Source organism: Dreissena polymorpha, chromosome 11 (genome assembly GCF_020536995.1).
Source record: "Dreissena polymorpha isolate Duluth1 chromosome 11, UMN_Dpol_1.0, whole genome shotgun sequence".
Lineage (NCBI taxonomy): Eukaryota > Metazoa > Mollusca > Bivalvia > Myida > Dreissenidae > Dreissena > Dreissena polymorpha.
In genome coordinates, this window is record NC_068365.1 from 10,603,095 (window position 1) to 10,675,183 (window position 72,089).

A 72,089-nucleotide genomic window follows, 5' to 3' on the forward strand; every position below is an offset into this window, starting at 1 on the left:
GTATGTGTTATAAACAACTCGCCGGGCTGCCCACATCAGAAGAAAAACATAATATATATTTATATATCTGAAAACTACGTAACGTAGGCTTTCTAATGATATATACTTTGTCAAAATCGGTCGAGCAATGAAAGTATAATTTAAAAAAAGACGTGAGTGTGTACATCAAAATGTATAACCTCGGCGCTTCGATGTACGCCAATCGATAGCTACCGGTCACGTGACAAATTATCGACAAGCTATTTGCCGATACGGTCCTGTTTCATATCCGTCTCATCTACAGTCCGTGATCTACCTTAACGATTCAAATAGACTAAACTTAATCTAGTTGAAACAAAATAGTGGTATATTAAAAGTTGCGTATACTGCTATTCCTAAACAGTTATGTCAATTGAAGAATGGGTGTTCCTTTTAATTGAGTTGAGGGATAATGCTGGTTGTTGTATACTTTAATACGTGTTTATATCTTAAACGAATAACAATGAAAAGGTAATACGTCAAATTTGCGTCCGGTATATTTATACGTGATCTAAATTACCTTGTCCTTTTGCACACCACCGGCGTTAGCACTGTTGATAATGAATATGAATGCTGATGCGTTTGTGAGATATTCATACACTGACTCGGACATTTCTTTACTTTCGCCGATTCCAGGAGTATCGACAAGCGTTACATGGTACTAAAATATAAAAATATAGTGTTATTCTAAATTAAAACGTGTGGTTGATGTTGTAAACATAGTGAGCGCCCGCGCGTGTGTGTGTGTTTGTGTGTGTACGTGTGTGTGCGTTTGTGCGTGTGTGAGTGATTCTATTTTCAGGTAATTATTTTACCAAGACGTCAATGTTTTCTATTTGCCCGAACAATATTTGAAAAATATAGTGCCGAGTATGGAAGACGTTTCCTGCCAGTCATTTATCTTGCTTTAGGGCTTCTCTTGTTTTTACATTGTATCGAACACCCAAACGCTTGCTTGTCTCTACTTTACGAGATAATAAAGGGCGGTATTTACAACTCTAGATGGTCAGCCAATGATACCGCAAAGGTGACCATAATGTCCGGAAATGTGTGTCATTTCAACATACTAGATGAACGTGAGTAGGTTTTTTATTGTTTGTCGTCCACACTTTTGGGGTAAATATGATGATCAACCATGTGAAAGCAAATTATTAAAATATTATTATAAACCAGTTGCATCACCAATGACACAGACAAATTACACATTGAAGATACGATGGCAAGTTAGAAAGATATCCGGTCAAGCAGATTATACAATGCGACGCTTAAACATTTATCTGCGTTATGGAGCTAGGTAGATGTAGGCATACATAGACATGAAAGAAACCGCAAAAGAGGACGCAGTGTTAAAATTTGAAGTTGTGATGTCGTAAAGCATTATTTATTTTTGCGAGAGTTTACCAAATTGCGTGACTCTTAAGTCATGGTAGCATAATACTTACATTATAATCCAGTAGTGGAACCTGCCAATAAATGTCAACGCGAGCATTACGATACCTCTCCTCACGACATACCAACTTTTTTTGTAATTTTGTTAACATTTCGTTTTCATTTTGCTTTGAAACGATGTACTTCTTTGGCTTCTTTCCATTTAAATGAACTTCAAAATACCGCGTTGATTCAAGCTCTATAGGGTGGATAAGGCAGATAGTGGATGTTGCGGCTAAGTGCGATGTCGGAAGAACATCTCTCTCCATCAACAGATTCAAGAAACTGCTCTTTCCCGCACTTGTTTCTCCTGTAATTTTCAGCGTGTACGTTTCAATTCAATTTCAACTAATAAACGTTCATTTTCAAAACAGTATATAATAGACTATTGATATATGTTAACGGAAATCTTAATATTTTACAAGAAGTTCAACATAATATGAAACTTTTGGAATACCTGCTACAAGAATAATGCAATTCGGCTCTGACAGTCTCTGAATATATGTTGCCAACTTCGAATCAATTTTCTTAAATTCTGTTTGAATTGATGTTTTCGCATCCTTTGGTAATTTTTTGAGACCTTCGTCGAAATTTTTGTAAATTTCAGAAAAATCTAATTGCATTTGTCTGCATTTTGACAATGCTTTGGTCATCGCTTCGCTGAGCTGCAAAATAGCCAAGTAATAAAAGAGCTTCATAACGTTTTATTCCAATTTCATAATGTATCGTTATTTCGTATTTTTCAATCTTGCATATAATATGAATGCCTTTTGTTTAAGTATGCAGACCATTAGGACATAGTACAGTACTCGATTAACTGATTTTATTATTATATGTTAGCTCATGATAGCTTCGTGTTTGAATTCAAGATTAAATAAACAATTTTAAAATCAATAAATTCAGCCAGCAATCAATGACAGGATCGAACATGTTTGAGGTTGAAAACTGTGAAATACAATTACGATTATTTTTATGTCCCCGTGTCTATACTGGGGGACAGATTGTTTTTGCCCTCTCTGTTTGTTAGTTTGTTGGTGTAAGCGTCAAACTTTAACATTGGCCATAACTTTTGCAATATTAAAGATAGCAACTTTATATTTGGCATGCATGTGTATCTCATAGAGCTACACATTTTGAGTGGTGAAAGGTCAAGGTCATCCTCCAAGGTCAAAGATAAATTACATGGGGGACATAGTGTTTCACAAACACATCTTGTTTTACTCTGTATATGCTCCACAAAGGTAATAGTACACTAACTGCTTTGTTTGGTATTGTACGCATCATACGATGGTTGTTCTTTATTCATTAATATTAGCGTCAAATATCAGCTTATAGTATTTGGGTTATCCATACGTACTTTAATATTGCAATGAGAACAAAATAATCATGTTTATTATAGTGCATTTGGAAAAACGTTCAACAAATGTAAGATGGCTTTTTGTTTGTGGTGCATTTTTTAACTGTCTACGTTTAAAATGCCCCCCCCTTACCGCATACAAAAATGAATTCTCGAACTATTGTCATGTAATGAAACTTTTTTGTGTGTAGACGTATTTAAACGGTCATATGTATGAATGTTAAAGACAACAATCATGGTAAAGTCCTTCTTAAGTACTTGAGTTCGTTGAAGGTTGTTCATGACAGTTAGGCAAATAACTATGTCACAGTATCCACATATACATTATTGAGAATATTTTATACACAAAGTTTCATTTTCTTGCAGTGTTACTAAAAATCAATGCAATAACGCATTTCCTCCAACTATTTTTAGTAACGCTATAGGTTTCTGCTTATTAACCAATTGGTTTGCACAGCAATGCCCATGGTTTTCTAGTCTGATTCAGCACTTATCCGTCCATCATTCGCACTTTTAGTATAACACTTCTTTATTTTAAGTCATTATTTGTAAGTATGCAAGTTTATATTTCACAGCAGTCAACATACAAACTAAACAAAATTACATACTTTAAACTATTGGACATAAATGAAAATATCGACATAATATTTACCTGCACGTTTGAAAAGAGACAGTTTACAAAATGGAAAATGTCTTACGGGGTCTGTAGCTAATTGCGTCTGTGTAATTGTTCGGATAAGGTTTTTCATGTCCTCCAATAACACATGGTAATGTTTGATGTCTCTTCTTTCTAGCCAGGTTTTTGCTCCATCAATATCCATAGAATCCACATTATCGTCTGTTTTAGTACATTTTACTTCATCTATCATCTTGGGAGTATAAATCATTACTTAAGTTTAACGTTTGGATGTATATGATTCAGAATCTGTGCAAAACACATGCCCTGCCAATCCTTGAAATGCAAGTCCGCCGAAAAATACCCCTTACTATTAGGTTCAACAAAAACATGTTCTTACATTCAATTTTCACAAGCTTATTTTTTTGTTAAAAAAAAAATAAAAAAAAATCTGTATAATTCTGTATAATTCTCTGTTTATTTACGTTATAACGTAATGAATATTATTCGCGCGAAACCAATACACTATTTCGTTATAATTGTTTTACGTTTAATGTGTTGATTGTTTATTTAAAATTTGTTTTTGGTAACAAATGAGATAACTGTGTTAGTCAATTATTCCATGAGCATGCATCAGTCTACGGACTTCTCCTATTGCGTATTTGGTACTGAATGGAATAAGCAATCCGACAAATGAATAGTATTTAAAATTGGTTTGCGTTATATGCCGTATATAGATAAGGTATATAACTTGTTATGCTGCCTTTTGATTAATCACATGTGGACATTTAGAGAAAATGTGCATAGCACCAATGATTTGACATTCACGAAACTATTGATATATTAATTACCTTAACATTGGTACGATGGCATATTGGAAATAATAAATTTACTTACACGAGATGCAGCTAACTGTGGCTTTATAATGGTTCGAATAAGGTTTCGCATTTCCTCCAACGACTTATGGTAATGTTTAATGTTTCTACTACTAAAACAACAACAACAACAACTACTACTACTACCATTACTTCTACTACTTCTACTACTACTACTACTACTACCTACTACTACTACTACTACTACTACTACTACTACTACTACTACTACTACTACTACTACTACTTCTACTACTACCTACTACTACTACTACTACTACTACTACTACTACTACCATAACTACTACTACTACTACTACTACTACTACTACTACTACTACTACTACTACTACTACTACTACTACTACTACTTCTACTACTACTACTACTACTACTACTGCTACTACTACTACTACTACTACTGCTACTCCTACTACTTCTACTACTGCTACTTCTACTACTTCCACTAATACTACTACTACTACTACTACTACACTGCTACTACTACTACTACTACACTGCTACTACTACTACTACTACTACTACTACTACTTCTACTACTACTACTACTACTACTACTACTACTACTACTACTACTACTACTACTACTACTACTACTACTACTACTACTACTACTTCTACTACTACTACTACTACTACTACTACTACTACTTCTACTATTACTACTACTACTTCTACTACTACTACTACTACTACTACTACTACTACTACAACTACTACTACTACTACTACTACTATTACTAAGACTACTACTACTACCACTACAACAACTACTACTACTACTACTACTACTCCTCCTCCTTTTACTACTACTACTACTACTACTACTACTACTACTACTGCCACTTCTACTTCTACTACTGCTACTACTACTACTTCTACAACTGCTACTACTACTACTTCTACTACTTCTACTACACTGCTACTACTACTACATCTACTACTGCTGCTGCTGCTGCTACGACTATTACTTCTACTACTTCTACTACTACTACTATTACTACTACTACTACTACTACTACTTCTACTTCTACATCATCATCATCATCATCATCATACAGTATTAAGTAAACAAAAACCACTATATAATACTAATTGTTATAATAATAATAATAATAATAAGTTGTATAATTACATCAAGTATTACCAAATCTGACTGCGGAAATTCTCTTTCGGCACTGGATTCACTAGGTGTCTTGGACTGAGTTAAATAAATCAGTTTTCTCATCTCTTCTAGGGACTGAAGCTCATGTGATATACCTCTTGTCTCTAGCCAATCATACGCATCCACAAGAGTCATCTTACTTATATCAACTATTTCTTTGTTGCCATCAATTTGTGTTACTTTATGCTCTGGCACTTCCTAAAACGTATATTAGTATTAACAAGGCGCGTGCGGTATACATACCATATGAGTCAAAGCGTACCAGCTAAAATAATGAACACATCTATGTCATTCCAAGTGCACTCCTTTGGTATTTGATTTTTGTGCAGTCCACAATTTGTTAGCAGCTGTCAGTTGTTCAACATAACACAAACTTTACTATCCAGTGACTGTAATTTTTTTCTCGATTCTTTTAATTTACATTTTACGTCTTAATGTTAAGCATATTTCGTACGAAGACGTAAGCATTTGTGTATTGTTTTATATTGCTAACATGTTGTCTCAAAAAGCTAAAACAATTATGTTAAACAAAACTTAACAATCCAGTGACATGTTTATAAGTTTAGAATCATTTAACAAAAGATCATTTGTATTATAACATCAAGTATTACCAAAGCTGACTGCGGTGATTCTCTTTCGGCACTGGATTCACTAGGTGTCTTGAACTGAGTTAAATAAATCAGTTTTCTCATCTCTTCTAGGGACTGAAGCTCATGTGATATACCTCTTGTCTCTAGCCAATCATACGCATCCACAAGAGTCATCTTACTTATATCAACTATTTCTTTGTTGCCATCAATTTGTGTGACTTTATGCTCCGGCACTTCCTAAAACGTATATTTGTATTAACAAGGCGCATGCTGTATACATACTTTATGAGTCAAAGCGTACCAGCTAAAATAATGAACACATCTATGTCATTCCAAGTGTAATCCTTTGGTATTTGATTTTTGTGCAGTCCACAATTCGTTAACAGCTGTCAGTTGTTCAACATAACACAAACTTTACAATCCAGTGACTGTGATTTTGTTCTCAATTCTTTTAATTTACATTTTACGTCTTAATGTTAAGCATATTTCGTACGAAGAAGTAAGCATTTGTGTATTAATTTATATTACTAACATGTTGTCTCAAAAAGCTAAAACAATTATGTTAAACAAAACTTAACAATCCAGTGACATGTTTATAAGTTTAGAATCATTTAACAAACGATCAATTGTATTATTACATCAAGTATTACCAAAGCTGACTGCGGTAATTCCCTTTCGGCACTGGATTCACTAGGTGTCTTGGACTGAGTTATATAAATCAGTTTTCTCATCTCTTCTAGGGACTGAAGCTCATGTGATATACCTCTTGTCTCTAGCCAATCATACGCATCCACAAGAGTCATCTTACTTATATCAACTATTTCTTTGTTGCCATCAATTTGTGTGACTTTATGCTCTGGCACTTCCTAAAACGTATATTAGTAGTAACAAGGCGCGTGCGGTATACATACCATATGAGTCAAAGCGTACCAGCTAAAATAATGAACACATCTATGTCATTCCAAGTGTAATCCTTTGGTATTTGATTTTTGTGCAGTCCACAATTCGTTAACAGCTGTCAGTTGTTCAACATAACACAAACTTTACAATCCAGTGACTGTGATTTTTTTCTCAATTTTTTTTAATTTACATTTTACGTCTTAATGTTAAGCATATTTTGTACGAAGAAGTAAGCATTTGTGTATTGTTTTATATTGCTAACATGTTGTCTCAAAAAGCTCAAACAATTATGTTTAACAAAACTTTATAATCCAGTGACATGTTTATAAGTTTAGAATCATTTAACAAAAGATCAATTGAAATTTGCGAAACCGTACCTGCATATGCATGTCCTTAACACAATTGCGGTCGATGTTAAGCGAAGCTATACTTAAAATCACTTTTTTGATTTCCAAATGTGTTTCGTCTTACGGCTTTTGCGTTCTGTGGTAAAAATAAAAACCTTTGTGATATTATTGTTCCACGACCGGAAATAGACTTAAAACTAAATATTGTGGATATATTTTTTTCTTACCTTATAGACTGCATACACACTCAAAATTTCCGTAGAAAAAAACACGTTTAGCTATTTGATAAATCAAAAATAACCATAGTGTACTTTTTTTTGTTTAAATATCAGTCATAAACTTGTTTTGGCGTATTTCGTATTACGCGTAACGTCTCTTTAAGTCCAATGATTTATCGCCTTTAACCTTACATTTTGGTATCGTTAGGTATTACCGAGAAGTGGTAATATTAAACGGTAAAGGACGATTTCGTAAGCATTGACTACATAAAAATAATTTGATGCAGGTAGAAATTATATATTTTTCATGAAATGCAATATTCAAATAATAAAGCTTTGTATGTATGGGTGATTCAAGAAACGTTTACACAAACGTTTGTATAGGTAAGCTCTCAGGCGCACAAAATGACGGCTATAAAGAAGTACTTAAAGGGGCATGTGCAGACCTACAGCAATGCACGGCAAATCTCTTCTTTTTATAAGTGTACATACATGCATATTGCTGTCTCATTTTAACCTTACTAGGACGACCTGAACTAGGCATGAATAACCAAACATATGTGTGCCATATATTCATTTTCGACATACAGCGTGCACGTTCACGAAATAAATCACATTATCGTAGTCAAATCTCTTTGGTATCTATACAACACGAATTCATTACCAACTGTAACTCATTCATCAATGGTATTTAGTAAAGGAAAATGTTCCACAGAGGCACAAAATATCAACTTCAAATGTGTCAACTAGTATATTAAATCTTTCTGTGTTGTTGAAAATGCTTGACATATTAAGGCCACAATTTTTATGCTACATTAACTTTTGAATTTTCAGCTGTTGTACTGTTTAGATTCAGTTTGCAGTTTGAGGATGACGCGCTGTGACTTCCCGAGTAGTTGGCACACTTTTTAGTGTTTGTACACTCTTGAAGGCTATGGTTCAATCCTCCTCATTGTTCACACTTTCTTTCAAATGAACAATTACATGCTATGTGTCCGAGTCTCATATAAAATTAAAGCAACGTATGACTTGCTTGGGTCTGCTGACTTCAATGAATGCCTGTTTTTTTATTGTAACTGAATTGTATTTCTATATTTGTGGCTTTACGTAATCCTTCAGTTGTATCAAATTCTAATTTTGCTAAAGGCATTTGCCTTCCGCCTAATCTGTGATAGCACCATTTCACAGACACACAACCACAGTTCCTTTCTTGCAATAAAGAAGCTTTTCTCTGAGAGCCTTGGGTTAGGCTGTCAAGTGACCTTTTTTCAAAAAGTAGGAAAAAATAGGAACTTCTTTTGCAAAAAAAAAGTAAGAAAAAAAGTAGGAAAAAGTAGGAACTTTTCCCTCAAACGTAGGAATATATAAGTCTTACCAGAGTCATAATAACACATTATTTTTGTAATCACTAATCATGACATCGTGCACTGCATCTGGTTGAGGCTCAACACCCATATCTAACCGTCACTGGCAACCAAAAATGTTTGTTTCATTGATTAAAGACACAGATACAAACAAAATTTTGTATTATATTATGACAATGTATTTAAGTTATCCAATTAAAAAACAATCTTGACGAGATTAAGGGTTCCAACAGAAAATCACAATTCTCTAAAAGTAGATATAGACATTGTTTATTCCAGTTTCAAATAATGGTTTTTACATCATTGATAACGTCTCGGGAGTGTAATAATGCCGTTAAATAGTTTTAATACTACGCTGTAACACATTGAAGTTACCTCACTAGCTATGGAATCATCAGAAAATGTATCAAGGCATTTGAGCTCTCTGCATTTATCTTTAATTTCTCGACATGATGTACCTATGATATCAACAGAATATTATATTCGTTGTCATGTAATACGGAATTTTTTACATTCATTATTTGTAAATGATAAAACCTCGGCAAAGTATCAGTTTTATCTTTTTCAAATAACGTGTGTAAACAATTCCATACTAACCCTAACCGCTCATACAATACATGTATCTCTATATCTCTACATTCCAAACAGCAATATTATGTAAACATGCATAAGGTTTGGTCAAATTGATGTCAATGGAAACAAAATAAAACTGGAATAAATAATGTGTTCCATCAGCTCATCTATCACTGGGAACTGTGTAAGGTAGTGAAGTCTGCAATGTTAAGGAAGTAAACAAGGCACTATTGTTACTTTAAAACAAACTTTTGTCAATAATTTCAAAAGTTACATAAGATGTGAATATCTATGCTTACCTGAAGAAGTGCTATCAGACAGTCAGCATGGGTTGTCAGGTCTCAGCTAGATGAATGCACCTTAACAGGGATTCAGTCATGCCATAGATTTATTCATCCTGCAAGTTTACTAAATAGACTCTTAAAATTTTATTTTTTTTCAATTGAAAATGAAAGAGAATTAATAGTAGGAAGATTTGTTTAAAAAATAGGAAAAAGTAGGATCCTGATGAAGCAGTAGGAAATAGTAGGACAAAGTATGACCGCTTGACAGCCTGTAATGGGTCTCTGTTTCTGATGTAGCCGACTTTCCCTTGTTTGATGGTTGGTGGGAAAATATTTTCGCTGTCTCCGAACACTTGATCTGGAGACTTTTCTTGGGCAACTTGTCTTTTACTTCTATTTTCAAATTGTAGGACTATCCGACCTTTTGGAAAGCTGTAACAGTAGTTAATTCCTTGAATATCTTTCTATTTGAGACGTTTCTTTATTTCGATTGATGATCTGTATTTTGCAGGATTGTCAATGTTATCTACAACGACAATATTTTCTTGGTTCAATAGACTTTCTTGACTCTGCTATGACACCCTTCTTTGCTCACCATTCACTTGATATCTTGAACTTGAAGCAACGGAATATTTGTTGTCCTGAGGAAGCCATTCACACTTCTGTCCTTTAGTCACTTAAGAATTTGTACTTATATTCATATCACAACATTGGGACTTTACGTGATGTTCTGTAGAATTAGAGGTCTTTGACGGAATTGTCTGTTTTGTAGATTTATTTGATGTTACTGGTAATGACTCAATATTAATATTGATTTGATTAGACTTGGCTCTTTCAAGTGCAATGTGTCCTTTAATCAGGGTGCATTTTAAATACTCAAAGGGAACATGGGAATTTGATGTCTTTGAACACAATCTATTTGGCTGCTTCTTCATCCACTGCTAAACATTCAAGATGCCAACATTTCTTACATTGTCCAGAGTCTTAGAACATCCAGCGATCGGTTGATCTTTTTGAAGACAACCGGCACATTTTAACTCATCAGTTTTTATTTCTGTTGCTATTTGAGTTTTGCAATTATTTTTTTTAAGAATTATGCCTATTTTCACATTGAGTATTTTGTTTTGACTCTTAATCTGACTTTTTAGGTTATGAATTTGATGCATCTTCATTTCCATTCAAAATGTCTTTGTATTTAATTTTAGGCTTTGTAGCTTTACGGTTACTTCGCCTAATGTCTCTGAAACTTTAGCATTGTTAATTAATGTATATAAAAATGGTAAATTCTTACATGTTGAAATTCTGCAAACACAAAACCACTCTGTGTCTTACTATCGCTTGTTTGATGTAGATATGTTATTATTCAGTTCCAAAGATCTATTCCAAGTCACTAAAAAGTTGAATATCAAGTTGTTTACTTTTGTTGGATAACGTTGCTAAGGTATAATTTTCCAGTTTTTACAGTTTTTCTGTCAGAAATGTATATTTTATTCTAAATTCCACATCCAAAACTTATGATCACAACGCTTATAAACTCGTAACTTTAAACTTTCTTGTAAACTGATGAAAATATCTCTTAAGCTCCTCTCCGCTTTTTCGTTTCCGGTACACTGCTATGGCGCTTAACTGTCAATATCTTTTGAAGACCAATTCCTCCCTCAAATATGTCCCGATCGAGTCGCTACTTTACAGATTGATTAGAAATAGTGTTTTCTAATTGTTTGATTCCTTTTTTGGTGATGTTTCATTTTACAATTTAGAATAAATAGAAAATATTTCAATTTTAGTTATATTTATATTGAAAATTAAAAACAAAATCTATTTGTTTTGAAATTTTTGCTTCCTTTTTTCACGCCTAGTGACATCACCTAGTGATAATCAGTAAACTATCGTTTGCTTCTCTGTTGATGTTTTGCTACATGGTGTAATATTTCAAAGGGAAGTAACTCAGTAACTTTTGTACATAAAAAGTGATATATGCTACTACTGAGCAACAGCAGTTCTTACATGTTGTATGTGCAATAGAGTCAAACCTTCCGTACAATAATGTCTGAAAAGTGTCTGATGATGTATTTTTATCACAATGTCAACTAACTTAAGTGTATGTTTGTCTGTTGCTCTGGAAACAAATCCATAGGAACCCCATTATATTTTCTCTACTGTCTTGAATCTACCTGATAATATCGATATGAAATCATAAAATACATGGTTAAGCAAAACACTCAATAGCCCTGTTAATGCAAAACATTTTACACCGAAATAAGAAGCATTTTAGGGTGGTCACCATGGCAACACAGAACAAGTTTAATAAAATTGATTAATAAAAGGGAATCAACAGTCCCCTAAATATGTAATTTAAATGAATAATAAGACAAACACTTTATAGTGAATAAACTCATTATTATTGGCAATTATTGGAAAATTTGATTCCTTAACCACTGATAAGTGAGTAAATTATATAGCATAGTTACCAAGTTTTGGCTTTATTAATTAATATTCTGGTAACCATTGCAAACAAATGTGTGTCCAAATTTATTGACATAATTGTTGAGTATAAGCAAATATTAAGACCAGATAATCATCTTTTGTTTAAAAAGAAGCATTCAAATTATATGTATTCCTAAAAAAAAGTGAAACAATAGGGAGAAATGAAAATTTGGTTGCCATGATATCCCTTATAGGAGGACAAAAGGAAAACAATATGATTTAAAATACATTTTACTTATCCCTCATAATCATGGTATATTAAATTACACACAATCACACATACGACGAGACTGACATTGATTTTAAATAGTGCCCACCATTTACTTATCGGACAGTGCTGCTCTCATCTTAAAAAGATCGAGTAAGGTGTTAGGTATAGATATAGAGAATAACAGGTTACTGTCCCATCGTTTTGTAATATATCAGGCGAGGCTTAGAATAATATAACGGCGAGGCTTGCCGAGCCGTTATTTTATTCGTGCCGAGCCTGATATATTACAAAACGATGGGACAGTAACCTGTTTTACTGTTTATCCTACCACATTTTCCTAAAAATCTGCACAAAAAGAAATTATATTTCAAATGTACGGATCCTCGCTGATTTTGCTGATCCGTCTTTTACACGTTGACATACACGTAGCAACGGCGTTCGAAGAGACGACACGAATAATCGCAATGTTAAACATCGTACAGTGAAAAGTTGTTTGCACTACGAATGGGAATAGTACACCCGCTTCAATTATAAACGTCTTAAATTTGAGATCAGGAATGTACTGCAGCGACAAATGTAATCGAAGAACACACTTCACCGAATAGTTTGGAGACGCAATTTTGGAGATGTGTATTGGAATTTACATTTTGATGATGGTGTCAATATTGACATAAGCGTGTTAAATCATGTGTTTAAATAGTTGAGGATTAGCCAACAGTAATCATTATCTTGACTTTCTGTGCAAAACTTGCGAGTGCAATGACTAAATCAATATTTAAGATTTATTGTCCCATTGATGACGTCATTTAACTTCTGTAGTGCGGGCTGTGGTGATTTAAAAAAAAAAAAACTTTTTTGTGATTTATGACGTTAAAATAGAATAAAATAGTTACGTTCTTGGTATCATATTGTTTGTTTTGTTTAACCTGATTCATGTTGATATAAATTTTTGACTTTATTGCAAATCCCACGTTACTCCAAACATTGACTGATATAAGAACTTCCTGTTGACTATGATATAAAAAAATATATCAGGATACGTTATATCAGGCAGATATCAATGCGGTGGTATGATAAATATGAAATATCAGAGTAGTGTAAAACCGGTAACAAAATCGGCCAAAATCGAGGTTATTTTCCCCTACTAATTTTAACAGAAACATGCACAATGTTCAGTGTCAGATTAGAGTTGAAGACATAAAAGTAACCGCATAAAGCCAGTAAAATGAAAACAGCAATGATCGGCTAAAGTGCTATCATGAATAAAAATATATAGACACCTATATACATATACTGACAATTGAAAATCAGTGTAACCACTTTAATTAGAATTTTGATTACCGTATTTTAGATATGCAACTTATATAATGCATGTATAATTATAAACTAAGTTAACATTGTCAAACTGAAGATGACACAAGTGTACTTGAAACGATAGTTAAGAAATTATATGTGTGCTTAGTTTGATACAATCCAAACGACAGGTAATGTAAAGGCAGTTATCAGTTTTCGACTCGTACACGAATTATATCTAATATAAAATTTCAAATGAAGATAACATTATTGAACCGTGTATTCCCGTGTGATCTCTGTACGCAAAAGTTTAAGAACATAAACAAATACATAAATAAATAAAAATAAATAAATAAATAATATATATATATATATATATATATATATATATATATATATATATATATATATATATATATATATATATATATATGCAGAGAGTGATATTGCAATCCAATATATAACTTACTATCCTTATTTAACCGGTACACATTTTGGTCTTAACCAGCAAAATAATTTACACCAATGTGATAACGTGTCATGTATAGAAATGTAATTACTCAGCTTGTTTGAACAGTAATTATTTAATATTTTTTAAACTTATTTCCTTAAGAATATAATATAATTGAATTTGTACTTTAATTGAATTTGTATAACCATTAAAACATACGGATAACACAAGTGATCAAACAAAAGACATAAAACCTACCTAATTTATAATTAATAAACCGAACCAATGAACGACCTACCTGGACAAATTGCAGCTAACACACTCCCATTACAAAATGCTTTGTCGATAACAAGCTTAAACTGTCTTCATTGATGCCCTCGCTCAATATAACTTTGTGTATAAAACCACTAGTTTGCTTCCCAGCGTACTATAGCTGATATAGTAAGACCTGATAATGGAGGACAAACACGCGATAATACATGTTTCAATATTAAGAAGTGAAACTCCAGCTGCTGGAGCAGTATTGCATTCTCAGTATTGCATTCAAAACATGAAACGAATAATAATTATTTGATTTCATGATACAGCTTATGTCTTAATTGATTGAGCTATGTAGTAATTGTTTTCCTGTTCGAGTTCGTGGCATTGTTGGTTCTATTAAATTAGAATGTTTAAAATATACAATCAACTTTTAAAATGATGGGTTTTGTTTTGCGTTAATTGAAACATTATTCGAATAATGAATTGTATTTTTTTTAAATTTTAGTACTATTATTCATACGGGAGATATTTACATCTAACAAGTCTTAGCTTCGTTAGGACCATTCATGTAACACTTTAATATTTCGAAACTATATGTCCATGATATATGTCCGTACCTCCCTTGTTATATTGTCTTATGATGTTTTGAAGACTCACACGATTATGGTGTGTTTAAAATGAGTTTTTCAAGCGTATTACCTTTACACGACACATGGGGGCCATACACTGGCGACCCCCTCCTACCCTTTAAACAGATGGCCTACATTATGTTTTGCTTTGCTTAGTTTTTATTTGTGGTCAAAGCTCACAAATAATGCAGACGCAATTTTGCAAATCAGTATGCCTTAGCTACATTTTATTATTTTAACCTATGACTGCCTGTGTAGATAACTTCAGTCAAATTTAGCAGACGAAAAATGCCAGCATACAACAGCATGTTATTATGTAAACAAAATGTTTAATAGCTTGTGGGAAATATTGGCCAGTCTAGTGTTTAAAACAGCTTGTGCATGACATTGGTAAGTTTATCATTGAAGTCTGTACATATTGGCTGCTTTCATGGAAAACGGGGCTTAATGCTGCATTAAAAGTATTTCATGTGGGCAAAATTGTTTCTCAATTATTTAAAGAAAATAGATAAAGTATTAGATACACATATCACAATATGTACCTGATTATAGGCTTGTTATTCTTAAGCAAGGCAACCACATTTCTGAAGATGGTTGCCAGTGCAGCGACCAAATGTGAAAAAAAGACATATTGTTGTTATTTTGTCTAAGTTAGCTCTATAACATAAATATGAGGATAAACGTGGTTTGCTAGGTACTTATCACCTATGGTGGAAAAAATTGAGAGTGTTCCTTCCTTGCAGATAATTTTTCAGCTTAATTGGTACACATATTGCTTAAATGCTGTACTCATGTACTGTTTAATGGTGTATCTTTGTTCATTTTTGGTAATGCATCAACAACTAAACGCATCTTAAATAAAGTTGTTATTATGGATGGTATGGATAGTGCGTTGTTGAATGTACAATTATTAAATTATTTTATAATTATAATTGTATATCACAATGCAAAAGGTGAATGAATAATGTGACCTCTACAAAACAAGTATAAACTATTTTTTTATTTCTAATGTGAGCTTCGTTTGATCAAAACAAAACTCAATACGTCTTTGGTTTCTGCATCTGGAGGGTTATGATTGGAAGGCAAGCACATATAGATTACAAAATATAAGTCCCTGGTTAAGCACGTTGTTTAGAGGGCAGTAGATTCGCCTAATTGAAATAGAAATAATGCGTTGAGATTGCGATGAGCAACATCAACTAGTGGACATTATCATGTCATCGTCCTCAACAAATGACATAGTCACATACCCAAAATGGAAGAGGGACTTTCTTGGACCAGTGGAACTTCAACTTATTTCCACTCATAACCAACGTTTTAAAAATTAAAAAAGTATGATGTGCTAAAAAATCTGCATATTAAATCAACGGCATGAACAATATGTGTTTTATGCAAATTTAATAGAACATTGTGTAAAGTATGCAGTTTAAAATATGAAAATTAATTCACTGCTTTTTTAAACAAATACAATAACATGTTTATTCCTGTTACAGGCAGTATCGGTACTTCAGGTTTTTCCTCATCACTATGTTTAGATCCCACAGCGATGATGACGAGATACAGCTCAACTGTGACTTATGTTACAAATCGGTGATGCAATATGAGATACAACCTGGCGGGTGAACATTTAAGAGACAATCATACTTGTTCAAAGTATTGCGTCCATATTGCACCCGCTTTTAAAGACAGCACATGCCCTGATTCTGAAACTGATAAGAATTCATGTTTGTATATGTATTACGTAACTGTTTGAATGGTGCTGATAATATGATATGCATGATCAAGGATCTTACATCTACACTATATTTTGTTGATAATGTTTTTAAAATAATCAAACGCAAATCGTCAAACGAAGTGAAAACGTCGTCTTTAAACGCAAAAAAATAAATGACAACAGACAGTGTGTGTGCGGAAAACGGATCATATTTTAAAGTATGTGAGATATTGACAAACGGTTTTTAGATCATCATTCAAATTGATTGAACTAAAATAATATGTTAAACAAGTATGAATTGATATCTTTGTCATTAAACCCCCTTTTCACGAAGAGTGGCCCATATATATTCATCATAATAATTTTATATAAGAATCATTAACATCCAGATAGTGTGTCTTAACGATAATCGATGCACGACGGTCACTCATATCAGTATGCGGAACATACTATTGAGTACAAATAGTTTTTTTGTCAGAACATGTCATGTGACAATATAACTGAGCATTGGTCATTTTAAGTATCCAATTTAAGTCATTTTAATGAGTAAAATTAACGTTGAATGAACGCGCTTACATCATCGCCTGAACATTTACCCGAGGTATGAACACATTCTACAGGGGTGTGTTTGATTTTCTGTGGAAATAAACATGCTTGAGAGTTTCCAAATTTGAAGTTCGTATTCGGCACACTAGATATACACAGGGAAATTGACACATGTGACAGGATGTGTTGTGCCGTCCAACTCGTTGTCAATCATCATTATATATGCACACTACTTTTCGGATAGCTTAAAAAACATCATATGTCTCAGCACATCAACAACTTGTATTAGAAGACCGTATGGTCCATATTTGTCGGATGTTTTGAGTACCCGTAATAGACCTAATAATTATCCATTTTAATAGGTGACACACGAAAACGCATATTATATCATATATTTAATAAGTCAAACTTCGTTATTTTAAGTTCGCAATACGACGGTTGTCGACAATTTGGTTGAAACAAAGTATGCCAAAAGCGATGGATATACTTTCCGGAAATGTAACAGGAATTATCACACTCTTACGAAAGTCTTCCCCTAACGTTCTATTCCTCACATATAACGATCATTATAATACAAATTTAATTTAAAATAAGAAACTTAAAAATCGTCTACTTTTTCGACGCAACGTCCAAATATTTATAACGTAACATTGTATACTAATTAGTTATGTTCTACAAGTGATGAGTTCAACACTTGTCCATGTGGTTACAACTTGCAACGACTCGGTGGCCACCTGATTTATTATCAATTATAAAGGACAAATACATTTGCGTTTGGTACGCCTTATCATAAAGTGGTACCTTACACAAAGTCTTAAAAATTAACAGTTGTCGGTCCCCGTCGGGTAACATTATAAATAAATATTAAACAGCAAACTACTTTTAATTATTTAACTACAATGTCCGCGGCTGTGAAATTTGGTAAGTTAAATATAATAGTTTTCCACTACACAGTCTGATGAAATAACAATAAACTGGCAACATCCGGATATCGCATTTAGGATAGACTATACTGCCTCAAAATATGTTAACAATTTCTTAACTAAATGTACATGGTCAAGACGTAAAAGCATTTTTATGCAACGATACGAAGCATTTTTCATTTTTCAAAAGTAAGATGTAGTTTATTGATTATGCATTCCTCTTGTGACAACTGCTGGCACTCAATATATTTAGAATGGCATAGTGAAAAAAAATATGGTAATAAAAAACAAAACAATAAACTGACTTTTCTAAGAATCAAAACGTATACCTTTGCTGACAAGGATAATCATTATATACAACTCAGTTTACATAACATTTCATTAAAATTGATCATTATTGATGTGAAAACAAGGAGCAATCAACAAATTGAGAGGAATAATTGTATGGTCTAGGATTTAATATCTCTTTTCAAGCGTGTCTTATATCATGCAGTGAATAAATGATTCACATTATTCAATCGGAATCGAGAGCTTTTAATGCTAATTTGTTTTAAAAGGGACTTGTTGACAGATATGTGTAGTTTTGAAATGTAATATTAAATGAATTCCAAAACAATTACTTCATATTTTAAATAGTCTTATCTAATATTAATATAAAGAGAAGCATATAAATACAAATGTTTCTAAATCGTGAAATTTGTTTCGCTTCTTTGAAAGTACTTTACGCTTTAAAAATGATATTTTTGTTATTTTGCCTTTTCTTTCAAATAAAAGAAAAGTCCCTTTAATTATTGGTTTGTATATTTTCATCCGTGTTTTTCAAATATTGATTCAAAATTAAGTTGCAGAGTTGAACAAAAACAGAGATTTTAAACAATACATGTTCGTTATGGGTCAGATATTTAAGCCAGTTTGGCTTCATGAAATGGAGAACATTAAGTTGTTTTCGAGTTATAAACGCTGTTTGTTATCACTGAAAAAAGGGACAAGCAATAAATCCTTGATCAATTTTGAGATAAAATAAGAATAGCAAACCGAAAATACGTTCTTACTCTAATTTTAAACAAAATGTGTACACATAAATATGTTTGAATGATAATATTTTATATTGTACTATGATTCATTTAAATAAAATGGTCTGGAACAACTAATGTCAGCCGCAGCATGCATGATTTACTGAAATCACATTCAGTACTAAATTAGAATTCTGTTGATAATGTCAACGCGGTCATTAATAATACTGCCTTCTTTATACATCCGTATAATGACCTCTCTACATTTTGTATTTATCTCGTCCACGCGTCGTTCTTTCTCCTGTAGGATGATATCCGAGTAATCACACTTTCCGTTCTCATCTCTACCTTAAAACTCTCCAGCTTCAGCATCCCCAGCTCCATCTTTCTCCTGCTGAACCACAGCAGCGGCTCTGGGTGACAGATAACGGCCTGTCGTATCTTCGGCAATCGCAGTATCACCCTCGGACCTTAACAATCATGTCCGTGATATATGTAACCCATGGACGTCACTGTCTCCTGCAATCTACACGCTGCCATCACATTTCGCTCTGGAATCATGTTATATGGCAGCTGTGTAGATAATATTACAGTTCCGAGTGTTCCCAGTGCGTCATGTAACCAGTTGATCAAATTCCTGTCTTGAAACATTGCGGGAATATTGCTTTCAGCTTTCAAAACTATTATATTTTTCAGCATGTAAGATGCTATTTCATTCTTCTTTGGATTTAACATATCTTGTATAATCATTTTCAAAATATCATACACTATTGTCTGATAGAAATTAAGATTGTAAACGAGTTCTGTTTAATCCGTGTTACAGCAAATCCTCCACTCAAATAATAATTAACCACTACCTTTAAACCCTATCGGGGTTACAAAAGATCCAAAAGATACGACTTTTCGGACGAAATCCAGGGCCGGCCTATGTAGAGGTCGGCATTGCCACCGTATTGCGTGCACATAGTCCGTATTAAAAATCCCTGCTAATGTCCTCGGTACTGACGGCTTGCACGTCCCTGTGGGACCCCGCGTGATTTGATTTTCGCCAATTCATCAACAAATAAACCACTGCATAGTATAACGTTTCCTTTTCCGTCACCACACATAGCATTTTGAATTTGTTATGAACGTGTAGAAGCTTACTCTCAAGGAACAACCTGAAGTGCCCCGTGTATACACGTGTATCCTGTATACTTGTAGGTCGGCCGATATGGTGTGTAGATCAACTCTGTCTTCCACACAGAGGACACTCTTACTCTTAAGTAAAAAATCAATGCCGTTATTTGCGCAGCAGGCCAATCCCTCGACCTTGCTGCCGGCGGGGATAGCAGAGATTTGATTTACACAAATTGTATTCACTATACTATCCCTCTTCCTGTACTTCAAAGTTCTTCTCCATCTGATTTTCTCTTCGTATCATGGATGTATTATTATATTGCAGACTTCTATGGACGTTTTTCGACATAATTCGAACAAAAAACATAGGCAGAATAGTTTAAATCATTTAGGTTATTTAAAGCGGGTATATACAAATTTTATATGTATCAAATTGTAACATATTGATGAAAAAATATGTCATAATAACAAAAATATGCAAGAAAAATTATACGTTGAAGACGAATTTCATAAAATTCAGCAGAGACAAATTAACGCCCCGAGCCGATCGTGACGAAGATAATTTGTACATATTTTCCCATTGTGTCACACCGGTCTTTCTGACAATAACGTAGTGACGTCACCATCTATGTATAGAAAGCATATTTTCCTACAAAAAACGAATCATTCGTCTTTTTATTAGAATCGGAGAGTTAAGGATAATTCCGGTGTAGATCGTGATTTTCCGCAAACAATATACATTTTACAATGTAAACAAATCAAAGAACAAAAGGTTCAACTTGACTTCATTGCTGTATGCTTTGCCTAAGAAGATCAACGACGCGTACAAATTGTGCTGTGTCCTTCACGTCATATGAGGTGGTGCAAACATGGTACGTGCAAAGTATTTATATCAATTTGGTTGTTTTTTTTTAGTCTCATTTATAAGACGCGCAAAGAATTTAGAGATACTGTTTATATGGGCTAAATTCTTTGGAACGTCTCATCGTTGAAGGACCCTTTTTGTGGTGGAAACCAGAAAGTTAAAATTTTCATCAATTTGCGTAAAATTGCAAAATAACATTACCAACTCATTCAGTTTTAATTCAGAAGTTCATTTTTACATTAAATATCGTCGATTCGAAGTTAGAAAGGCATAAATTCTTCAGTTAAACTTCTGCTTAAATCGCAAAACAATCACTGACCTGTAGCCATGTCATGAAACTGATTTAAATATGAACCAATCAGAAGAAGGCATTACGGTGTAACGTGTACGCGTAATTTTATTTAACATGAGCTTTTAACACCGACTTTTACGTAACTAGATCTAGTATGCTAAACTTTGTCGATATAATAAGCATATGTTCAAAACAGATATGGTGCAGTTTCTATTCACTGTTCTAAGTTTCAGGAAGTGTTTATGCATGTCTTTTTCGCACCTCTGTCTGTGTTGTTTTATGTACTTACATTCTACGTTACAAAGGACGGTATACTGTACGATCTGTATCAATATTATTTATGTACAGTATAAAAATAAAAGATGTAATTTATTTCAGAACATTTTAATTGTCAATTTAGAAAAAAAACAATGCTAAATTAATCCAGAAAAGTATAACATCGGTTTACTATGTATCGCGCTGCACCACAACAGACGAACGCAAACTGTATTTTAGGCTGTTTATTCTTCCACTTTAAACTAGATGCTTTACATCCAGGTCGTGTTATCGATTTATATCTACACAGCGAGCGAATCGAGAGATATTGAAAAATTGAATAGTGGTTGGATTTAAATTGCTCAGGCGTGCAAAATTCAAAGTGTCATTACATGATTTTTACGAAACATTATCGAGAAATGAATTATCTACACAGGTATGTAAATATTATTGCAATCCGTTGTTATTAAGTGTCTTATATCGGGGCTTGAATGTTGCGCACAAAATCCTTGCGCAACAATATAGACAAAGAACAAAAAATTCCCACCACATAATTGGTCTTTCACCCTTTGTACGCTCCAAATATTACCCATATAAAAAGTAGCTTAATATTTAAGAGCGTCAAAAATTTGGACTAGTTTTTTTTTTAATTTTACAGGATCGTTTTTTCGGATATCATGGATTCGTTCGAATGTTGCTTATTTCTTATTAATACCCACAACCATATTTTAGTTTGTAGGTTGACCACCAGTGCAAATTTTTCAATGCAACACATGAAGATTTTGCCAGAAATTAGCAATACCCCATTACTTTATGTTAACATGTTTGCTACTGTCAAACTCATGAACCCGAGTTTATGTTTATTATCGTTCATATTATTGATAAAATGTAGGAATCTGACATATCATCAACATCATCTGGAAGCCCCAGATATAGTGTGCCATCAACGTCTTCTGACAGTCCACTCAGAAGAACCAGAGGTGGCGTGCAGAAAAGAGGAGACAGGGGCAGAGGAATAGCCAGGGGACAGACCAGGGCCACTGGACGAGGAAAGGTCGAGGCAGAGGTGCAGTTCCAGTTCCAGTTCCACTGCCAACCATTGAGCCGGAGAGCAAAGAAAGGACAGAATCAAGGTTTTCATTATTTATTTAAAAAATATTTTGAAACAACTAATTATATCATGCACAAAAGGATTTTTTGTTGCTATCTTGTGAGAATAAATTACCTTATTGACATTATACGTGTTAATCATATATTTACAAGTCAAATTTTGGTTATATTTTATCATATTCCACTATCGGAATTCATAAAAAATTGCACACAAATGACTCCAAATCTGGAATTTTTTACATCTATTTGGGAAAAATATATTCTTTGAATAGGAAATGGGGCCCATTCATGGCCCAAAATTAAGCTGAAAAAAACAAACACACTGATTTAGGTGCATGGTATTTCATTTCCAAAATTTTGATTATGTCAGTTTTAGCATTAGTTGCATGATAATGTGTTCTTAGTTTTTATATACTGCTTACGATTGCATTGTAAAAACAAACTTAGGCTGTAAACGTATTATCATTTTTTCATGGTTCAAGACAGATATTTATTCAAGATTAATCCGCTAGCAACTTTCCAAGGAATGGAAACATTTGTAGGGTTAAATGGGAAATAATATAATATAATCCTAAAGCTAGTAACATCTGCGACTTTAAGGTCGGCTATCTGGCATTTATATGATCTATTGTGAATTAGGTGACTATTCTGTCATTAACCATCATCATTTATCATGACTTTTATTTGTTTCAGGAATATATTGAACAGCTCTCTGAAGAACAGGCTAAAGACCTGCTTTTCAGGGCTATAGACAACAACCTGGGTTGATGTTCGATCTAATAGACAAAGTCCAGCCTCCTGGCGTTCCTCAAGGCTACCATCCTCAGCCCGGGAGTTCACCAGCATGGTGTTTGTGTGGCAATTGCCGGGCGATGCCAACTCTACTTGAAAGAGTCTGCTGCAACTTTTCTCCAGAAAATTGTACTTCAAGATTGCCAGTAAGTGTGAAAATATAAATTGTCATCAAAATTAATAATTGTTTTTCAAAAAGAATTTACAGCCTATCAATGGATTGGTTGTTCTCTTGTACTGATGTTTAATTTAATTGTTATGCTATGAAGTTACTTAATGGACATATCTATGTTCTGTAATGAATGCTGGTCGAAGTATGAGTCCCTTTAATACTAGTATACAGAAATGGCACTTAATCATTTTATGAACGCTTATGTGGAAATGTATATGGCAACGGATTAATTGCTAAATCAGCACAACCAACACACATAACGGAAAAAAAGTGGAGTCATCCCAAATGGAAGTGTCAATGATAAGAAATAGTTATGTAAACTGATTTAAGGGTGCCTGACCTCACACCCAGCAGTATTCTTTTGCTTTAAACCACCAATGCATCAACCGCTGCAGGGCAGTGATCCCAGGTTTAATCACATTTGTGTTATTTGTTATGTTGTTTGGTATTACTGGAATATTGCAATGTTGGGCAATGAGTCAATTGCCTGAAATAAAGGATTTTTGGTTAAAGAGTTTGGCTCCTTCGAATGTGCATGGAGTTAAATTGTTTCTCTGTCATGCCAGATATACTGAAAAAATAAATGTTTTACATAACAATAAGTTAAAGTATTGTATGTTATTATATTTCAGCACATGGACCAGTACGTTCTTGAAGAAGGAGTTCTTCGAATTGCAAGAACGTATCGGAGAGAAGTGTTGGTGTATCCTGAAGATGGTGATGAGGCAAAAGCAAACAAACATGCTGCCTATAGACAGTTTGTTAAGTGGCAGCATGGCAGGCTAGGAGCAGGTGTAAGACGAGTTGTCCCTAGCTGCTGTGTGTGGAGAATCCGCGACACATTTTCCGATCCATTTGGTCAATATACAGGTTTTAATACTGGAAGAATAGGCTAAATCCCAACCTAACAAACTGAACAACTGGTCGTCTTAAGAAACAAGAGCTTTAACACATTTGTACATCAGATGTTTTAGTATTAACTTGTGGGATTTGATAGTACTTTCAAACAAGGGCTGTTTGTAAAACATGCATGCCCTTCATATGGGCTGTCCATTGTAGTGGCAGCCATTGTGTGAATACGTTTTTTGTCACTGTCACCTTGACCTTTGACCTAGTGACCTTAAAATCAATAGGGGTCATCTGCGAGTAATGATCAATGTACCTATGAAGTGTCATGATCCTAGGCAAAAGCGTTCTTGAGTTATCATCCGGAAACAATTTTACTGTTTCGGGTCACCGTGACCTTGACCTTTGACCTAGTGATCTGAAAATCAATATGGGTCATCTGCGAGTCATGATCAATGTACCTATGAAGTTTTATGATTCTAGGCGTAAGCGTTCTCGAGTTATCATCCGGAAACCATTTAACTATTTCGGGTCACCGTGACCTTGACCTTTGACCTAGTGACTTCAAAATCAATAGGGGTCATCTGCGAGTCATGATCAATCTACCCATCAAGTTTCATGATCCTAGGCGTATGCGTTCTTGAGTTATCATCCAAAAATCATTTTACCATTTAGGGGCACCGTGACCTTGACCTTTGACCTAGTGACTTAAAAATCAAAAGGGATCATCTGCGAGTCATGATCAATCTACCTATGAAGTTTCATGATCCTAGGCGTATGCGTTCTTGAGTTATCATCCAAAAACCATTTTACTATTTTGGGTTACCATGACCTTGATCTTTGACCTAGTGACATCAAAATCAATAGGAGTCATCTGCGAGTCATGATCAATCTACCTATGAAGTTTCATGATCCTAGGCGTATGCGTTCTTGAGTTATCATCCGGAAATCATTTTACTATTTCGGGTCACCGTAAGCTTAACCTTTGACCTAGTGACCTTAAAATCAATAGGGGTCATCTGCGAGTCATGATTAATCTACCTATGAAGTTTCATGATCCTAGGCCCAAGCGTTCTTGAGTTATCATCCGGAAACCACCTGGTGGACAGACCGACCGACCGACAGACCGACCGACATGTGCAAAGCAATATACCCCCTCTTCTTCGAAGGGGAGCATAATAAAGACTTTTATGATGACCATGTATAACCAAACCATACCACAAATTCAAATAGGATATTGTTGTAGTTAATGTAATGTTATTGTTTTGCCCAGCAACTTGCTGTGCTTATTTCATATTGACTAACACCTGTTATTATTGACACATGTCTATGTACCATGACTGAAATAACTATATACTTGTACAATGAAAAAATCAAACTATCCCTAACCCACTGGCCAATTACCCACTGGTTAAATTGGTGCTTATATAAGACAGATAACATATGTATTTCAATATATGCTACTGGTTGTTGTCTTGATAGGCATTACTGAATATATATTTCATTTTCTTTCTATAGTATTAACACTAATATATATATATAACATTTATGTATATGAATTCCAAAAATACAATTTTCCAAATTGTCCAAGTTTTTGTTGAAAAAAAGCCCAAAACATCTTAAAATGTATTTTTTTACAAAATTTGCAATGCAACACATGTGCATTCTCTTTTGCCCTATCGGAATACTTTTTTTGCGTAAAGCTCCCAATTTTAAACCATTACTGCATATACCTTTCTTTATTTAAAAAAATGTTTGCAAAATGTTCCTGTGTATATAGTATGTTCCTGTTACTTGGATTTATTATTTTTCAGTAGTTGCATTTTGTAACATACACACAATAAACCTAATTAGGAAATAGGTATAAATGACATATTTAGTATTGCACTTTCAAGTTTTATCTGGTTTTATGGCCCCAGATCTAATGATCTGGTGGTATATTGTTTTTGGCCTGTCTGTCATTTTGTCCGTGACGTCTGTAATTCTGACCCAAAACTTTAACCTTGGTCATAACTTTTGCAATATTGACGATACCTACATGATATTTTGCTTGCATGTGTATCTCATTGAGCTGCACATTTTAAGTGGTGCAAGGTCAAGGTCATCCTTCAAGGTCAAAGCTATGGCTTAAAAGCGGGGCAGTAGGGGGCATTGTGTTTCACAAACACAGCTCTTGTTGATTTCAGACATAGGAGGCTTTTCATTCAAATTGTGTAGATACATGTAGTAAACAGTATGACTATTTGTCAAGACAATCAAAGAACTGCAAGTGGTCATATTTTTTCATTAAATAACATTTTATATTTGTCAGCATTTACCCATGTGTGTGTTATGTTAGCATTTTTTGTTGTTGTTAAAGTGGAGAATAAATTTGAAAAATAACTTATAAATATCTTCCTTATAACTGAAATATAATAAAGCAAACAAAGTCTTTTTGACATGTTTATTATATCATATATACTTAAATCATAAACTTTAATATGCCATTCTGAACAAAGCAAAATATAATTTGAATGGATAAAATTCGAGTAAATGTATTAAAAACAGTACAGAGTGCTGAGAATAGGAGGAAGTTGTTTAAATGAACCTCTAATTGAACATTTTCTAATAGTCTGCTTTATCTTAGGTGTTAATCAGTCAAATGCATGTAATAATTTGAAGCATTGTCATTGCTAATAAGTATTTACAAGGTATGATCAATTTTAAAAGATTCATTTATTGTTTACCTGCCTAGAGCCAGAAAGGCAGGAGTAAGAAATAAAAAGATATATACTTTAATTCCTCCTTATACAAGATTCTAAGATCGAACACAATATAACTATATATCAGCAAGGGTTCAGGTAAAAACAAACATAAACAATATACATGGATATTTACAACAACATCAGCAAACAAGAGCGGACAGCGCGCTCGACTATTCGAGTGCTTGACAGTATAACGTAAGCCATCATGTGGAAATTGTTCATATTCAATAATTTATTAGACAATATTTAAAAAATAAAAAAGGAAAAAAAGTTGTTGTTTGTTGTTGTTTTTTTGCGGGGGGGGGGGGGGTGAGGGGGTATAATGTGGGGTGTCGTCATTTATTACAAGATCTTTCAAAAATAAAAAAAAATAAAAAAAGTTTGGGAAGGGGGGGGGTAGGGGGGTATAATGTGGGGTGGGGTCATTTATTAGATGATGTTTCAAAAATAAAAAATAAATTATTTTTTTTTTTTTGAGAGGGGATGGGGGTAAGGATTCTGGGTAGGGGCGTGGGGTATTTTTTGGGTGGAATCCATTGTGGTATTCAGGTAAGTGTTGTTTTGTTTTGTCAAAGTATTAATAACATGCGATCATAAATAAAGAAGTTATGGCAATTTAAGCAAAATGTGCAATTATCTAAGTATAAAATGGGGCCATAATTCTGTCAAAATGCTTGATACAGTGGTCTGCTCTTGTTTATAGGTTAGGGTCGCAGTGCCCCAGATAATTATTTGGGAAATAGGGTTTTCACCCATTGATTTTGAAAGATAGGGTGATTTCATTCTTGAAATAGGGTGAAATGAGTTATAAAAAGGTATACCTTAAAATCATTGATGCTTTACTTCTGTTGAAGCTGCACACTTGTATTGATTCAATTAAACTGTAAACTATTATAATAACTTTAATAAACTGATATTTCATAACTTCTGTAATCCTTGAAACTGTCCATAATAAAAACTTTAAAAAAGAATTATGTTAATTGACATCTTTGTAACTGTCAAACATATAGACTGATATTTTGGCGCAACAATCGAGAACGTTTTCGACCTCTTTTAAACATATTTATTTCGGATTGTTATAGAAACTGAAAGTACAAACGCTTTACAAATACATGCACAATGATTGACAGATGAAGTCAGATTGAAAACGCATGTATGTCATCGTTAATAATTTGGTCAGACACTATGAAATCTGGTCCGCAGAGCGTTTGAATAACTTTGACTGTTTTCCTGCTCCGTCATCAAGGCGCTTGCTGAATGAAACTGTCGCCGCGTTACAATAATAATTCCAAAGAGAAAATACCTAAAATGAGCAAAGCATTTTCGATCGAAGCGATTGTACCGTACGCATTAAATTTGCAGAATTTGCGTAATTGTCAAATTGTTTGCGTTTTCAATACGCATGATATTGTATTTCTTTGCGTTTTTAGATATTTTAATAGAGTGAAAGACGCAGATACGCAGCTTATCTGGGGCACTGGGGTCGTGTTGGTAAACAAGTATGCAAAATAAAAAAGCAATATGTCAACGGATATAGGGGTATTCGGGGTAGTACGCAAACTTAAACATAGATTCATCAATAATAGGCATATCATAAGTATAAAAGGGGCAATAATTCTGTCAAAATGCTTATACAGCTGTCTGCTCTTGTGTAAATGTTGGGGTCATGATGGTTAACAAGTATGCAAAATATGAAAGCAATATGTCAAGGGAAATTATTCGGGCTATTACAAAAACTTCGACATTTGAACGTGCATATTATAAGTATAAAAGGGCAATAATTCTGTCAAAATGCTTGATACAGTTGTCTGCTCTTGTTTATAGGTTTGGGTCATCATAGTTAACAAGTATGCAAAATATGAAAGCAATATGTCATGGGACATTGAAAATATATGGGGTATTACAAAAACTTAAACATTTGCACGCAAACGCCAACGCTCACACCAACGCCTGGGTGACTAGGATAGCTCCACTCTATATATTTCATATATAATAGTCGAGCTAAAAAAGAGAGAAAAATCATAAACATTATTATTTAGTAACATCGCGATGCTTTGTTATTTTTGTTAATTAGTCCCCAAGTTGTCCCATCTAGCAGGCAGAAGCAAAATGCTAGTCAGGAACCAAGGGGTAACATGTTATCATGATCATTCTATATATATAACCAGCAAATCTATAGCCTAGCAGCGAAAAACGAAATTGCTAGACAGACGATTCATGGCTGTAAGAAAATACTACTTAATGTACTGTATAATATATAATGTATATATATATATATATATATATATATATATATATATATATATATATATATATATATATATATATATATATATATATATATATATATATATATATATATATATATATATATATATATATATACATGATAGTAAGTAAGTGTTGCAAGTATGAAAGCAATAGCTTTCATACGTTAGGAATAAAGTGGACCTAAACATAAAACTTCATCAAATTTTCACTTTTTTAAGTATAAAAAGGGTCATAACTCTAAAAATAACGCTTACAGATGTATGCAAATTTACCTACACAATTGCCTTGTTGTCATAAAAAAGCATTTCAAGTTTGGGGTACTTATCTTTGATAGTTTGAAAGTTATTTGACTTTATAAAAAACTTTTACCAATGCAGACGCCAGGGCGAGTAGTATAGCTCTCATTTTTCTTTGAAAAGTCGATCTAAAAAGGAGGATGCAGTACCCTGCTACTTTTCTATTGATCTTTCCAAATGGCAGTCAACAAAACCATCATTTACTAGGATGGATTTCAGCAAACATCACCTTGCACAATCTAAATTTGTTTCATAAAACACAGAAGTACACATCATGACATGAATATATGATCATTATGTGAACATTCGCTGACATTCACTTTGGAAATCCAAATACATCTACCAATAACTACTTCAGAATTATTTCAATCACAAGCCACTCACAATCTTCCTGCAGTGAATTATATACACCAAATGCTGTATCAAGTTGGTAACACTAACCACTAACACTGTATACTTCCGTAAGTCATTTTTTGAAAAGCGTGATTTGAACTGCTCAATGCGTTCTTTTTTGGACGGTGGCTCAACAGGTGCAATATTCCTGGAGATCAATCGTGGGTCTGATTCTGCCAGGCCCAGCACAGATGACAGTGGTTTGTCTGCCGACAGCCTGAGTTGAAACACATTCCTGATCAGTGAAGCCATGTGTGGATAGGTCTTCTGTTCTTTCACTGGCCTCACTGTCCACCTGGCACTTTTTTATTGAATGACTGACAGAATCTGAAAATGTAAAAATGTTATTGTCTTAACTTGGATTGTGGGTCTCATCACACTGCTGAACATTTTCATATATTAATGTAGTTGGCACTGTTTTTTTGTAGGATTAAACTTTTTTAAGAGAAGTGCGCTATATGAGTTATAATAGTTATTTCCTAACATTTTGCACACACTTGTCAAAGTCTGTTCTTTCAAAATCTTCACCAGCAAACGAAATATGCACACCTTCAACTGGATCACTAAATAAACATTACATTTTTGATGAGATACACACACAGTGTTGTAATAATCTTGAAAACATTCATCAAATTAAAATACTAATAAATTGAAGAACATAATTATCATGATTTCAAAACATCTAAAAAAACAAGTAAACAATAATATAAGCAGCTTAATACAATGAATTCTTCCTGCCCTACCAAAAAGGTAAACTTCATTGGTCAGGATAGGGAAACTAATGAATTTTATTTTAAGCCTGACTCCAATCATGTTCTTTTCAAATGGAAATGCTTTATTGTTGTCAGATAAAATTTATAACAAGTTATTTGTTCTGTAGAAGAAACATACCACATACCTCATGCATATGTCTGAACTTGGTTCATAGTCTTCATCTGAGTTTTCTTCATCATTAGAGCTGTCCACAGAGGAGCTTAAACTAAGACTGAAAGTATACATCATTAAAATAAGTAAAACTGTAATGATTGACAACTTAGACTATATTTATAAAAGTAAATGCCGGTGTTCTTTGCCCTACCATGTATGGATTCACATAATATTATTTTCAACCATTAAATGCATTGTTCAATTAAGACCAGGGTTTTTGTTTCATATTAATTATTCTGGCTTTTGCATATGAAAGCCTCCAGATCGCTTACCAGGGCTGGGACGATAGAAGAACAAGACGATTTCAACATTCTATATAATATTGGAATTTAAGCAATCTTAATAAACAAAAACTTCTAATAAAGCTAGGTACGAGAATGACAGGGTGCGAATGATTCACCCAAACTAAATGACCCAAACTAAATGACTGGATTGTACACAGAAGAATTGATTACACCAAAATATACTATTATAAACATGTAGGGAATTATACACAATAATGAAAACAACCAAAACGTGTACCATAATTGGCATCAATAAACAAATTACAATTATGAATGTTTTCGAGTAATCTCCATGCAGTGTAACGAAACGCGAGCAAGCTTAACTGCCCAAAGCAGTATAAGTAACGACAAGAAACGAGCGAAAAGAGAAGAGGCAAAGCTTCTCCCGAAAGGGTTCTAGAAAAGGAACACCCAACATCACATTCATACCATAAACCAATAGAAAGTCAACTATTTACAATACAACGAATGATTCCTACTCATTTTTTTCCTATGACCAGATAATAAACGGTAATAGTTCTATTTTTATTGAATTTCAATAAAATTGCAATGCAGTATCAAATTATTAAAATCCCAGGCATAATATAATTCTGTACTTACTGCATCGGGTTGCGGAAGCTGGCACCAAATCCAGGAACTAAGGATACAGCCTGCTGGGGATGTCCAGTTGGTTTGAATCTAGAACAGTTCCAATTAACGCATTTACATACTGAAGTTACAAGTTTGTTGACAAAACAACAATATATGTAAGATAAAACAGTAACATTAGTAAATATATCTATACAGTGTTTGTTTTTTTAAACACTCAACATCATTTGCAGGGAACTGATTTTTTTTATTAGTGATTAAGAATAGTTTTTGATAAAAAGTAAGTTAAATGTAAAAAAGAAATCACCTTTCATGAGTCTCTTCCTCACTTGAGCTTATTGGTAGCTATCCAGATATCTCTGATTGACTGAAAATGTAAACAAGTACAAATATTAGACCCTAGTGTATGTCAATTTTTGTCATATAAACATAATATAAATTAATTGGATCAACAAGTTATTATACAAATGTTTCTGCATAATTTAATTCTCGCAGTATGAAGCGAATTCAAGTTCAACAAAATATGCGCAATATTTACAGTTTAACCGTCATATTATATATATATAATTGCAAAATATCCACACATGTAATAAGGTTATAATTATAAACCCAGTTATTGAAACTGGTTCCGAGGATTCTCCGTGTAAGATTTTCTCTTCCTGAGTTTCCGGCTTCTGGGGTGTTGACTTGGCAAAGGGTTCTAGCTTTTTTCGTCGAAGCATTACCTTGTATGCGTCATACCTGTATGATGATAACATAAAAAGTCAATCAATAAATAATAAAGCATAATAAAAATCATTTAAAACTTGTTATCAACATGATTTTACTGTCAGAAAAAACACGCAATCTTACATAAATAATAATAATAATTAATTATATGTTTTACTGTTTAGTCTTAATGGAAACAAAACACATTCAGAATCTGAAATTTCATCATTTCATTTTCAGTATGATTGCAATCAAGATGGTTAAAATAAAGAATGAATATGACTGTTTATTTTAAATAAATATTTAATAGTTTCTATTTTTTGTATACATCTGCTGTATTTTATGTATGTCAAATTATAAATTCGTTTAAGTTTATTAGTGCAAACTATTTAACTATTTTCCCAAATGTATAATGAACGCTTAATTCTTAATATCACGGGTATGAGTAATGCTCCCAAAATGGTGAAAAAACACTGGCACAGGACCGTTTAAGCATAAAAATCACAAAATATTTGGTAACTTACGAGTTCAGCAACAACATAGCCACTTCCATATGATTTCCAGTCGTTACACCCCCTGGACGTTACACCCCTAGTCATTACACCCTCTAAGCCTGGACATTACACCCACCAAGATGTAAACATAATTGATTAGGTTACTAAGGTGCGATCACACCTACCATGGGGCACACTTCACTTGATTAATGATGTTTCTGCTTTAATGTGTGTTCAATGGGGGTCTTTCCAAGTGTTTTTTATTTTTTGTTTGTCTGTCTTATTGATGTGCAGTGTTAATTAGGAAATAACAATTTTTTGGTGAGAAAAACATTGTTCTTTGATCTTTTGTTATCAAATGGTCTTGTAACTGATAAATAATTTAAAACACCAACTTAGTTTAAGCTTATTAGCTGCGCCATTCTTGACCAATTTATTTTTGTAAATACTCATTTATAAAGTTTGGAATACTAATAATACTTTCTTATTTTTACATAAATAAAATTCAATTTAATGGTCTTATGGTTTACATTTTTTTAACAAAAATATTATTTTTCTAAAAATATGATATGATATGTAACAGAATGGTATTTATGCAGGAAAAGGGAAATGGGTAGAGACATGAGGGATTATACATGTTATATATATTTGTGTTATCATTCAAATAATTAAGTTGATCTTATGTTGCATTAAGACTCATGCCCCAATTTAGTGTTTTAAATCATTGACACAGTTTTGTGTCATCATTTATGAAACACAGTTTGTAAAACTAACAGTAACACTGGGCCACTTAGATAAACATTGGACCTATTTGGGCCACATTAGGGCCAGACAAAGACCCTCTAACTGTTTATTAGGGGCCATAAAAGATACACAGACTAGTGCCAATTAGGGCCCTCCCATACACTGTGAAAACATGCTTTGATTGCTACAGTAAGTGACAGATTCCTGTTAATTGTGTTTCAATATAAAAAAGTATTTCTTCAATGATCCCTCATTATCAATTCTGACTTTTTAAAGTTTAATGATGTTGTAATTAATGAATTTTGAAGTCTGTAGTAAAATTTTATATATCATACAGTGACAATATGTTACTTCTATTTCAATATCTAACAAACTCACTGAAACCAACAGATATAGGATATTTTTACTTTATTAATACTTGCTTTAAATTAATAGCAAGTTACCTCCTTTTGTTTGATACATGAAAGGACAGATTTGCTTCATTGTCAATATCAGATACATAACACTGCATGCATTTTATGCACTGCTAATCAAATAGATATATCAATAGATAAGTGAAATACTATGGTTACTACAATAGTAATAAAACTTAAGTAACAAATGTGATACACTGAGATAAAGAGATTGCCTTAGTCCTTATGTATTTGAGGCCGTTTCCATAAATAATAAAGAATTATTTCTTATAGCTTTAAATATTTTTTTTACAATAAATTACTTAAAAAAACAAAACATATCAATTACAGAATAATGATTGATTCAATATCTTATTTAATTAAAATCTTCTTTTGTGATGTTTAAATTATATATATAATTGTATATTCTTGAAAAAAGTATTTATGATTTAGACGCATATTATAACATTATGGTGAAATAAAAATAAATGTATATGAATTAAGATTGTGTTTTGTTTATTCTAAATAATTATTGTATTTATCATTATTTTATTTTGTTTTCGAAATTTTTTTCTGTCTGTATTATATATGATTTAGATGCATATTATTACATTATGGTGACATAAAAATAAATGTATATGAATTAAGATTGTGTTTTGTTTATTCTAAATATTTATTGTATTTATCTTTATTTCTTCAAGTTTTTTCCTGTATATTCTTAAAAAAAAAGTATTTATTATTTAGATGCATATTGTAACAGTCATTCTGGTGAAATAAAAATTAATGTTTTAAATGATGGCTGCTCAAATAAATAATTTGAGCAACCATTAATCTCATCAGTGTCATCTTACATGACAAATCCAATTAGTCGTTCATAAGTTGATTACACCTTTCTAATCTAATCAATATCTTGGTGGGTGTAATGTCCAGGCTTAGAGGGTGTAATGACCAGGGGTGTAACGTCCAGGGGGTGTAATGACTGGACACCTTCCATATGTGTTTTGAGACCATTTTGGTCTTTCACCGCCGTCCATCTTTCTAAACATGAGCCTATATACACCCTTTGTTGGTTAATTGCCGTATTTGCTACGTGTTTCTGTCTCTTTTTCGCAGAATCTGTTGTTTTTTTGTCGGCCAGATTTACGCTTGCTCAAATCCATGGGCTGCGCCATTTTGAAACAAGCATTAACTCTGCGCACGCGTCAACAGTCGCCTTTATCCGTAAATCTAGTTTTACATTTACATCGTACATGCATGATGTACATGCTGGCGAATTCGGCTGTACAGCCTATTTCGATTTCAGAATCAAATATCTGGCTTATTTCGCATTTTTCGACACATGTTTTTCTTAACTTTTATTTTGGTTTATATTGAAATATATGTATAATAAGTTTTTATAAACATTTTATATAAATTCATAACTTTTTGACAAAATCGTATATACCCGCTTTAAAATATCATATTCCAGTACTTTCCAAGTCGTTTTCATTAACTGATGCAGTGTGACACACCCACTTCAAATTTATCAATCGATACCATAAACAGGATAAAAGCCCCTGACCACTAAAAAAGAAACTAAACCACATCCATTCCATGGAAAATAACGATAATTTCACAGAATCTATTTCGTTTGCAAAACATGTATTTAATTATGTATTTCTGTTCGAAAGCTCTAAGCGCGAATGAAATTTGAAGTACTTCTTAAATGAACAATTGATACGAACGCGATGTACTTTCTTGATTTAAGCGATCGTAAGTTCAAAATAATGAATACCCCTGCTTATACCGTTGTGTCGAATAATTGATGTTTATATTTCGTTCGCTATAATGCACGCCCTGTGTTTACGTCAGTGTGGCCGGATAATAATTAGTTTGTTGACAGTAGATGCACGATTGCAAATGGCTTCAGTCCTTTTTAATTATAGATCTTGACCAGATAACATGATAAATTGATGTGTGTTGCCGTTTATACGCAAGTATTTGCACGTCCTTCCATATGCTCAAGGTACCTCTGAACAGTTGAAGCGGGCCTTTCTTAAACACAACACCGGCGTATCCTTTAAGCCACATAAAACTCTTAGACAATTGCTAGTTCACCCTAAGGACAAACCAGACCAGAAAGACATCTGCGGACGTATCTACCATATCAAATGTGATGGCCATCCAAAGGACCAGTGTTCAATGGACTATATTGGTGAAACTGAAAGAAATTAAAAAGCACAATTCGTGGAACACAGAAGACCGAGTTCAACATCATCTGAGGTCTCAAGGCATATACATGATTGTAAAAAGTGCCACGCGATCAAAATGGAGAATGTTAGGATTCTGGACCGTGAGCCATCTTGGTTCGAGAGAGGGGTCAAGGAGGCTATTTACATCCGTGCACTAAGACCGGCGCTAAACAAAGACGGGGGCCGCTACCAACTAACGCACACCTGGGACCATACGTTAACATCGCTCAGCTCGACAATTAGCGGTGTTAACGTTTCCCAACAGTAGACATTCATTCTGCTGATGAAGTCAGGTATAGCTTTCAAAATCTAGTGTGTGCAATTTGACAGTTAAAAAATTATTAGATTATCGTGGACACCACATAGTCAAACTTTCATCGACAGTAAGCAATACTTCTTTGGACACTTAAATAATAAGCTTTTAACCCACAGGAGAGACGCTAGAGGTTTATCTTCAGGACCCCAGGGGGTGGGTCCTGTCTGGATGATATACACGGATTTTGTCATGTCTTGGCACCGTTATTAGTTGCTTGGAGAATTGCATGGACTTTGAAATATTGCATTAACTAATTTTAAGAATTATATAGACCTGGAAATAAAGAGCAAAGAACTATTCATTAAGTTTATTTGTGTATGTGTTATTACGGTACAGTTGTAAGTGATGATGTCATATTTTTTAAGAAAACGATAAATCTACCGGTATGTATAATTATCACGGTGAAGTGTTATAATCTCGGGATTTTAATTGCATATCCGGTATGTAGTATGCTAAAATATATAAATTCGATAATTTTACTGATGACATTAAGTTTAACCCTTATCCTATGTACAGTCCGGGCCTCTGTCGATAAGTCGCACACTTATCGCGGGTTTAAACATCTAGAGCTGTAAAGTCTCTAGATACCGTATTGTTATCGACAGGGTAGACCACACTCGTTGTTGTTATTGTAAAAAACACAATGGAATATTTGCTTTACCAAGACTGATCTGTTTACTGATGAAAGATTTTACGGTGGATGTACAGCGGTACCTTAAGCGATCAAACAGACATAGTTCACGTAAATAATAGGTCAGAAAGACTTTACATGTGTAATTAAAAAGAATTATAGAAGGCATGTAACGCTAGATGAATGGGAATGGTGTTTCGTTTGTACTTTTTAGTTGTTCGATTGCGAGCCAGTTTTGCTTATTACCCAAAGCCTGATAAATGCCGCATGTTGCGCCGAGAAATAATTCGCGGCGCTTATTCAATTTTTGAACTACAATCATTGACAAATTGACAAATACTACTATGTAAAATGAACGTTTATTGAAGAATCGTATGTATACAACGCCAAACAACAAAAAAGCATTTTTTAGCTATACGTGTCGCGAAAGAGTAAGTTTATGAATGGTTTAAAAAGTCCACTTCGAGCTACGTCAGTAAAGTGGTATTTTTTGCGCAGCCCAGTTCATCCCAAATTTGAGGCTATTAATAGATAAAGGAAAATGAAATGACTGTCGAGATTGCAATCAACTATAATGCGTCTTTGGCGTTACCTCGTTTATAGGGCTTGACTGATTTATGGTAGTACAGCGGGGGGGGGGGGGGGTCTGATATGGCTGGAAAATCTGCAGCAGGACTTCTAAATCAACGTTGAAATTCACACATACACGTGATCAGATGAGGCTATTACTAACAACCTTACACATGATACCGATTACTTGGTAAAATAATATTATAAAATCTGACTTAAAAAGTGGTTTTTGACTGCAACCTTAAACCTATGGGACTCAGATATACTAGTAATATAAGGAAGTAACCCATTCCATAGCTTAAAACCAACAAACGCAAAGGGTTTGATACCGAAACCTTTAACCTTTGGAATTGTGAAAGAAACTTTTTTCACAGAGCCTTGTATTGTGACCATGTGTTTTCCTTAAGTGACATAACCAAATGTTTCTTAGTATGTTGAGTGAGATTTTCGCGTTTCCTATATAAAAAAATAACCTAGAGTTTGCTTTTAAATGACTGAAGAAGCCATTGAATCACACGATAAATTTTAATCCAATGTTGCACCAAGCTAATTAACAGAAGAGGTTGGCTTAATAACCTGGCCATTAAATGATACATTTAGATAAGGATTTAACTGAGCTGAGAGCAAAAGAGAATGGACTCGGTTTTACCTAAGTGTAATGACAATTCATTGTTTAATTGTTTTATTGTTTAATTTCAGTACATGTATATTTCGCTTTTTATAGCCATTTGATAATATTTGCTGATTAAAGTCCCTTCGTACGCATCTAAAAACATGTTTTTATAAGAGTTCGAAATAGTTGCTGTCGTCTGTCAAGTTCCATGCATAAAAAACGTGCATATTGCAATAGACCGGGTGCTGTAACTAAATATAAACGTGCAATTCAGTACATGAAGTATTTTAAGAAGAACAAATTAAATCGGAATAAATGCACACGATGAGAAAGAATTGACCCTTTGAAACAATATTAAAAATACGCTAATTTACGAAATATAATTGCAGCAGATGGTACGTTCATAAAAATATTGGTGAGGGGTGGTGGAGAGGACTTACGCGTTAATGTCAGTACATGAAAATGAATAAAAAATTAAATGGAAATATATTTAAAAAAGCGTTTAATTTCAGGCTAAAACTGTTTATAAAAAAAATGTGGTTTGATCGAGAATTTAATAAAGTGCTCGTCGATGCCAATACATTAATAATTAGAATTATGTTGTGGTTCATTCTTTGATGGACTCACAGATTTTTCCTTAGCGCCAACCTAGATACACGTGGAATTTCTGCTTTCATCTTTGTAATCATAAGTGGAGTTAGTGTGAATCCTGTATAAAATTATGAGAGATTGTATATAAACGGCATTGTCCCTTTTTTTCAAAATCTCACTACTGTAGACAATTAAAATTATATAACATTGGTGTTCAAAAGTCGCACTACATGTTATGCGACCGTAAGTAATATTAAATACGTTCAAAAAGCAAACAACTTCAGTGCCTTCAGCGCTTTGATTTCTAATGAAATTGTGAAGTTAGCAATTTATTTTCCGAGACTCTACTTTTGTTTTGATAAGGAAAGACACACGCGTTTTTTACAGGGCAATTATAGTTTTAACCGCTTATGTCAAAATTTACACAGTCTTTTATTTATTTAAGATGTATGCGTTTATAATAAATTGCGAAGGAACCCATTTAGAAAACCTTATCTATTATATGCTTCGCTTTTGAAAAGGAGGTTGTTAATCTTCAGTTTTATGCCAATCATACAGTACATCGCATTCAACTGTTATCCAAAATAAATAATAGTCAGTTAAGAAAAATGCGTTGGTGTCATAGTTATCGCGTGCGCACGTCATAGCTATGGCGTGTGCACGTCATTTATATATTGCATGCGCGCGTCATAGCTATCGCGTGCACACGCCATAGATATCGTGTGAGCACGTCATGCCTATCGCGTGCGTACGTCGTAGATAAAGAGTGAGAACGCCATAGCTTTCGCCTGCGCACTTCAATACTATCGCGTGTACAAGTCATGGATCCCGCTAAATAAAACATATGTTATAAGTCGCCTTAATGTCACAGTAGTTTTGCCATGTTGTTTTGATTTTTGAAAACCGTTTACCGCATTTGTAAACCGTAGCGTCATGTTGACACAAATAGAAAAAGGTGTTTCGAAACTTAATTGCAATCCTTGCAAACATATAAACTTCCTTGTAGTGTAATAAAAACGCCAAGCGTAGCTTCAGCCCATCCGGCGCATCCGCACGGTCTCGTCTGGGGCTACCACATCCGCACATGAGGCCAGAAAAAAGGCGTGCGTTAATAGCGGAGAGCGTAACGCCTGACGAAAATGCGCTAATGCACAAGCTAGGATAGCGCTTTGCTGGCCACCTATGAAATAAGAAACTACTACTACTACTACTACTACTACTACTACTACTACTACTACTACTACTACAACTACTACCACTTCTACTACTAATACTACTACTACTACTACTACTACTACTACTACTACTACACTACTACTACTACTACTACTACTACTACTTACTACTACTACTACGACTTCTACTACTACTACTACTACTACTACTACTACTACTACTACTACTACTTTCTACTACTACTACTACTACTACTACTACTACTACTACTACTACTACTACTACTACTACTACTACTACTACTACTACTACTACTACTACTACTACTACTACTACTACTACTACTACTATCTACTACTTCTGCTGCTGGCTGCCTGCTGCTACTACTACTACTACTACTATACTACTACTACTACTACTACTACAACTACTACTACTACTACTACTACTACTACTACTACTACTACCTACTACTACTACTATACTACTACTACGACTACAACTTCTACTACTAACTACTTACTACTACTACTACTACTACTACTACTACTACTACTACTACTACTTACTACTACTACTACTACTACTAACTACTACTACTACTACTACTACTACTACCACATCTATAACACATACTACTTCTAATTATAATTATAATAATAACAACAATAATAATTATAACAAAAATTACAATAGCAATAATATTATTATATAATATAATATTATTTATGATAATGAATATGATAATTATAATAATAACAAGAACAATAATAATAATTATATTATTATTATTATTATTATTATTATTATTATTATTATTATTATTAGTATTATTATTATTATTATTATTATTATAAACAACAATAAAAATAATTATAATAATATTTAAAAAAAATAATAGTATGCGTTTTGAAAAATATTTTCTTTTATTAACTATTTAAAATTTCAATATGAATCAGAAATGTTCACATTCACTTGAGAGGATGGTTAGGAGATTACATATCAGTACTAAAAGTAGTATTAAACAAACTTTGTCATATCAAGTGTGTTCAGATGAGAGTACTTGAACATCTTATCGTGATGCATTTTGTATATGTCAAGCGTTTACAATGAAACGTGAAATAATAAGCAAAGTATAAGACTCTGAAACTACACTTCATAATGAACACGCATGCATTGCAAACACATGTTACAGAAACCGTTCTGTGTGCAGCTTAGCCAGTCTTCAAGTTGGTCTCTAAATGTTTAATTTTTAATAAAGTCATGTAATTGAAATATGACGATATCCATATAATTTAAATAGGCATTAACGACCATGAATTGTTTGTAAGAGATGCAATACTTACTTGTTCGAGATTTGTCTCATATCCTTCAACATCACTTTTTTAAACATAGCATCACATCATTATTTCTTTTTTATGCCATGTCTGTTTGATATGACGTCATGTTGAGTTATGCACACTAGTTTTAAACATTTTACAATTTAAAGATTGTTTTTTTCAATTCAAATGGAATTATGTTCGGTCTAAGTTTGATAATTGGACTAAATGTCTCTTTAAAAACTAGCACTAGTTAAGTACAACACTTTTTGAGTGTGGCACCTGAAGAAAGTGTCTGCTTTAAAAGCATACATGTTCATGCAGTGAGGTTTTTAGAACAATCTGTTTTAGAACAGAAACTACGTTTTCGTTTAACTTATTTGTACTTGTATGTCTTGAATGTGATATGAAATACACCTCAGACAGTAATTTACCTTTTTTGTTTTATAAACGTACGTCTGACTGAGCTATCATGGTATCGCATACACGGATTTAATATAGTTATGAAAAGATAACAAATTTAAATTGGGTTGGCTTTTCCACAAACTAGGTTATTGAGATATGACCTCATGTGACATTAACATTTTACATACATTGTTGAAGCACGTGTTTTGATACGACGCTTAGTTTGCAGATTATTAGATGCACAATTATTGGTCTTGCTACTGCAAATTATAACAACACATCATGCAACTTACCAGCACTGATTATCTCGTGCATATCACACAGTATGCCAATTCAACTTAATTTAATTGATGAAACATGGTAAGACTTTTAATCTTGACAATATGAGTCGCGTTCTGAGAAAACTGGGCTTCATGTATGTGCGTAAAATGTCATCCCAGATTAGCCTGTGCAGTCCGCTTCGTCTACACGAAAATCCAGTTAAGGCGGAAATGGTCGTCCCTGATTAGCCTTTTCGGACTGCACAGGCTTATCTGGGACGGCACTTTACGCACATGCATTAAGCCCAGTTTCCTCAGAACAAGGCTCATATAAACGGCGTGTTTACATCTCAGTCAAATGGGTTCCAAACTATGTCACTAGATCAAGTATTTGATAATTAGTGTACTTTGAACTCAGATTAGTGCTTCAAGACCATAATGATTATACTGCATGTTATCAAACTAAAAACAAATTGTGGGGACTTTTTATATGGTCGGTCGGAGATAACAAACTAGATAAATAATAATTTCGCAACTTAAGTCAAACTATATACTATGCAAATGTGTTACCTTAAAATTGTTTTATATTTTAACAGATACTTAAGGTAAGAACCAAGAGAAGAACTATGGTAATTAAGTAACATTAGTTTTATTCGATTTTCAAATGGTGCGAGAACATGATGTACCGTACCGTACAAATGGGTCGCTGCTTTGACTTGCTGTAGTTTATATTGTCCACAACGAAATTCTTAAATTAATATAAAACAACTCAGGATAAAAATCATTACTTGTGCTTATATTTGGACACAAAATGAGATGGACATTCGCTCAAAACTGGCAAAGAACGAATTCATGTTCAACGAATTCATGGCATGAAAATAATTAAAAGGCTCATAATTTGTCCTGAAATGAACATGCGCTTAAATATGAGAAGGAAATTAGCACATACTCATATCTGGGAAGGCCATATCTAGGAATGAAATGAACAAATGCTCATATCCGGGAAGGAAATTAACACAATTTCATATCGAGGTAGGGAATTAACACTTGCTGATATATGGGAGGGACGTTAATACATGCTCATATCTGGGTAGGAAATTAACACATGTTCATATCTGGGAAGGAAATTAACACATGCTCAAATCTGAGAATGATATAAAAGCATGCTCTTATCTTGGAAGTACATGAACGCATGCTCATATCTGCGAAGGAAATGTACCCATGCTCGTATTAGGGAATGAAATTAAATACAAGCTTATATCTGGGAAGGACATTAACACATGCTCATATCAGTGAAGGCCATAAACACATGCTCATATCTGGGAAGTAGATGAACTCATACTCTTATCTATGATGGAAATGTACACATGCTTATATCTTTGAAGGACATGAACGCATGCTCATATCTGGGAAAGACATTAACACATGCTTACATATGGGAAGGAAACTAACACATGCTAATACCTGGGATGTTCATTAACACATGCTGATATATGGGAATGAAATGAACACATGCTCATATCTGGGAAGGCAATTAACACAAGCTCATATGTGGTAAGGAAATTTACACATGCTCATATCTTGGAAGGACACAAACACATGCTAATATCTGGGCAGGAGATGCACTCATGCTTATATCTGGGAAGGAAATGTACACATGCTTATATCTTGGAAGAACATGACCGCGTGCTCATATCTGGAAAGGACATTAACACACGCTTATATATGGGAAGGAAATTAACACATGCTCATTTCTGGGTAGGAAATTAACACATTATTATATCTGGGGAAAAATGAACACCTCCTCAATATGGAAATTAAATAAACCATGACCATATCTGGTAATGAAATGAACACTTGCTCAATTCTGGGAAGGAAATGCCTTTATAAAATGTATTTATTATCGGTGTGTGATTGAATAAACTGGTTATACAGGTTTTGAAGGTGGTGCATGTTCAATTGTGCGGAAATCAACATTTCCTCGTGCACATATTTGTAGGTTTGGTCATTCGACAAACAAGCAGGGTAATTGCCGTAATTAAAATCGTTTGATTTATTGATGCTCTGATTGTTTAAAAGTTAAAATTATGTTTTATGCGTTTCAGTGAGTTTTATTAGTGCAGACGGATGACTTGAGATAGAAATGGGCATTTGTTCCGGACATTAACGAGCTCACGTGTTATACTCTATTTTTCTCAGTTCGGTGTACATGGTTATTAACCAGGTTTTCCGAAGGAAAAAACTGGTTATAAGATTGGCGTATGTCGGCGGGCGGGCGGGCGGGCAGCCGGAACAAGCTTGTCCGAGCCATAACTGTGTCATTCATTGTGAGATGTAAAACTCATTTGGCACATTTGTTTACCATCATTAGACGGTGTGTCGCGCGAAAGAATTACGTCAATATCCCCAAAGTCAAGGTCACACTTTGAGTTCATAGGTCAAAAATGGCCATAAATGAGCTTGTCCGGGCCATAACTATGTCATTCATTGTGAGATTTTCAAATCATTTGGCGCATTTGATCACCATCATTGAACGGTGTGTCGCACGAAAAAATAGCGTCAATATCTCCAATGTCAAGGTCGTCACGACTAAAAAAGGATTTATTTTTAAACAAAGGGGGTTAATTATAAACAATCAGTTCTTTTTCAGTTGTCTCCCTTTATCAGATTTTTTGTTCAAATTGAAAACCTGGTTTTGTGACATTTGTGTCCCTTGTTAAAGAATACTTTAATGTTTTACGATATAGTAATAGCTGATTATGAGTAGATTTCTCTGACATTAGATGTTTCAGGAGGTGATGAAGGCATCTAAAAACCGGTCTTGAGCAATGGGGCCTCATACGTCCCCCTGCCATAAAAACAACAACAAAAGCTTGTAAAAGAAAATGGTAGTAGGGTTAAGTATCCCGCTCTCGGTTAAACCTGAATCGTTCATTACTATCGATTTTTGTTTGGGGTGTACATGAGGTCATGTGCACTTCTCTTGATTAGTGGTGGTGGGTAAATCTTGCAAATATCGAAGCTGGGTTTAACAAACTTATGTTCCAATTTGTGCACGTTTTGCGATTGGCGTGGTGGATGGGCATTGGGGGCGTCCTGTGTGCGCTGTTGGCATTAATGGGGGCGGGCGGGTTATTCGGGTCATGGTTCTCATGTGCTTGCGTTTTTGAATGGTGTAGTCAAGTTGTGTGATTTTGAGTTTAAGTTAAACGTCTGATGTGTTAAATAATATTGCACTATTCGCATGTCACAAATTTGCCGGTTCAATTATACGTGTAACGACTTATCCTTTAGAATTGATTTAGTATCGTTTCAGTTCCTTTATATATATTGGAAGGAGGTCGCAATGTTTACTGACGGCTCGACTCTTGGTACCATTGAAGTCGATCCCTGTTGCAAATTGCAGACATACGGTTGTCAGTAGCATTGCAATTTGCATTTAAATGTACAGAGCCGAGTTGAATAAAATACCCTGCTTGCCATGACACCTAAACTAATGTGTTTGTTTTTTTTTCTAAATGGTCAGATGATAAATAATTTATGTTTGTCATGAAATGTATTGGAATATAAAGGATATATAATAATTATTTTGTTTTGCGGACATTGACCGTCATATTCCTCTTCTAACAATACTCTAGCAAATTGTTTTGGACGATTATAATCCCCAAGCGGATTTTGAGATTAAAACTACTGCGTCGGCGAATAATAGAAGATAAATTGATAATTGATCAATAGAAATGCCCGCATTCATATCAGTTTGTAAGTGCAGCTCAATGTCATTTTGAGAATAATGAAAACCGTATTGGCGAACATATACCTCCATAAATAGACCGATGTCGATATATAATAGTATTCATATGTAAAATACCAAATTTATTCGGATTATACAAATATCGCAATGGTCAAATATTTGCCATCGATACAAGACCAAATGAGCTTAAACCAGAGATGCATACGATCCGTTAGGTCTTAACATAATCAACAAAACAGCAAATTATGTGTGTTTAGTATTGCTATGCCTTCAATAACTGGAGGACAAGTATTGCGTCGACTGTACTATAACCTGGCTTAGAAACATAACTGTGCGTCAGCTTAAATTGTATTAAAAGTAGCCCACTTTTTTAAGCGTTCGCTAAGCATACTGGTCACTAACCTAAAATTTGCCGACCATGTTTATACATAGTTAACTTAACTTTGCCCATTATGACTAAAACACATTATTCTACAAAGTTTAGTATCGTTATGTAATAGAGCATTAAAAACTGGATACTTTGTAGCCATACGTAAATCAAGAAAAGCGACCCCGAAGCGTTTTTATTCACACGTTGCCCTAGGCACAGTATGTGATATTGTTTGTGTGTGCACTATAGTTTTGAGTTTGAATGCAAAATGAACGTTGAAATACATGTCAGATTAAAATACAGTGTTGATGTATTTTAACAACACAAAACGCTAAATGCATTTATATTGAACAGTAACACTATTTAATAAGTTGATTAATTTTTGAAAACCGTAGTTGACGTCTGTGTAATTCGTGTATATGTTTGTCCAAAATAAATATTCGTTATTCAAGGCTATATCGTTTTTAATTGCGGAGGCTGTTGTTTACTTTAAAAAAAGAATTGAATGCAGTCATTGACCAGAACGATTTTCCCGCCATGCATAGAATGCAAATTGTATTAAACTTTCGTTAGCGCACACGTATTATGCACATGCTAACACATACTTGAATAATAAAACCACAATTGTTCAATTATTTTAAAGGCTTCGTGTACAAGAAACGCGGAAAAAACGGTGTCGCCGATGTAATACATGGGACCAACAAAACAATAATGTTCGCATCCAGGCCGGACAAGAAAATACAGTGGAACAAAGTCAATCCTTTTTTGTATGTTAAATCAAAGACATGTTACATAATATATCCATTATGTATGAAGCTTGTCTAAATATGCATACGCATTACTTGTTTGCCGTTCTCATCCACTAAACATTCCACGAACAATATATTTAGTTTTATTAACCAACGCTACATTCAAAACGGCGAAAAACAAACACTCATATCAAATTTGCACGACTCAAATAACAAATTTAAAGTCAGAACATTATTCAAAGCTATTGAAGTGTGCAACCGTTAGAATTATTATTAATAACAAAGTAATATCGTATAAAGCACACTACATATAATATATACTTTGGTAGTGTCCTAGTAGCAAGTGTAAATATAAATAAGAAAATATATACCTAAATATTAAACAAAACATCTCGTATTTACGATTGTGTATCTCGACATTACGGCTTTTTGAGCTCGTAATGAGTAGTAATTACAAGAAACTAAATCTAACTTACGAGATGTAAAGAAATAACAATTAAGTAATAATCGAACTTGCGAGGTACTTACTAATTATATGATGCTTTGTTCAATATTTAGTTCTTTATTTTTGTTTTGTTTTTAATTTACACATTTGAAACAATTGCTTTTTTAGTTTACTAATTAGTGTTTAAGATAGGCTAGTACAATACATTATAACTTGAATATACATAGGCTATGTACAAAATTGTATCATAATGATTTAATTGGATAACTGGAAAAGCAATATGTACTAAAGGGCTAACCTATGCAACACTAATAATAAGCATATTATTCTGTGAACAAACATGTTAAATTATTATTTGATGAGTATATTTCAAAGTTGTCCATATGCTGTGGCAAAATACATTTGAAATGGTCATCATAAAATAAATACAATGTATACAGTCTTTGTGAAACTTTATCTACTCAATCTTAACAGTTCCAAGCAAGCTGTCAATAGTTGTAAAATACAAAGCAAAACACAAAACAATCGAGATATAACACACAAATACTTAACAAACGCACACACATAAAATCAAACTGAACTCGCTGCTCCCTAAGATCCACTCGTAACGCCTTATTAATTATAGTAACGTTGCAATTTTTTTTTCACAAATAATATATCAATATGCATTTAAAGTACTTATTGCGTTAGGCGAGTGTAGTCAAATATTTCAGATTTGCATATGCGAGACTTATATATAAAGACACGGTACATAAAGTCCTTTCTTACTCTGTATCATTTCAGGTGCAATTGAAGTGCAGCCATGTGGACATTCCTTCATTAACATGAGTGCTTTCGTACATTTCAACACTGTTTTAAAATTATAGCCATCAAGCAAAATTTTATTTAACATTCATTTCATTTGTAAGAATGTATAATAACACAACCAATAATAAGTAGCTTAAACGCAGCGTTCAATCTTCAATCATCCTGCATCAAAGTATGATGATTACAAACGTACACATGAACAATACACACACATACTCATAATAAAAAAATGAAGAATTTACATACGCATACACAAAAGATGTATTCAAATGAAATATTCTGGAAGTTAAATTATAAATGGTACTCGATGGCATTTTATTTGGAGCTTAACGTTTTTATGATAATGCATTAAATTTACCTATTTAAAACCACGGCGTTTTAATAAAACGCAGTACGTTTTAAAAGCATATAGCAGCAGCTGATTTATCGCAATACACATGTTTATGTAGTACACTAACTATTTAGAAGTTTTTTTACAGATCAAGATGGATGTTGTTTTGTACGGGGATTTTTTCTCCTTAATAACCAAGAATATTAACAATGTCTGTTAAAGGCTGAAAGTTCCTGCCCTCTGATGTCACGGTAACCCACCATTGTTCAAGCATTATCGACTTTCGATTTTAGACATTTAAGTTTGTCGTCGATTTCCTTTATCTTCGCAAGTCCCAATTGAATATCTTTATGTTTTTCAGGGAAGCTTTCTATAAATTTTCTATCACTGCTTATTTTCTCTTTCATTTCATTCTCCAGCTCATCAAGACGACTATAGCATACTTGCATAGTTTCCGTAGCTAGTGTTTGTATCTCCATTTGTTTGACAACATTCTGGAATACATACTTTGCGTATTTTTCACATACTTCTTTAATTAGATCTTTTGTCCCATTAGCCGTTTTATACATGTTTTCCATTGCCAACATTTCACGTGACTCTTGAAACCGCTTAACAAAGAAAACTGGCAGTCTTCCCAAAGCTATGAACGGCATAGCTGGAGTAAGCAATGCTGTCATTCCAATAGATTTGCCGTATACTTTTCTAACGTATTCCGGAAGAAATTCGGTGGTCTTCTCTTCAATAACAGTACCATTTCGGCCGGATACTGTAACTTGCAAAGCATTTAAAATTGATTCAAAAGATGGTATTTTAGATGCAAGCTCTGTTTTTATTTGGCCTTCTATGTTTTCAGCGAATTTCGGCAAATCCATTGCTTTTATTATTTTCTCAAAGAGCTGTGTGCGAATATTGGCAGCAGCATCGTGCCACTTGCTATCTGTTGGTAAAGCTGCTGAATCGAATCTATAAATTTCAATACAACAATAACATTTCTGTTATATTAAAAAAACATAGCTACTACTACGTCTACTACTAATGAAACTACTTACTAATACTACTTGTTCTTCTTACACTACTACTACTACTACTACTACTACTACTACTACTACTACTACTACTACTACTACTACTACTACTACTACTACTACTACTACTACTACTACTACTACTACTACTACTTCTACTACTACTACTACTACTTCTACTACTACTGCTGCTGCTGCTGCTGCTGCTGCTGCTACTTCTACTACTACTACTACTACTACTACTACTACTACGACGACCACGACTACTACTACTACTACGACGACTACTACGACGACGACGACGACGACGACGACGACGACGACGACGACGACAACTTCGACTACTACGACGACGACGACGACTACGACTACTACTACGACTACGACTACGACTACGACGACGACTACGACTACTACGACTACTACGACGACTACGACGACTACGACTACGACTACTACTACTACTACTACTACGACTACTACTACTACTACTACGACTACTACTACGACTACTACTGCTACTACTACTACTTCTACTACTACTACTACTACTTCTACTACTACTACTACTACTACGACGACTAAGACTACTACTACTACTTCTACTACTACTACTACTTCTACTTCTTTTACTATTACTACTACGACTTCTCCTCCACCGCCTTCTAATGCGACTACGACCACCACTACTACTACTATTACTTTTACTACTACTACCACTACTACTACCACTACTACTACTTCTACTTCTACTACTACTACTACTTCTACTACTACTACTAGTACTACTTCAACTACAACTACTACCACTACTACTACTTCTACTTCTACTACTACTACTACTACTACTACTACTACTACTACTACTACTACTACTACTACTACTACTACTACTACTACTACTACTACTACTACTACTACTACTACTACTACAACTACTACTACTACTACTACTACTACTACTACTACTACTACTACTACTACTACTACTGCTACTACTACTACAACTTCTATTACTGCTACTACTACTACTGCTACTATTACTTTTACTACTACTACTACTACAACTACTCTTACTACTACTACTACTACTATTAATACTACTACTTCTCCTACTACTACTACTAATTCTACTTGTACTTCTTGTATTACTACTGTTACTACTACTACTACTAATACTATTAATGCTACCACAACAACAAATACTACTACTACTACTATTACTACTACTACTACAACAACTGTTACTACTACAATTATTACTATTACTTCTGCTATTACTTTAATAATAATAATAATAATAATAATAATAATAATAATAATAATAATAATAATAATACCACTAATAATAATAATAAAACTTATTATAATAATAATAATTATTATATTATTATTATTATTATTATTATTATTATTATTATTATTATTATTATTATTATTATATTTTTATTAATTACTGTGTTGCTTATAATAGCTACCTGCATACGTGTCTTTTTGTTTGCTCGGTATTAACTCGATCATACATTTCCGCGGCCCCCTCTTGAATTCTCTTTGCAACGTTTCCTCTTTGTTCAGATATAAACGCGTTCATCTCTTTTTCTAGATCTTTAATTCTCTGCTGTGCCATTGTTTTCTTGTCAAGAAGTTGTTTATCGCTTAGGCGAGAGTTTTCTATGTGTCTGCGAGCTATGTGTAGGCTTTTCTCTAAAACATCTCTCAACCATCTGAAGGTGAATAATGTTAATTTCAATATGGTATTTAGAAATAGACATACTGTATTTTAAATGTTAACACCAATAATATTGACGAAGAATCGATGTCAATTTTATCGAATAATTGCATTACTATGAATGGTATATATACTGCTATGGTAACTGGAAACGCTTAAAACAGAATTTGCTCATTGTAAAAATAACTTAAGGTAATACTTATATTCAGACTAACGTTTGCGCCTTATGTGTGGTCATGAATTGGGCAGCAGGAATCAGATGTGAAAGTCTGGCCAACACTGTCTTGAATCTAGGAGCCACTGCACCTTCATCTTGAAACGACTGTGCCTCAGTTGTTGAAAATGGAAGTATTTGACTTGAATCCAATTCGGGCCAAAGCTCTAGTAATCGCTCGACTGTGTCGTTAATGACGATTTTCTTTTCCTTCGTTGGTACCTAATTTGAATAAATATTTGCAATTATTATATGTTAAAATTATTTATAAGTTCGTTCTGCATTGAACATTCGTAAAGACATCGTATAGTATGTGTTTGTATTTTTCCGATTCACTCTATCAATCCGTGTAAACGTTGTTCAAATAAGAATAATTATTATCCACGTTTGACGTGCCTTTGCTATTAAATTAGGTCAAATTTAAATTAGGTAAAAGTTGACGTGGACGCGCTAAATCACTTTGAAACACTTTTTCCCGACAAACTTTTCTGAACATTCCATATTGTTATTTTATTTTAAATATTGACATAATAAACATAATTGATTCTAATTGCAAACTGAGCATAGTTTAGAATATTAAACCAATGACGATATACTAGAAGCTTAAATATCAGTTCATGCTTTATTGTACATGAACTTTACCTCATCCAACTTATTGCACACAAACATCGCATTCTGAACCTTCACGCCATTGCTTCCTTTTGCCCTTGTCTTTACTTGTTCAATGAATTCTCGCACCTTAACGTAAAAAGCGGATTCTACACAATTTATATTTTACTCTAAATTTGGATTATGAAACATATCAATTCTAATAGTGTTTACATTGCAATATGTTCCAAGTTCAATAAAATTTGTTTTCTTCCGTGTGTAACGATTTTGTCAATTGTAAGAACATGGTCATGGTGGTGTACGGAAGAAACCCCCTAAAGAAGAAACACCCTTCCTTAAAAACGGCATAGCGGAAGAAACCCCCTTTCATATTTTGCATACGCGGAAAAAACACCCTCGCTTGTTTTGCATATGCGGAATAAACTCCCTTCCATAGCGGAACAAACCCCCTTCCATAATAAAATCATGTGAATGCAAAATGTGCAAGGGGGTTTCTTCGGCTATGCCGTTTTTAGGGATTCAAGTAAGAATAAGAAAGTAAATTTGAGTGTTTACGGAGAGTATGCACGAGTTTGTCAAATAAATTATGAAATTAATAAAAATGTGTAAAAAAAACGATATATTTTCAAACGACACACGAACACTAACTCTGATCCTTATAAAAAGACGAATGCTCCGGTTATTGTAGGAAAATATGTACGAATTATCTTTGTCATAATCGGCTCGGAGCGCTAATTTGTCTTTGCTGCATTTTATGAAATTCGTCTTCAATGTATAATTTTTCTTGCCTATTTTATGTTATTGTAACATATTTTCATCATTATAGTACAGTTTAACACATATGAAAATCGTATAATATCACTTTAACGAGTGCAAGACAAGTCACACGGTCAAGATATCTGCAAAGGATATTGTGTACATAGCCGCTGTAGGATTTCATATGAGGACGCAGCTATGGAACCTACACATTAATAGAACGACATGATTTATTTTTAAAAAGTGTATGTTCAGGAAATGGTTTGTTATATTGCATATGCTATATAATACAAATATGATAAAAAATCATATTTATAAATTATAGAATTACATTTGTAAATATGTCGAAATCATAATAGACAGCAATATGTATTTTTTATTTACACCATTGTAATTCAGTATTCGTAACCTTCCTTAGTTTTCCTATAAACATTCATACAATTCGATCAAACTTCAAAGACATAAATTTTACTTTATCATGTATAAAGACATATTTGTTCTTATAAAATTATAAAGTATCGTTTTACAACGTTATATGCAATTGGTTACTCACAGTAGAGTACTCGCAAGAAAAAAAACCCGGCATACATTTACTCAACATTTACTCTACAGTTACCATACCCTTTGTTGTACTCCACCGGCATTCATCATATCAATGACGAAAATGAAAGCTGCAGCTTTCTCGACATAGCCCAAAACTACATCTGTCATTTCCTGTGTTTCACCAACACCTGGACTGTCAACGATGACGACGTTATTCTACAACGGTAATAACAAATCGAATAGACCAGCATATTTGTTTTTCAGCCGTACACTTTCACAATTTTTTTATATAAACACTCAACCTGTGAATTTCTGCGTTTAAACGGGATATATAAGCGATAAAATAAATAATAAATAATAAATAATAAAATAAAAAATAGACAGTTGAATAGCATTCCATGCAGTGACGCGACAAACAAAACCTTTAACTCATGTTAACGCCTTAATCCTTGACCATACCTTTAAAATATTAAATGGCGCATGCACAGTTATCTTTCGGACATTTGTCTTTTCTGCTTCAACTTTCATGAATTCAACGAATTCATTAGGATTGTCTTTATTCAAAAATGTTTTGACACCCTCTTCTCTTGGTTTATCAACATATTCTACATCGGCGTCAAGATTGTCTGAAGGACTGTTACTCAGTTCACATATGGTGTGTGTGTTGCTAAGCAGGCTAGTTGGCAGGAGACGTTCTCCTAACAACAAGTTAATGAAAGATGTTTTGCCGGCACCGGTTTCTCCTGTAATAAAATCAAGATAAATGAAATCCAATGTCTTTTCCAATAAATTCAGTATTCAAATATCAAGTAAGTAATACAATTGGTAAAGGACTCCAATATTAAAATAACACATTTTAACAAATATGTGTAAATATTCAACAAATTTCAAAAAAGAAAATGGTGTATCAAACGTTCATAGGATGTTTTTTTCCCGTTAACACGACGTTAATATGGTTTGATATGAAAACGTATGTTTGTGAATAATCGAAGAAAGTATATGTTTGTGCAAAGCAAGATAACAAATTCCTGGACCATTTATGAATTGAATTAGCCTCTTTAAGCGTACATTAAACACCAAAATAACGAGAGAAATTAATCCTGTTATTAGTGTTTATGTAAGTTGAATAAGGCTTTTACAACGATTGTAACAATATTGTTCAAACACGTTTGATATTTCAGTTACAATACTTAGTAAAAATTTGTTGAACACACCATGAATGGGTTTGATAACGAAATTTAAGAATATAATTAAATTATCAAATAATATTTTAAACGAGTATACTTGTATTTACCTAGTAGCATATGGGGAATATAAAATAATCATAAAAATCTTCAGCCGAGTATGATTACCTAGGACTAAGATCGTAGATCTGTAATTTTTAAGATTTTTAATGCCGTTTGTTAAGTCAGTCATTATATTTTGGTTCCACTTAAAAATATCAGAGAAATATGTGTCGTTTTCTTTTATCAACGCATATGCTTCTTTATACAATACACTAAGATTGTCCATTTTATGTCGTTCATTTTGTTGTCCCTTATTCAACGAATCTTCAATCTGAAACAGACATAAGACTTATATACGATTGTTTCTTACGTATTTTTGTAACTGTAATACATCAATTAATTGTCTAAATGAATAACCAAAAGTCATACTCGAAAAAGAACACGCATTTAAATGTGGTAGTCTTTAGAAGCGGTTTCAACCCCCAACGATTCGTTTAGGCCTTGATTTAAATAAGGAGCTTATGATGTGCTAACACATGAGTGATGTGGGTTTAGTTTAAAGCTACGCTTTATATCAATCGTTTAAAATAACCATGTGTTATTCAATTGACTGTTCCGAGGTTTCCAATTCTAGCATCAATTATTTTGGTTAATGTGTACATGTTGTGTTATCTTTATGATGTCAACAATGCACGTTCCTTTTTGAGTCATTATTGCCGGTCAATATATTTGGGTTTGACCAGCCTATACATTCCTTTAAATCCCATTTTTGCGCTGACCGATGTAATTCAATGGCCCAAAATTTGAACATTTGTTTTTATGTTTCATATGTTTGCATTTGTCAAATAGTGTTTTGCCATTAATAATGGAGCTCCTGCTGGTGCGGCTAACGTTTCTATGCTTTTGAATTATATTAAATTTGTGATTGTAAAATGTAAAATAAACACACATCTTATTTCACCATAAACACGATTTTTTCTGACGAATAATAATGTGTCATACTTATTTATTTTCCGACATACATAACCTTTTAATAGACAATATTTAGATCATATCTGGTGCATTAGGTCTCATTGGTATACCTGTGACTTGACATAAGAAGACTATGGTATTTTTGCAATATGTTTGGTTTAATTTCCAAGTCTACTAAAGGGTTTAAACATTGCATTAAGAATTAATATTTCATAAAGAAGATATGTCCTATAAAAATACCCAAAACGACCACATTTAAATCGGTTATCTATTTTGGAATATTAATCATTTTGTTTTTATTTAAAATACGGTGAAATGCATCGAGTGTAAATGGATTAAATACTAAACATGTGTTATACTCGTACTATTAAGCGGTGTTTTGATTAGCACCAATCGCTTTCCAACTTGCAGTTAAGTAGTTGTATATTTCTCTCTTCAGAACGTGTTTACCGTTTAAGAAATAACAGCATTTTCTTTAAAGAAGCTGCATATTAGTATCATTATTGCAAAACAGTATCTACTTACATGTGCCCGTGTTGTTCCGTCACAAAGAAGATTAAGCTTTAGCAACCGTCGCAAACTCGGCACATCCGTGTGTGCCGAATCGCTGTAGGCAACATTGTGCAATCTGCATGTCTTAATTGCTGTTCTAATATCGTAAATTGAATCAATATCACTTTCTGTAACTTTTTTTCCAGACATGTTAGATTGTTCACTCATTGTTGGCACAGTAGCTGTATTGGAATTTTCAGCAGCCTCGTCTGAACTGTTCACAGGGTTATATCTCCTAAATATGGTTCGCTGCATTATCTTCTGATCACACAAACACAATATATAGAGAATAACAGGTTACTGCCTGGTCGTTTTGTAATATATCAGGCGAGGTTTAGAATAACATAACGGCAAGGCTTGCCGAGCCGTTATTTTATTCGTGCCGAGCCTGATATATTACAAAACGATCAGGCAGTAACCTGTTTTTCTGTTTATCATACCACTGACACCATTCACCCCGTTTTTCACGAAATAATGAAAAATAATCGCTACGCCCTGGAGCCGCTGCATTCGTTTATCGCGTATGAATCTTTCTAAAAATAGCATTGTTCCTCAACACGAAAAGTAGCGCCATTTAATGTAATTTAATAACACTGTTTCTTTCTCTTTCTTCTTCAATTCTGCAACAAAACTTTAATCAGCAATACTTTATTACCTAAAATGAAAGCATATATTATACATTGTAAAGGCAAAACTTGATAACCGTTGTAACATGTCAAGGCCATTGCAGTCGCTCACGTCTTCGCAGTGTGTCAACACCTGTAAAGAATTGAACGATGTTTTTATTAGAATTTGGAATATATACTGCGCGTTTGGTTTACTGTGGTGGTTGTTTGTAGATATTGAGGTTCTGCACGTTAAGTACAGATCCAAAAAACATGTCATTTATTTGATTTTGGCCAGGAAACTGAGCTTGTGAAACTGCCGGGTGGGTGGGGAGAGAAATGTTAATTTCGGAAGTGTTGACAGAAGTGCATGAAACAGATGGGGTTGTAGTAGAACATGTTGCCAAAAGGTTTGAACATCTTTTTTGTGTTTGTTCGGAAATTTCACTGTAATTGGTTATTGACTGTGCTTTTTTGTGTCCTGTTATTTGCATGATTTCGGCGGGTGCGATATTTGAATCCCTTAGTTTTTTAACAAGGAGTTTTTCAGCAGAATGATTACTTATGTTGTTTGTTTTTTAAAAACCGGCCTCGATTGCCATAGTTTTCAACATCTTTGCATTTTATGTCTTCACCAAGTTTCTGCCGTGATTAAATCGTGATAAAAATACATTTTCCTTGTGTTTTTTTCAGATTTTTCTGCTTTGCTTACAGGCAGTCACGTGTGAGGGGAAATCTGGACCACTGCTCTGGAAGATAGAGTATGGTTACTTTGCTCTTTGAAGTTTCCGTCAATGCTTCCCACGATGCTACGCAATGTGACAGGCTCGTATTCATCATCATCGTTCTTGCGAATGGAGAGCAGATATGTGGCAAGATATTCATCTAGATGGTCGACTGATAAATTGTGGATTGCCTTCGTTTCGCCTTTCTTGGCAAGATATTTTTGAAATCGACTGACATCTGCCAGTGTTTTCCGGATAGTGTTTTTATTATCTTCGGCTTCAATTAATTTTTGTAAATCTTCGGTGGTTATTTCTATGGCGTCTGATATGTTTTCACTGTTCTCAGTTTTTGATTTTGTTTCAGTAAGGGATTCTAAATAACTTTTATTTAAATTGACATTTGCATTCGTGATTTCATCAAATGGTTCATTAAACACACTCGGATTTATTCCAAACTGTCTTCCTCAGACATAAAAACTTCCTCCATTAAACCGTCCCAAACAATGTCAAACTTACCTCCATCCACAAAGTCTGACATGGTAATGTGTATTCATTGTATTTATATATGTTGTTTTATGTTTAAGTCCTTATTTTCAAAAGAAATGAGCTTTTAACGAGCCTTGTCAAACACAAATCATGTGGCAAAATTGGAAAACTGTAGAAGACGACAAATGTAACCTTAATAATAATTTATGATTTAAAATTATTTCGTTATTTAATGCATATTTAATTGGGTTTTATTGTGAAGTGTGTTACTATTTTATTTTTTACTATTTTTACTGCTTTTTTATTGTTTGTTTTATTTGTTTGGTCTGTTTATATTTAGTGCTGAACTTTTGACATAACCTTTGACCTTTGATGTTTGCATATGAAGGCGTGTCAAAAAAAAATTAGTCCGTTTGTTACATGACGTCATCAGCATGAACTTATTCATTCTTAATATTTGTAAAATACCTTTTTTTCTGTTTTTGTTGTTGTTTGTGGATCAAATGTAATACATATTGTTATCAAATTGTTTGTTTTGATAAATCTGATTCAGTTTTACAATAAAACAAAACATTGTACTAAAGTCTTAGTAGCCTCCACACATGACTGATATATGAACTTTCTGTTGACCGTGATATAAAAAAAGATATCAGGCAACAGGATATCAAGCAGATATCAATGTGGTGGTAAGATAAATACGTGCTATTACGGTTGAGAATTGTTAAAAACATATATAGCTGTCGAGTTGTTTTTCCTCCCAGACAAACATACCCATATGGGCACAACGCTTGCTGTATGATGGTAGACACGTAATCATTAGCCGACAAGGCGTCGATATTTGCCCGATATAAGATCATTATAATTTCGTTCAGAAATAAAATATAATTTCAATAAAAACATTTTGTATGTATGCATATACATTTTGGTCCGACATACTGAGAGCATTATGCTAATTAAATGTATTTAAAGCAGTTTTGAGTGGAATGTTCTTCTTTTGATAGTTATAAGTTATGAGCTGTGTACCGTCGTTTTTGTTATGTTTGGAGTGTTACCGGATGGGCTAGTAGATCAATACACTGTGTAGATTTATAACAAAATACGCATTATTAATAGTCCCGTTTTCTGTTTTCATGTGAATAATGAAGGTGTTTCTAATGATTTTAACTGAATCTTTATCTGATGAGCGTGATTTTCTAATGGTTAACATTACAACTATGCTTTAAGTGTTTAGTAAATTGCGTAATTCATTTTTTGCGACCCTACTATACGTTTCTTATCTATGGATCAAGCTGGCAACAAAGGGAAAAACACATGTGAACACGGAACATAAGAACACTCCATGCGTGCGTAAAGATCAACGAACTCACTACTGCTGGGACATCATCGAAATATGCGAGGTCAGGTGTCTAGGCGTCGGAGAAACATACACAGATAAAAGACACACAATATGTTTAATCGGAGATGATTCGAAACATCGCAACGGGACTGCCTTCATTGTAAGAAAGGAGATAGACAACAGCGTTATCAGTTGCAACCCAGAATGAAACCGGTTTTACCCTATCTGTCTCTCAGTGAGACATAACTAAACCACCATTATTCAGGTCTAATACACCTACAGCAGACTATGAATTTAAGGAGATTGAAAAGTTTAATGAAGAGTTAAAGCGCATCATGGCCACTGTCGAGAGGAAAGACACCCTCATCGTCCAAGGAGACTGGGGCAACCAAGTTGGACCAGACGCCTACCAAGAATGGTGAGAAACAGTAGGCAGATTTGGTATAGCAGAGACCAATGACAGAGGGCTGAGACTTCTTGAGTTCGCCAGAAGCCACCGACGCAAACTTACCAAAACGCTGCACCCATACAAACCGTCTAGTACAGCGACCTGGCATGCTCAATTCGGACAAGTACACAACCAGATCAATATCGTACTGGCTCCACAACGGCTCAAGTACAGCATAAACAGAGCTGAAGAATAAGCGCGTAACCAAGAACCCTCGGATAAGAGTCGAGTAACTTAATGATCAAGAGATAGTAGTAGCATTTCTAGCACAGATAGGCAGTAAGTGTGCAGCCCTGAACATTGTAGACAATGACGTCGATACCATCACCAACAAAATTAAGGAAGACCTGCTGTCTTCAGCCGGAGACGTTCTTGGAAAAGAGCGAAGGCAGATAGGCCATTGATGAACGCAGAGATCATGGACCTCTACGACAAAAGGGGGGAGCTGGGGCATTAGAAATACACCAGCCGGTAGTCTATGACAGAATACCAGAAAGCAAACAGGGAGTTCAAGAAAAAGATGAAAGGAGTAAAATTGGAGTGGATTGGGGAGCATGATATAAACCTTTACAAAGAAATGACCATAGGCAGCAGTAAGAAGGCCTACATCACCCTTAAGATCATCGCAATTACCAATCAGCCCAAGGCCAGTGTTATTGCGGAAGCTGACGGGAACCTCCTCAGCGAAAGTGCCAAAGTCTTAACTGGTCAAGTGAATAATGCAGTGAAGGGTACAACTAACCTTATCAAATAAACACTAGCCTCCTTCAGAATGATACCAGACAAGAAGCGAACGACAAAAGTCCGACAATACTAAAGGCAGAGGTTGAAGAGGCAGTGCGCAAAATGAGGTTGTCCTTTATAGGTAGGGAGACTGGCTGTACTCCTTGGGTCAGTTCGGAAGAGACGTTGTCTGAAGGCAGGAACATCTCGGGGTGTAGACAACGTCTCTTCCGAACAGATTAAACATGGAGGAGTGGCAATAACTGCAGCAATGATGACACTAAGCCAGAATATCTGGGAGGAGAAGTGACCCAAGGAGTGCAGCAAGTCTCCCTACCTATAAAGAACAACATCAATCTGTTTGAGAATTACCTGTGCGGGAATAACCGCACCATCAGCCTCATCAGCCATCCAAGCAAAGGAATGCTCAGCATCATTTTCAACGATTGAAAAGAAAGGCCGAGGAACTGCAAGAAGAAGCGCACGATAAATTCAGAACTGAGCGAAGCACTGTTAAACATATCTTTAACTGCAGAGTCAACTTTGAGAAACACCTGCAACACCGACGTAAGCTCTTTCATAACTTGTTCGACTTCAGAGAAGCTTTTGACCGAGTGTGCCTTGATGGTCTATTGCAGGTTCTAAGAGGGTTCAAAATTGACGAAGTGCTGGTGAAAGTCATCCGGGAACGCAACTGAAACGCCAGCACCGTAGTACTTCTAAATGGACAGATAGTGGCTTCTTCAGGATAATAGTGAGCTTAAATTGTGTCAAAGATTTATCAATCTGGAAATGTGTTAATTTACACTTATAATGCCCGATCTTTGTTAATGAGAAAATACAGAATGAAGGAAAAGAAATGAAAATTCATTAGGGAAATAGTTCATCACTCTGTATGAGTATAAAGGTGGAAACTACAAACATATTTTTTTTCTCAATGACAGTGAAAATCGTTTAAATATTAGCATTAAAAGGCAATGTTAATATCGGTCTCATTTTGGTAGAGTTTATGCAGTATGCTATTATATCGATAACGGTTCGACATTGAGATGTGTTGAATGACCGATCTCGGGTTATTGTTAATGCGCATGTCGAGCCGATGTAAGCATTTATATCGACGCGATGTCGGACCGGCCTTTTTGAATTAAGGAATTATTGCGGTAGACTTTGGTAGTATGTGAAGTCGATATTTAGCCTTTATCGCACAGTGTTGCTGTTCCGATGTCGGGCAAATATTAATCCGATATGGGCTGATATATATATATATATCTTTAATTTCCCGATATCAATCCGATATTTAAGTGTGCAAGCCACGAGACTGATTTATACCCTTTAAACAAAGGGCTAGCTTAATATTCCGCTTATAATTATGCATTTCAAATACACACTTGCTTTCATTATTTTAAAAGGAACTTACAGTAATGACAATTCGGACATATTCTCCTTTCGTTTAACGAGTTATGACGCCTACATTCCCGCATACACACCCGCAATGATCTGAAACAAAACAAAAACAATTCGTTGCATTGATTGTAAAAATGTGTGCAGGGTTGATAGGAATTTAAACTGGTTAAATTAGATTTGTCCGATTGTCTGTTATGCTTACTCCTTTTTTATTTTTCGGAATAAGCATTATAGTTTTTATAGTTGCGCTACAATAGAAAATGTTGAAGATTTGTATGGATTAAACCCGGTGTTGTTGTGAATGCAGAAATAGTTAAAAATTCATGTATTCAGGTGCTTCTGCGTTAAAGAACAGTCAAATACAATTATTAAAAGAATGATGTCGAACCGATTTTATTTGTTGTTGTCTGTATTCTAGGTGAACAGTACGATAAGCTTAAGCTATCAATGTTCCTAGATTATGTTTTGTTGATTACGGGCTTGAAACTATTCCAGTTTGTATGATTATAGGAATTCAGAATATAGCTTAAAATAAATTATTCGTCTATCTATCTGTATGATGTTTATTTGTAAATGTTTTACACATGCATATAATAAAAAACAAAAAACAATGAAAAGTTAAGACGTCATCATGAAAGTAGTCTAGCTTGTATCTTAATATGGGGGCGAACAATTCTAGTAACATAAAACGTTTTGCTTTCTGTCAATGTGAATGTCACTGTTGTATATGGTCTTTTTTGTTAAGATATTAAATAGGTATATTACACACTTTTAAAAGGTTCCTTTAATAGAATTGTGACGATCGAAAATATAAAGTGTCTCTTGTTTTAATAAAAACATTTTAACACGCATACTCACGTGCCTCACATTAATTATTTAAACGTGTTTAATAAAACTTAACACCCTTAATTACCTAACAGGTCAAATAATGTATCTTGAACACAAAAAAACTCCTCCATATAGCAAGTTGATAGCTATGAAAAACTTATTACCTACTGAAATAAATGTAATATTTGTTGCTTCAATAAACTTCGCTAAATCATATTAATTTAAAAAAATCAATATGATAACAACACATTATAAATAAGTCAGAAAAAAACAATTGGGTATCGCCCTCAGGACTAATGAAAAAAAAAAATTAAAATTACAAATAATCACAATATTCGGAAACAATAATTCGAACCCTGATTAAAAAAAAAAATTAATCGGCATTTATCATATATAGTCGGTCGGGTAGCCAAAAAGGTTTTTGTTTATGCCTAATCTATTGCTGCTTGATTTTCATGAAATCAACATAAAATAATGCACTTATGATAACTTTAATATTTGAACCAGAGATATTAACGTAAATGTTCAATTGTAAGCCCATATTAGTTCAGTTAAGGTGTTTGTGATGAAGCGGATATGGTTTAATTTTTCGAAAATCTACAATTTCGGCGCTTATGACGTGTGTGCTTATGGTTATTTATGTATATGTGTACACAGGTATAATGTCGGATGACTGAGAGACTCTATTTCCGTGAGTTTTAAAACGGGGGATCTATACTTGGTATCTACTCTCAGGAGTCGCAACACTACTAAAGCCCATGTAAAAACAGGTAAAGCTTATATTTTGTATTTAAGTGTGAGACCTTGATGTCCGTCGAATGTAAGCGACGTGCAACGTATTTGAACCAGATATATAAAAGTCCTTTTTAATTTTTAAGCCCATACTAGTTCATTGGATGTGTTTGTATATAATCTACAATCTAAGCACAACATTTTTATTTTGATATACTTGTTAACGCAGTTATCATTGCAGATAATATGCTGCAAGATTACTGAGAGACTTTATTTCCCTGAACATCATTTTTGCATAACGACGGTGAAACGCTTTCCACTGCATTTCTGGAGAACAATTAATCTTTGCGTGATGGTGCTCTGCAATCCCACGGCTGGGTACTGACCAAAAACGAACGCCGTTCACCAAGTCAAGGATTGGAAAGTCAGACCAGTCACAAAAGTGACCATATCAGACTGGCAGGCTGATAGCAGGAAAATGCTGCGGTCATCTCCGATGTCGCATCGAGCAACAGATCTGGAGGCTTTGATGCGATCTGCAGAAGTCGGCAGGCACATTTGAGTGATTGACGAAAATGGGAAGTAGAACTTTGCCTTAAACGACTAGTCATTCTTAATTGCATCCTTTGGTGGTCCATTAGGAAAATTGGGGCCAAAAGATGAATTTTAAAATAGAAAAAATTTCTCCTCCAGCGCAAGGCGAAAAAGTTTTATATTATTGTGTGTACACTTATATTTTGGTTCTCTTCAGAATTTGTTAAAATAACGATCCTGGAGCCTACAGTAAGAGTCCCTGTTTTACATTTACCTAAATAGAAAAACCTTTACAAATCATTTCATCAACCACAACGCCAAATTATGTCGTATTTGCTATTTGCCATCATGCAGAGATTTAAACAAGCTAAAAAGAGGATAAGTCAACAATCTTTTCTGTTAAGTTTTGTGAAATTTTGCCGAGGGAGTTTAGAGGATAAATAAAATGATAAATGAAAAGATGAAGTTTGGATGTATGCACACGCTTTAAACACTTGACACAAACTGCTATTTAACTTCTATTTTTAATGTTCATGCTTTATTACTTATTTCAATGAAAGCACTAGTTACCTTTTCACACAATAGTGTGGATATTTTTCGCATTCTACTGTTTTATATTAGTTGCGAATAACACAATGAATTGAATGTGTCAAAATGCAAAAAGCGTTTGGTTTCATTTATTCCCACCTACTTCAACACCTTCCTTCTTGAGTCTAGTGTCAGGTTTATCTGATCCTGAAAACAACTCTACGCTTTTAAACAATGTCTAGCTCCTATTAGGACATGTGTTCATATGATATTATTACTTTTACAATTTAAGCTTACCGTAGTATATATATGACGAAGTATATCCGCAATTTCTGTTTTGAATACTTTAAATCCATCCTCCATTTATTATTCATATTAGATTGTATCTATAATGTTATTATGCGGTATGTATTTGCCTTCGGTTTTAATATGTATGCAGGTTTGCTGTTAACTGCTCTTTATAGGTGATGTCATTGATTGATTACTGTCAATTTAGTCAAGCTTCCCATGATAAAAACGTGTTTTGCACGCAAATTAAAGCTTATTTTGACTCGGTTAAAAGGCTTCATTAAAAACGTGCACAACTTTTCCAAAAATCACTTGAAAACGTTTCTATATTGGTACATAACCTTGTGACACATTGCTTTGCGAAGGAGTCCTAAATTGCGGTCATGTGCGATTGTATAAACAATAAACAAGATAGTGGCATACTAGTGGCATAGACAGGACATGTTTACTCATGCAATACACAAGTGGGCTTTATCAAAGTATCTCGATTAACAAGATAGTGGCGTGCTCATGGTGTCTGTCGGTCTTTAGTTTAAGACAAGACATGTTAACTCACTCAATACTCAAGTGGGCCTTATCAAAGTCTCTCGTCTGGTCTCAGTGACCGTGTTGTCTATAAGTATCAACTGTTTGCTGATATCTGTGATTTAGAACAATTGTAGGGATGTGTTAATGAAAGCAAGGAACGAGTGTTGCTCCCTGCTTTTTATTGTCAGATGGATCCCTGTGAAATTGCTGTACCTTCGTTTGTTCTCTCAAGGTTTGATTAAGTTTAGTGTTTGTATCATTGCGGGCCTATTCATTTATGTATTTTGTTTTCAGTCATCCTCAACAACTGTTGTGGTGTCTATTAATGAGCCGCGTTCGGGAAAAACGGGGCTTAATAAATGTGCGTAAAATGACGTCTAGATTTTGCAGTCAACAAAGGCTATCAATCAGGGACGACACTCGCCGTCTTAACTGGATTTTTTGTTGAAATACTTCATTTTAACGAAAAATTCCATTAAAGCGGAAATTGTTGTCTCCAATTAGCATTTGTAGACGTTCATTAAGCCCATATTCAAAAATCGCGGCTCACTTTATCCGGAGAGTCTTATCATAGATAACATTGAGTCACAATCTTTACCAGTTTAGGAAGATATTAAATTAGTTCACCGGGTTAAACTTCAGACCAAGCCAAACTTGTTGTAGTGTTTCACAAATTGCATTGAGCTGATTATTATGTTCTTCATCAGAATATTGAGATTTGATCGTCCTCCTTCAAGGATATTTAATTTATTATCGCTTTCTTTTGGTTATTCTTAAATATATTGGTTGAACAGTGTGGTATAAAGTATTTACACGGATCTGTATTTTCCGCAACGGGTTTAAATCAGCCAAAGTTGTGGTAACATATAAGTCAAACACATAATAAAAAATAACACCCTCTGAGTTTCATGATGATTCTGCAACCAAATCTCACTTTCATAGGGCTATACACTTATTATGAAATGGAATACATACCTAGGCTTTTACCCCACATCACCCCCACATCACCGAGTATAGAACCCAGCCGGGATATCATATTGCTATGACCTATGTCAATGCCTATTATTACCTTTAAATAGTCAGTTACGATGTACACATAGTACGATTGTCAATGTCATGAATAAATCATTGTTTATTCTATAATTATTAAATGTTATACTAGTATAATCAATATAATGATATATTGTGAAGTTCTTTGCATATTATTTATTAATTCATCATATCATGATGATTACCTTTGTCATAAATTACATTTTACTCGCAAGTATTTCGCGGTATTTTCTCTTTTTCGCCATCTTGAATGTTGACTATTATATGACGTCGTTCATTGAATTGTGCTAAATCATATGTCATTCATTGAAGAATTGCTTAGTCATGTGACGTCATTCATTGAAACATGCGTATGACGTCACTTTACTTCGAGTATAAAAAGGGCCAAACTGTCGTTTGGTTTCAGTTGCGTTTTGGCACTCATTGGAAAGGGTCATGGATAACGAGGTGAGATGACTTGATTTTTCTTTTAGGCTAAGAAACGAATAACATCAGAAAACAGAAATAATATGAAACTTGAGAAATGACTTTTGTGTTAATAAAAAGCGATATTTTAATATATGCAGTCTTTAATTTCTTTATTCAGTATTAAAATTTGTGAGGTTGGCACCGTCTGACGGCCACCATACGGACCGGCATTACAATATAGACACATGTAGTTTAAATTGGTCACTATATAAAATGTTTAATATTGAGACTCAATGGCACACAAACGAACATATATTTTTTCCAACAGGACTTTGATCTACATGAACTACATACAAATTCAAATATGCAGACACTTTGCCATTTGTTGCAACCAGTTGTGATATGTTACGATAATTGAAATTATTTCAATTTATTTATTTAAAAAAAAAATGAAGAAATTAGCATATTTTAGTAAATAAATACCGTTAGAACTTTTGGTTTTTATGCCCCGGTAGGGTGGCATATAGCATTTGAACTGTCCGTCAGTAAGTATGTCAGTCTGTCCGTCCGTCCGAAAAAAAACTTTAACGTTGGCCATAACTTTTGCAATATTGAAGATAGCAACTTGGTATTTGGCATGCATGTGAATCTCATGAAGCTGCACATTTCGAGTGGTGGATCTTCAAGGTCAAGGTCATCCTTCAAGGTCAAAACAATAAATAGATTTTTACTTAAAAGCGGCGCAGTAGCGGGCATTGTGTTTCTGACGAACACATCTATTGTTGTTTATGTCTCTGAATCAATCATAAGTATCACATTATGAAATGCTTATGTTCTCATTATGACTTTTTTGTTATAATATTAAGCAGTTCAATACGTGACTATAATTATGCCATTATAATATCTATCAAATTCAGTAATTCTGTTTTTAATTTGCACCTTTAAGGGCCTTTTTATTGATATATTCCATTTAACAAGGATACATGTGTACAGGACATTTTATACGTCATATACTAATAAAATACACATTATAATAATTATTCCGTTAACCATGACTTTGTTAAAACTTAATAAGTTGTTAAAATTTAGTAACTTTCATAGTTAGCTTTCTTTATGTTTAAGTAACTTTTATTAAACGGATTTAAAAATACATTGAATACCATACTTTAATATTATCATACCTGAAATAGTATGTCATTGCCGATTTCCATGTATTTAACTAATTTCATTCCACATTAAGTTTGGTAAACAGTTGTATAAGGTATTTATTTTAATCTGTATAAGAAGACTTTTTGTTTTTTAAAGGGGCTTTTTCACGTTTTGGTAAATTGACAAAATTTTAAAAAGTTGTTTCAGATTAGCAAATTTTTGATTTAGTTATGATATTTGTGAGGACACAGTAATACTGAACATTTACCATGCTCTAATATAGCCATTATATGCATCTTTTGACGATTAAAAAACCTGAAAATTATAAAGCGTTGCAACGCGAAATGATGGAATAATTTGGAGAATTATGTTGTTGTCGTTTTATTTTGTGAAATTACGAAGATTTTTTATATATAGTATAAACTACCGGTTTACATTGTATGCGGAAGAATGGTCGAGGGGTCTAAATGGGAGACTTTTTTACGCCAGGACTCCAGGGGTCAGTGGTTTAAGCCCTGATGTGACTTACTTTTTTTTTTAATTTTGTTCTTGATTACTTACTGGATCTGTTTACAGCAAATGTTTACATTTATCAATAGAAAGCATTTAATAACAAACTTCAAAACATGCCAAAATCTGTGAAAAGGCCCCTTTAATATAAAATTTGATTCGATTACAAAAACACACTAAAACAACCTTCGTTAGTTTTATACTTAAGAAACAATTCGTGTACGTTAACGTTTGTGTCAAATAACCCTCGGCCGGAAGTTTAGATGCGTAGGGATTAAATCACGAGTGCGACAACAAACTATACCGAACACAAACTATTTCGATTCTAACACGGTTTTTACTTAAGATTGATACAATGTATCTTATTTTGTTTTGTATTATTTTATGTGAAGTTCCGCCCATAAAAATAACTTGCGGCTGTTCTGTCGATCAGACCTCCGCCCTCAATAACAGCCAATACCGGATTATTACGCTGGTGGAAAATGTATCGACATGTTTTGTTTAGTTACAACGCGTGCTTTCAGTGTATAATTATTGCAAAATAACCCAAAGATGATTTTTTAGCCGGATTTTTTTCGAAAAAATCTCGGCTTATAGATTGATGTTGTCGGGCGGGCGGGGGGGCGGGCGGGCGGGCGGGGTGGCGGCGTGCTCGAAAATGTTAAAGTTCTTATTTCATGGTATAACTTTGGTATGCTTGGACTTAGAGTCTTCAAACTTGACATGAAGGTTGGCCAGGATTAACAGATGACCACTGGTCATTTCAAGGTCATTCATTTGAAGGTCAAGGTCACTGTGACCTTCAATATAAAAAATGTTAAAGTTGTTATAACTTTGGTATGCTTGGACCTAGAGTCTTGAAACTTGACATGAAGGTTGGCCATAACTAGTTAGTAACCACTGGTCATTTCAAGGTCATTCATTTGAAGGTCAAGGTCACAGTGACCTTGAATGTAAAAATGTTAAAGTTCTTATTTCATGGTATAACTTTGGTATGCTTGGACCTAGAGTCTTCAAACTTGACATGAAGGTTGGCCAGGATTAACAGATGACCACTGGTCATTTCAAGGTCATTCATTTGAAGGTGAAGGTCACTGTGACCTTCAATATAAAAATGTTAAAGTTGTTATAACTTTGGTATGCTTGGACCTAGAGTCTTGAAACTTGACATGAAGGTTGGCCAGAACTAGTAAGTAACCACTGGACATTTCAAGGTCATTCATTTGAAGGTCAAGGTCACTGTGACCTTGAATGTAAAAATGTTAAAGTTGTTATAACTTTGGTATGCTTGGACCTAGAGTCTTGAAACTTGACATGAAGGTTGGCCAGAACTAGTAAGTAACCACTGGACATTTCAAGGTCATTCATTTGAAGGTCAAGGTCACTGTGACCTTGAATGTAAAAATGTTAAAGTTCTTATTTCATGTTATAACTTTGGTATGCTTGTACCTAGAGTCTTCAAACTTGAAATAAAGATTGGCCAGTACTAGAAGATGACCACTGGTCATTTCAATGTCATTCATTTGAAGGTCAAGGTCACTGTGACCTTCAATGTTAAAATGTTAAAATTGTTATAACTTTGGTATGCTTGGACCTAGACATTCAAGCTTGGATCATATTTATGTGTCCAATCTATCTGCTAGAACTGGTGTGATAGAAACCTTTTGGAGTGATCATAAGGCTGTCTGGATTTCTGTGTAGGTATGTGAAAGCAAAACAATAAATAGTATTATTTCATCTAAGTTTATTTTCTTACATTTGATAATGAAATTGATGGAAACTTCAAACAATATGTTACTAATTTGCTAATAAAAAAATTGAGATCAAACTTTCCTAATTGTCAATTCAAGTTCATATTTGTGACCTTAAATGTTATTGTTGTTCATGTATATGCATGCATTCAAAACATAACACAAGGTTTGCTCATGCCTTGAAAAGTACTTACATTTCATTTTGACCTTTGAACAATATTTCAGTAATTTAAGTATTGCATTGACAAAAACACGAAAGGTACTTTCCTGTCATTTAAATCAAAAATCCGGCTTCAATGCGGTCATCTCCGACCGCGGAACTCTTGTTTCTTTGTTTATATGAAATTTGGCACGTGCCGTATTAGAGTTGTAAATAGCTATACGATCAAATATCGTTACGAAGCTTTCCTGGTGTATCTTTAAAAACAACTATGTTGAGAACGTGGGACTGCATTCAGCAAAACAATATTGTACTGCTGTGCTTATGTTTTGATATCTTAATATAGTACATAGAGTTTTATGTTGATACGTGCGTAATTTCCATAGATAGACAACACAAATCAGAACGATAATTGGCCATCTTGAGTCAAAAAAGGTGGACCAATTTACCTCGATATCTGAACATAAACTTTAAATTGTTCCCAAATAGAAACATAATTGCACAGATAATTGCGCGAGCTATGTTAATTAATTAATACAAACATATTTGACACCATACAATATATTCGTACGTATATGCCTGAATTTGAAATCATTTCTGTAAAGCATTACGTGAATTTTAATCGTTTGCATAATATAACTTATTGATTTACACAATAAACAATCATGAATTACTATATATATACATATATAAAGAAACATAGTTGTTGAATCGATGTCACCTGCAAAACAAATGTGGATATGGATATGTTCAATTCCCTTGGTTTATGGTAGAATAGTAGCAAAATAATTCTTATCTAATAAAAAAAAATACATTTGTTCTCGGTAGGTGACATTGACATTGACATTGGCACTAGAGGCCTTAGTCGTATTGAGACGACAACAATTAGTTTAAACCTATTTATTTAAGCTCGATTGCATCGAAAGCCTAGGGCTTATATAGACGCTCTCGAGTCCGTTTCCTTGGCCTAGAACCAGTACTTGGTGTCTTTGGGGGAGATCTACAGAACGCTCCCACGGTGAGGATCGAACCCGTGACCTTCCGGTCGCTAGGCGGACACCATATCCATTACACCACGGCGACAACAATTATAGAAAGTTATTACAAAATACCTTAATGCATTGTGAAG

The 72,089-nt window shown here is 33.9% G+C and overlaps 1 protein-coding gene across 1 annotated transcript; it reads left to right on the plus strand.

The window, feature by feature from the left end:
- The first annotated feature begins 23,743 nt into the window (after positions 1 to 23,743).
- On the plus strand, positions 23,744 to 24,785 carry LOC127849630 (P2X purinoceptor 7-like). The gene is made up of 2 exons (XM_052382377.1): positions 23,744 to 23,863; positions 24,522 to 24,785. Exons 1-2 carry the CDS (start codon positions 23,798 to 23,800, stop codon positions 24,783 to 24,785), a joined length of 330 nt encoding a protein of 109 aa, XP_052238337.1. The 5' UTR covers positions 23,744 to 23,797.
- The last annotated feature ends 47,304 nt before the right edge of the window (positions 24,786 to 72,089 follow it).

Coding starts and splice junctions, on each gene's coding strand:
- LOC127849630 (XM_052382377.1), top strand. CDS start 23,798: ATGCCAACTCTACTTGAAAGAGTCTGCTGCAACTTTTCTCCAGAAAAT. Junction 23,864..24,521: donor ATTGTACTTCAAGATTGCCA/GTAAGTGTGAAA, acceptor ATTATATTTCAG/CACATGGACCAGTACGTTCT.